Raw genomic sequence first — 53,900 nt, 5'->3', positions numbered from 1 at the left:
CTGTGATGCCACAGCACTCTACCCAGGGCGATATTGTGAGCCTCTGTCTCAAAAAAAAAAAAGAAGAGAGAGTTGCTTCTCAGTATGTCTTTGCCACTGTGACTGTTCCTTCTTCGATCTTGGTGTAGCATGTTAGTGTGATCTCTTCAAGGTTGTTATGACTCCCCAAAAGCGTATGAGTCCCTTATGCCTCTGCGTATCCCCTACTGCCCCCACAACCTAGCACCATGCCTCATATGGAAAGGCTGACATTTAACAGCCCAGTGAGAGCCCTGAGAGTGGAGTGACTGTAAAAGGCCTAAAGCAAGAGTCAGGAGGAGGCAGGCCAGGAGCTGAGGAAGAAGGGTGGTTTAGCAGGATAAGGAGGTTGGAAACGGGCAAAGATAGTGCAGCTGGGGGAGTAAGTTTGGGTCACCTCTGCTGAGTGCAGGCCAAAAAGGCCAGGGAACATCCGTGCTGAAGAAGGTGGGCTGGGGAGGATTGGGGCCAGAGCTAGGGGAGGGATGAAAAGGAAAGCAGTACCAGGGTCAGGACTCAGCAGCATACTCCTACTCCCCTCCCATTTCCCCGGAGGCAGGCTGTCACACACTTGCCTGGACCTGTTAGTGATGGGAAGGAGTAGGGTGAGGGAGGGGCCACAGGAAGGCGCAAGATGAGCCCATTTTGTCCCTCCTGGTTCACGCCTCATGCTCTGCAAATGTGACAGGCACAGGATAGGAGTAGGCATCTCGCACACTGCTGCTTCACCTTTCAGCGTCACTAGGCCTCTCAGAGGACCCTAACCCAGTGTTTCCAGCTGAGTAAGTAGATCTGCTCATGCCACTTTACTCCCCACAGCCCACTTTTGCCCGAGGCTGTAGGAATGGGACTGGACAAAGAAGGAGAGGCCAAGCTAGAAGGGTGAGGGTGGAGATAGTGACAACCTGGAGTGTGAACATGGGCCTCTGGGAAGGACCATGGAGTGGGGGAGGTCAGCTGACTGGGAGGGATCTGGGTTCCAAGAACTTCTTTGAGTACTTTTGAGTGTAGGAATTCAAGGCTCCCAAATAGAGGAAAGGCAGGCTGCAGGAAAGTGGGGGGCGCAATCCTTTCCCGCTGGGGATCAGAGGTAATGTGGGCTTCTGCTCACCCCTGAACGCCCTCTGTGGCCCCTCCATTCTCCTGTAGGCCAAGAAGGATGTCGGTCTGCTACCGCCCCCCGGGGAATGAGACGCTGCTGAGCTGGAAGGCCTCACGGGCCACAGGCACGGCCTTCCTCCTGCTGGCGGCGCTGCTGGGGCTGCCGGGCAATGGCTTCGTAGTGTGGAGTTTGGCGGGCTGGCGGCCCGCACGGGGTCGGCCACTGGCGGCCACGCTCGTGCTGCACTTGGCGCTGGCCGATGGCGCGGTGCTGCTGCTCACGCCCCTCTTTGTGGTCTTCCTGATGGGGCAGGCCTGGCCCCTGGGCCAGGCGGGCTGCAAGGCGGTGTACTACGTGTGCGCGCTCAGCATGTACGCCAGCGTGTTGCTCACGGTCCTGCTCAGCCTGCAGCGCTGTCTCGCTGTCACCCGCCCCTTTCTGGCGCCCCGGCTGCGCAACCCGGCCCTGGCCCGCCGCCTCCTGCTGGCCGTCTGGCTGGCTGCGCTATTGCTGGCCATCCCAGCCGCTGTCTACCGCCACCTGTGGAGAGACCGCGTATGCCAGCTGTGCCACCCGTCGCCGACCCACGCCGCCGCCCACCTGGGCCTGGAGACGCTGACTGCCTTCGTGATTCCTTTTGGGCTGATGCTAGGCTGCTACAGTGTGACGCTGGCGCGGCTACGGGGCGCCCGCTGGGGCTCTGGGCGGCACGGGACGCGGGCAGGACGGTTGGTGAGCGCCATCGTGCTCGCCTTCGGCTTGCTCTGGGCCCCCTACCACGCCGTCAACCTTCTGCAGGCGGCAGCCGCTCTCGCCCCACCGGAAGGGGCCTTGGCGAGGCTTGGAGGGGCGGGCCAGGCGGCGCGGGCAGGAACCACGGCCTTGGCCTTCTTTAGTTCCAGCGTCAACCCGGTGCTTTACGTCTTCACTGCGGGGGATCTGCTGCCCCGGGCTGGCCCCCGTTTCCTTACACGGCTTTTTGAGGGCTCCGGGGAGGCCCGAGGGGGCGGTCGTTCTAGGGAGGGAACCATGGAACTCCGAACTACTCCTCAGCTAAAAGTGGTAGGGCTGGGCCGGGGCAATGGAGATCCTGGTGGGGGTATAGAGAGGGACAGTCAGGAATGGGACCCTTAAAACTGAGCCCTACAACTGGGTCTGTTCCTCCCTACCCCTTAGGTTGAGTATTTGAGGAACTTTCTCTGACTACAGTTTTGATCTGGCTGGGTAGGGTTGTTACACACCTGGGAAGGCCAAGTTCCTCCAGCCTGAGGGATTATGAGGGCTGTGATGGGCCATGTTAACTGACTGTAGTGTGCTTGAAGATTGGCATGTACCCATGTGCCAAGGCTGCGCACTTGTTGCCAATAACTATTATTGTGAAATACACCAGGAAGCCATAGATGATGGCTTAAGTGTGCTCCCTCTGGTAGTTCATCATGCCTGAGTTGTGCTGAAGACATCTAGTTCTTTGCTGGGTCAGGCCAGGCTGGGCGGTGCCAGCCTTCAGTGGCATCTTGCCCTGGCCTCCCCAGCCCAGGTGCCCTGATTCCCCCAGGCCAACCCATAGAATCATTCTGGAATTGAAGAGAAGAAAAGGAAGTGAAATCTAAAAAAAGAAAAAAGGAAAGAAAGCAAGCAGGAAGGAAAGGTGTGAGAGCTTGGATAAAGGGGTGAGACTCCTACTCTTGGGTCTGTAGGAGCCTCCCGCTGTGCTAGGAGAAAGTCAATCTGTGATGTTTGAAAGGAAGGTTTTCCTGGCTGTCTTGTGGTTGGTGCTGTGGAAGACAGGCACACAAGGAATGGACAGTGGTCTAGGGGTCCCGGGAGTCTGACCATCTGACCCATCCCCCAAGGCCACCTGACTTGAAAAGGAACCCAGAAGCACGTATTTGCTAATACCTGCTTCTTTCTCTTTTTTTCTCTCTGCTACGTCTTGATTCCTCCCAAGACTCTGCTAGCTAATCCTAACCCATTCCTTAATACTTCTCAGCCCTCACATTTTGGAATCTATCTCTAAGTTTAAAAACCGTTCTGGATCCTGACATGCTTGATTAAGGGATGTAGAATGGGATTCTTTTCAGGGAAGACCCATGTGCATATAAATCACTAAGGTGATAGGCTCATCCCACTTGGTTCAAGACTTTCCCAGTTTCTTTTTGTTGTTGCTGTTGTTTGTCTGTTTGTTTTGAGACAAAGTCTCACTTTGTCACCCTTGGTAGAGTGCTGTAGTGTCATAGCTCACAGCAACCTCAAACTCTTGGGCTCAAGTGATCCTCTTGCCTCAGGTTCCTAAATACCTGGGACTTTAGGCACCTCCCACAATGCTCAGCTATTTTTAGAGACAAGGTCTTGCTCTTGCCAAGGCTTGTCTCAAACTCCTGAGCTCAAGCAATCCACCTGTCTCGGTCTCCCAGAGTGCTAGGATTATAGGCATGAGCCACCATGACTGGCCTCAGTACTTTCCCAGTTTTTGCACTGAAAATCCCTCATCCCAAGATAGGGGTGGGGCCTTGGTGTGTGCCACACCTTCTGGGGGCAAGACATGATTGCAAGAGGGACTTTACCTAACAAATGCAATCAGTGTAACCTGGCTTATTGTACTCTCAGTGAATCCCCAACAATAAAAATAAATAAATAAATAAAAAGAAAAAAAGAAAATCCCTCATCCCAGCCCCATCAGTTCCCCTGCAAACTGAGATGGTTGGTCACTGAGTGAATACTTACCCTGATCATCATCCCAGGCTCTGCTTCAATGACACTTTATTCACACTCTCCCTAGAAGAGGCCAAGAGAGACCAAAGGAAATCCACTCCCAAGGGTTATGCCAAGGCACCAAAACTGGGATTTGAGTGTAGCTCTTAGCTAGCAGAGCAGGGTGTATGCTTAGAGTCCCCAGTCCTAAGGTGGGGAACAGCTTGAGAGAGAAGGTAAGGACAACTCTGTTTTTATCTGAAGGGGCCTCTGGTTGACCCTGAGCTCTAGGCTAGAAACTTCTGTCTTCAAACACGGATTGGAGGGGCTTCTTTCTGTACTTGTGTGCTGGGGCAGATGTTCCCTGACTTGCTCGGTTACATATTCTCTGTCTCACACCCTCTGTAATCAGAAACCCCTTCCTCATCTTTGCCTTCAGTTCTTTTTTTTGTTTGTTTGTTTGTGGCCAGGGCTGGGTTTGAACCCACCACCTCTGGCATATGGGATCGGCGCCCTACTGCTTGAGCCACAGGAGCCGCCCTGCCTTCAGTTCTTGCTGTGGCTTCAGCTCATTTCTTTTCATTATATTTTCTGCTTGACAGCTGCTGGGTCAATGTTGCTCTGGCTTTTCTCAAAAAGGAGGGCTCTGGAAAGGGTGAGCACCATCAGCAGATACCATTACACCCTGCATCTTTCCTGAGAATGAAGAGTTGAAAGGGAAGCAGGACGGCACATGGTCAAGTTGAAGGAAATCTTAAGTCCTAAGCTTCTATAGGAGACTTTAAGGAAAGGAGATGTCTCTCCATGCAGGGAAGCAGAAGGGTGACCCTTTGGGGTCTGTTTCTCTTTCCACATTGCTGGCTTTCCCTCTTGGCAGGTTGGGCATGAAGCATCATAACTCCTGAGTTGTCAGTCCTGCTCCTTATGCTCAGCCCAGCTTAGCTCAGTCTTGACCTCTGTGTGTCTAAAGGAGAATTGGACAGTAGGCTGTGAGAAGGTTGGAGAGAGGTGGCGCCAAGGCAAGCACAGGGAAAGTGGTTGGGAGAAAGGGAGAAAACATTGGAATTCTGTGTGATACCAAGGAGATCATTTGGATTTTGACTTCTACCAAAGAGTTTGGAGAATTGGTTGACCTGAATGGAACCAATCCCTTGAAGTAAAGAGCAGGATGGAAGGTGCTGGAAGATCACCTTATTCTGCCAAACTACATCACAGTACTGCTCTCCTTGGCATTTACTGACATACCCTCTTTAAGCCATAATGTTACCTAATCAGAATTTAGACCCAGAACCTAGTCACAGCTCTGACCTACACTTTCTATTAATATAAAAATTTACATTACTCACACCCACAAAATAAGGATACCAGTATTCTAGCCTCTTCATATGAACCCATTTCTGCTCTTTGGCTTCCTGCCCTCCTTCTCCTACTTCATTACAGATACAATTCATTACTCTGTTCAGTTCTCCGGTCTAGACCTGCGTCTTGAAGCCATGCCCCAGCCTACTCATTTCCCCCATCCCCTTCTGTCACTGCCCCTTCCTGGACTCTTCTCAGCTTGCCTCACCCTCCCAGAGTCCTCCTCCCCAGTGGTTTGCCTGGAACACAAAGACTTTTCCCCTCCTAGTGGAGGGGGGGGGTAGGGGTTTCAGCCCCACCCTCAGGAAGATGCGGCTTTGCCTCCCCTGCTCAGTAGTACTTCCTCTCTGGCTGACGGGGCTGACAGCATCCAGACCCTGGGCAGGATCCTGGCATTGGGACAGATCCAGGGATAGGCTACACCACTCTGCCCTGACCCTGGGATTGGCACCAGCTTCCAGCCAGTACCTGGCAAAGCTCATAAGTAAGTATCCTGAGAATGGTGGTGGGACAAGGTGCAGCCATGAGAGAAAGTCCAAAGGAATCTTGAAAAGAAGCTTGGCCAGTATAAAGAGTTGAGGGGATTCATCCTCCTCCACTAACTCCTCCCCATCACGGTTTTCCCCAGGCATATTTGGGGAGATGGGGAGAGTGGGTAGTGACTGGAGGAAATCAATGAGACTGAGGGGCTAAGGGCCTGATAGGAGATGGGAGCTAGCTTTTCAGGGGTGCAGTATTGGTGAAGGAAGCCTCCCAGATTGGTTATGAGCTTCAGGGTCTCCTAAGGAAAAGAGGCTGAAAGGGTCCGGAAATGCTGCTGCTGCTGCCACTGCACATTTTGCAATTGGGTCTGTGGGCAGGAAGGGGCCTCATGGCCCAGTTAGGAAACTAGTCTTTCTTTTTTTTTTGTGCATATTTGAGATTACTTCATTAAAATTAATTAAGCAGGTTCTTCTTTTGTAATGTGCACTTCAGATGTAATTTGCAGAACATTTGTGCCAGAGAGACTAGTGTAAGAGACGAAGACTTCCTATTTAATAAGCACTATTTTTCAAAAAACCAACTCCTTGCTTCATTAATTTTCTGAATGATTCTTTTGTTTTCAATTTCATTGATCTCTGATTTGATTTTGGATATTTCTTTTCTTCTACTGAGTTTAGGCTTAGATTGTTCTTCTTTTTCCAATTCCATAAGATGGCTTGTGAGATTGTTGATGCGCTCTCTTTCTGTTTTTCGAATGTAGGCATCTAAAGCGATGAATTTTCCTCTCAAAACTGCTTTTGCTATATCCCACAGGTTTTGGTAGCTTGTGTCTTCATTGCTGTTATGCTCAAGGAAGTTAATGATTTTCTGTTTTATTTCTTCCTGCACCCATCTGTTATTCAACAGAAAATTGTTTAATTTCCATGCCTTTGTGTGGGGTCGAGCTTTTTTTTTTGTGATTTTTTTGGCCGGGGCTCGGTTTGAACCCGCCACCTCCAGCATATGGGACTGGTGCCCTACTCCTTGAGCCACAGGCGCTGCCCTGGGGTCGAGCGTTTTTGTTAGAGTTGAGTTCCACCTTTAGTGCCTTATGGTCTGAGAAGATACAAGGTAAAATTTCAATTCTTTTGATTCTGTTGATATTTGTTTTGTGTCCCAGGATATGATCAATTTTAGAGAATGTTCCATGGGGTGATGAGAAGAATGTATATTCTTTATCTTTGGGATGGAGTGTTCTATATGCGTCTATCAAGCACAGTTGTTCTAGGGTCTCATTTAAATCTCTTATATCTTTGTTTAATTTCTGTTTAGAGGATCTGTCCAGCTCTGTAAGAGGAGTGTTAAGGTCCCCTGTTATTATGGTATTATCAGATATCATATTGCTCAGACTGAGTAAGGTCTGTTTCAAGAATCTGGGAGCATTTAAATTGGGTGCATAAATATTTAGAATTGAAACGTTTTCTTGTTGTATTTTTCTCTTGACCAATATAAAGTGACCATCTTTGTCTTTTTTTGACTTTAGTTGCTTTAAATCCACATGTATCTGAAAATAAGATTGCAACTCCTCTTTTCTTCTGAATTCCATTTGCCTGAAAAATTGTCTTCCAATCCTTGACTTGGAGCTTTAATTTGTTTTTTGAAGCCAGGTGTGTTTCTTGCAGACAGCAAATGGATGGCTTGTGTTTTTTAATCCAGTCAGCCAATCTATGTCTCTTCAGTGGGGAATTCAAGCCATTAACATTTATTGAGATAATTGATAAGTGTGGTAGTATTCTATTCGTCTTATTTTGTGAGAGTCCATTGCTTAGTTTTATCTTTTGCATCAGTGTGGAGGTTAGGTTCTGTCCTTTAATTTCTGAGTTCTTACTTTGCTGCTGATCCATTGTGGTGGTCAGTGTGCAGAACGGGTTGAAGTATTTCCTGTAGAGCTGGTCTTGTGGCGAATTTCCTCAATGTTTGTATATCCGTAAATGATTTGATTTCTCCGTCAATTTTGAAGCTTAGCTTAGCAGGGTACAGAATTCTGGGCTGGAAATTGTTCTGTTTAAGTAGATTAAAGGTAGATGACCATTGTCTTCTTGCTTGGAAAGTTTCATTAGAGAAGTCTGCGGTCACTCTGATGGATTTGCCCCTGTAGGTCAACTGGCGCTTACTCCTGGCAGCTTGCAGAATCTTTTCTTTTGTCTTGACTTTGGACAGGTTCATCACAATGTGTCTTGGAGAAGCTCGGTTAGAATTGAGGCGACCTGGGGTCCGATATCCCTCTGAAAGCAGTGTGTCAGAATCTTTTTTTTTTTTTTTTTTTAATTTGGCTGGGGCTGGGTTTGAACCCGCCACCTCCGGCATATGGGACCGGCGCCCTACCCGCTGAGCCACAGGCACCGCCCAGTGTGTCAGAATCTTTGGTGATATTTGGGAAATTTTCTTTTATAATATTCTCTAGTATGGCTTCCATTCCTCTGGGGCATTCTTCTTCCCCTTCTGGGATTCCTATAACTCGTATGTTGGAATGCTTCATAAAGTCCCATAATTCTGACAGTGAACGTTCTGTTTTCTCTCTCTTCTTTTCTGCCTCTTTTACTATCTGAGTTATCTCAAGAACTTTGTCTTCTACCTCTGAAATTCTTTCTTCTGCATGGTCTAACCTGTTGCTGATACTTTCCATTGCATCTTTAAGTTTCCTAATTGACTGTTTCAGTTCCTTCAGTTCTGCTATATCCTTTTTATAGTCTTCATATCGTTGATCTCTTATTTGATTCGGTTTTTGGATTTCCTTTTGGTTATTTTCCACTTTATTAGCAGTTTCCTTTATTGTTTCAATCATTTCTTTTATTGTTTTCAACATGTGCATTCTAAATTCCCTTTCTGTCATTCCTAACATTTCTTTATAGGTGGAATCCTCTGCAGTAACTACCTCATGGTCCCTTGGCGGGCTTGTTCTGGACTGGTTCTTCATGTTGCCTGGAGTTTTCTGCTGATTCTTCCTCATGAGTGATTTCTTTTATCTGTTTCCTTGCCCTAATTTTCCTTTCACTTCCTCTTGCTCTTTAAGTTCTCATGCCTGTGGACTAAGGTTTTGAGGAGTCCTTTTGGTACAGGACCAGAAGGGTGAGAAGGTTGATGAGCAAGAAAGGCATGAAAGAAAGGAGGACCGAGTGAAAAGAAAAATGAAATAGAGAAAGGAGAGGGGGTGGGTAAAAGGAATATTGACAAAAAGAAGAGAGGCACAGAAAGAGGGAGACAGGGTAATATAGGTGTACAGTAGGGTACTTTGACACAACCTTAAAAAAAACCCACCTTCTGGGGGTGCCCAGTTGGGTGGTTCCCTTGAGGTCAGCAGCTCTTTGCTAACCTGATCAGACACAGTACCCCACCTCCACCAAGTAGAGAGGAAAGACAAAAATGCTATAAATCAAACCAAAACAAGCAAACAGAAAACTTTACGGGATAAAATTGGGTGAAAAACCAAATAATAGCAGTAGAAACACTAGCAAAAATGAAGTTCTAGGTATTGAAAAAGGCAGCAATGGGAAATTATAATTAAACTAGAAAAATTGAGAAAAAAAAGATCTGTACAGAAGAGGTTGAAATTAAAAAACAAAACAACATCAACAACATCAAAATAAACCAAAAAAACAACCAAAAAAAACCCAAAACAAAACAAAACAAAAAAACACAACCAAAAACAAAGCAGTATGTATATGTTTTTGAATATTGTCTGGGCAACACGTGGTCTTCTGGGGTATGAGATGTTAATCACAGTTCTGATACAACTGGAGGCTGCTGATTTCTCAAACCCCAGCAGGTAGACACCCTAAATCTCTCTTCAGCCCACTTAAAAGGCACTTTGAACTTATATACTTGCTGAGCAGAAGCTTTCCCAGGAAAGTGCTTGTGGCTGGAATCACTGCTGAAGTGGCTATCCACTTACCCAGTGTGCCAAAACCGGTCTCACTCTGCCCCTGAGGGTTAGGGCTGCAAGGCGGCTCAGACCCCACCCTTAGGCTACTCAGTTGCTAGGTTACCAGCTCCCACCCGATTCTAGCTCTGCGACCCTGAGGGTGGAGCTTGCCGGGGCAGATCACTCAGAATCGCCCCCTGTGGCCCATAGCCAAACACTATTAGCTCCATCTGGCTCAGCAGCTCAGACTGGGGCCCTAGACAATGGCCAAAGTTCTCCGCACTCCTGCTCAGGCTCTCCCCAAGGCAGTTCAACTGAGTGCCAAGTCCAAAGACACCAAAACAGTTCACAGGTAAGGCTTTTCCGGTTTGCAGTCTCGCTGCTACTGAACTTACAGTTGTGGGCGGGTTTAGACGGATTGAACACACGCGACCACTTGCCCTTTTTCCACTGTTTTGGTCCTCCTCTTGGGGTCCAGAAGTCTCCTGCTGACTCCCTGTATCCTCACAGGGGTGATGATAGGCAGATCCCACCAGCCAGAGATGCCTGGAGTCCTATCTCCCCAGACTCATGGTGCCCAGATGCAAGGAAGCTGTTACTCCCCGCCATCTTGCTCTCCAGGAAACTAGTCTTTCTACTACTTAACACAGGGGGTGATGGAGGTAGTATATTTCCAAGCCTCTGATGCTGCAGATCTTGGAGATAGATCAGAGGTCTCAGATCAGGTGTGTCCAGGTTGTCAAGAAACTCTTGATTGACTACCCTCATGCACCCTTGCTCCCCAGGACCTTTCAATGGCTACAAACACTACATCCCCTGCAGCATCCTCCTCACTAAGTGTCAAGTTCATCTCTCTTCTGGCTATCACTCTACTGTCAGTGGCACTGGCTGTGGGGCTTCCTGGCAACAGCTTTGTGGTGTGGAGCATCCTGACAAGGCTGCGGAAGCGTTCTGTCACCGCCTTGCTGGTACTGAACCTGGCCCTGGCCGACCTGGCCGTATTGCTCACTGCTCCCTTTTTCCTCCACTTCCTGGCTCAAGGCACCTGGAGGTTTGGAGTGGCTGGCTGCTGCCTGTGTCACTATATCTGCGGAGTTAGCATGTATGCCAGCGTCCTGCTCATCACAGCCATGAGTCTGGACCGCTCGCTGGCGGTGGCCCGCCCCTTTGTGTCTCAGAAGCTTCGCACCAAGACAATTGCCAGGCGGGTGCTGGCAGGTATCTGGGTGATGTCCTTCCTGATGGCCACGCCCGTCCTCAGGTACCGCAGGGTGATCTTGGCATCGAACAACAGGAGCCTGGTGTGCTCTTTGAAGTACACTAGCGAGGACCAAAGGGCCTTCCATCTACTCTTCGAGGCCATCACGGGCTTCCTGCTGCCCTTCCTGGCGGTAGTGGCTAGCTACTCCGACATTGGGCGCCGGCTGCAGGCCCGGCGCTTCCACCGCAGCCGCCGCACCGGCCGCCTGGTGGCGCTCATCATCCTGGCCTTCGCCGCCTTCTGGCTGCCCTACCACGTGGTGAACTTGGCCAAGGCCGGCCGCGCGCTGGCTGGCCAGCCCGCCGGGTCCGGGCCCGCGGGGCAGCGGCTGAGCCTGGCCCGCCAGGTGCTCATTGCGCTTGCCTTCCTGAGCAGCAGCGTGAACCCTGTGCTGTACGCGTGCGCTGGCGGCGGCCTGCTGCGCTCGGCCGGCGTGGGCTTCGTCGCCAAGCTGCTGGAGGGCACAGGGTCGGAGGCATCCAGCACCCGACGCGGAGGCACCCTGGGCCACACTGTGAGAGTTGCGGCTGCTGCCGCTTCTCCAGAGCCCGAACCCATGGAGGGAAGCGAACTGAGCTAGGACTGGAAAGGACGCTTGCTTTTCTCCCAGCCCAGTGACCCTGCGCTGGGCTGACACAGTTCTGTAGACGGAAGAGGAACAGGAGCGTGGGAGAGAGGGGTGGAGCTGAGGAAGACAGAGGGATGGGGCGTGGGAGGACAGAGTGAGAGCTGTGCTCCAGCCTGGCTCCTGCTGCAGCTTTTTCATTCAAACTAAGTCTGAAATCGAGTCAGCCCTGAATGTGGGCAAGTTTTATAGGCCACTGGGTATTTGCAGGCGCCTAGAAGAAGTTCCTCTCAGTAGGGAGAATCACACCCTTTAGTTCCCCATGATTTACAATTGTGGAAGAGATGCAGAGTCAGAAACCGCCTACCTCAAAATCGATCATACTTGGAAAAACAGTTTACAGAATCCTAAAGGAGCTTGTCTAGGAAGACCACCCACGTAGGATTATCACTCCAGACTCTGTGACTCACTGGGTCTTCAGAGAAAACCCTGCTTTGAACAGTCTTCCCTGAAGCCTGTGATAAATATCCTTGTTAACATGACTCCAACTTCCTGCCCATAATCTTCCTCTTTTCAGGCAGGGATGGGGAACCTGTGGCCTTCTGATGTCAAGATTGTTCTTTTTTAAACATCAAAGGAATCAAGAAAAGCTTCATCTTTCTCTGCTGCACCCTTTTAATAAAAGAATTTGTTCCGTAAAATTTAGATTCAGTCAAAAGACCTCACTTAAGGCTTTACCTTTCTTCTCTTCGTTTGGCAAGGCTTCACTTGAGAACCAAGTCACCATATCTTATCCCCTGCACATCAGTATCTGCCAATCCCTACAACACACCCTGGCAGAGGCTGGGGCTTAGGGCCCTCTGTGGCCATGGGCATCCCTGGGAAACAAAGATACCTATAGGAGAAGGATGAGTTATTATTTCCTAGTGATGACTGTTACTTTAGAGAACCTTGGCTCAGCTATGTTCTGACAAATTTTAGGAAGATGGCAGTAGTAGTGGCAGCAGCGTGCTTTTTGAATCTTTCCCATAAAAACATGAAAGACCCAAACCAGAGATCCATGTGCAACATTTGCAACAAAGCTAGGATGTCAAGATATCGCCCAGGTTCCAAAATATGAGTTCATGAGAGTGAAGCATCGATGCTTCAAGACTCACTTAATATATCAGCATCAGTGCAGAAAGATGCAAAAGGAAGCAGGGACGCAAAACACCCAGCAGGTGTTCTCTGATGGGCCTGAGGACAAGAGAACCCAGCCGTCTATAGGTCCTCACTGGAAAGCATGGTGAGCCAATCTGAGAATCCCAGCTGAAACTGGGAGGGACCTTACAGATTATTTTCCAGGCCTCTTGCCCATTCAGCATAGTAACACTTATTTAGTGTTTGTTGAATGAATAATAATCAAATGACATTTCTCTGGATATTCCTTCCAATATTTGTGGGTAGGGGACAAAGAAGGACAAATCCTTGTTTGAGTCATGTGGCTAAATTCTTTATGCTTCTCAGGTGTATAGAATGGTGGGATCATGTTGGTAGGGAGGCAGGGAGCTTGAGATAGCCCTCTTTTTGAGCCTGCGAGAAGAATCACTCCTTTCAGGTGCATGCACACACACAGACACACACACTCTCTCACTCCTCAATTGGGTTGGCCTAGGAAGGAGCCATCCTGCTGAGGAGCAAGGAGAAGGTGATCCACAGCTATATTAGCACCTCATCAACTGGCTCCAGATATCCCAGAATCTCTTTACTGAGAATCTTAGAGGGGAGCAGGGCTCTCAGCCCAGGGTGGCTGAGGGAGGTCCAGTTCGTGTCAAATCTGTATTTAGGAAGTAGGTGCAGAGCTGTCCTTTGCCTTTGACCTTGATGACACCCCGGCTATAGCAAGTGTAGCCCAGAGACTGCAGGGCTTGGGCTGTCTCTTCAGTCACCTACAATTAGAGGAGACATAAGGGAGTATGGGGGTTGCCCTATCTTTCTCTCCCCTCCCCCCATGCCTCCCATGTGTCGCCCTCACTTGGATCTTGCCAAGGACTCCTGTACTCTCCATGCGGCTGGCCACGTTCACTGTGTTGCCCCAAATATCATATTGTGGCTTCTGGGCTCCAATCACTCCAGCCACTACTGGTCCGTGGTTCAACCCTGATAATGGGTGTGGTAATGAGGAACCCTGATGAGGGGACTTTGAGGAGAAAGAGGAAAAAAGGGGGAGCTCAAGGAACTGGGGAGAAGGGAGAAAGGAATAGGGGCCTTAGTGGAGAGAAGCAGTAGTAAGGCTGGAGGAGTGTGGCTTAGGGAAAGTGGCAGCCTCACAGCTCCTGGGTCAGCATCTTCACAGCCCATCCCAGGGAGTGAGTCAGGACAGGAAGTCCAGGGATGAGCTGCCAGCAGCTAACAAAGGACTTGGAGTGGCCAGAGCTTGGGAAAGTGAGGAGATACCAGATGGCTCCAGTAGGGGAGGGTCCTCACCCACACGAAGGCGAAAGTTGTTGAATGAGTGCTTGTTGATGACGTCCAGCTTAGACCCTAGTGCCACTGCAAATTCCACCATGGTGCCAAGGTGGCTGCAGCTCCGCTCACCATCCTGGCAATGGGCCCACCCCCACCCCCCAGGATGAGTTAATGAGATCACAGGAATAAGTCCCACTTACGGGCCCCAGCAGTAAGAGCCCAGGAGAGGGTTGGCAGGTGGAGAAGGATTGCTGTACCTGTTGTGCATCCTGTCCAGAGGTGGCATTTAAGCCTGTGGCTGCCATGTAAGTGCTGCAGATGGTTTTGATCTTCTCCACTCCGCTGAACTTGGGCTTGGAGAGCAGCTGCGTAGAGAAGAGCCAGTACCAGTTTCTTGTGTTCTCTCCCTTCCTTCTCCCAGAAGCCCAGCCCCAGGCTTTGACCACTAAAGGACCAGGCTATGGAAGTGAATATGAGGACAGGAAGGAGAGAGGTGGCAGTGGGCAGGATGCTGGAGATGGTAGAGTTGGGGGATGAGAAGGAGAAGGGGTTATTGGCCTCATGGCCAGGAAAGCAAAGTGGAAGGAGAGACTGGTGGGAAATTCTAGAATCTAGGATATAGGGTCTGGCAGATCTTTGGAGTTGTCACCTCATCAAAATCGGCAATTATCTCATTGAGCAGCCGCAAACACTCTAGCCCCTCATGGTTGATGTCAGATTCAGAGTAAAACTCCTTGAATTCTGGGACCGAGGCGAAGAGGACACAAACACACTCATAGGACTGGTGGTAGAGGTCCTGGAGGGCAGAAGACTGGAGTAAGGGGTGGACGAAATGTTCCTCCCCTCTGGGGCTGTATAGGCTAGTCCTGTTTAGGAAGACTTGGGAGGGAGGGAGAGGAGTAGGGCCTGGGAACCCCAGGGATGTGACTCAGAAGTCAGGATTGGATCTCACTGGGATTCCAGGAGAAATAGAGGCTTGGGGTCAGGGTCGCCTGACAGCAATGAGAAGGGAATCACTCCTAGAACTGGGATCACATCAGTGGGAATTATTTTTATATCCTATCTTATTGCTGAAAGGTGTTAAGTCAGTTAAGTCAGCTTACAAAGGTAGCTGCAATATGGAAGATGAAATAAAACAACAATAGGGAATGTGGGCAAGGAGAAAATACAGGTAAAAAGATAAAGATGGAATCAGATCAATGAGATCTGAGGATGTATCATAAAGTGGGTGTCATTGTCAATCCTAGACTCTAGCTCTGAGCTTTCTAGCAACCACTGTGAAGAGAGAAACAGGATCAGTTACAAGATCCCCTCTGTCTGTAAAGGAAGAAACCAGAAGTAGACGTAATCCTGATCTTAAAAGCAGAGAAGGTGGTGGGGGATAGTCTGTGAAATAGCCCCTAAAAGAAGTACTTCTTTTAATACCCGTGAATATAGGCCAAGAGCAATTCCATAGCAGAGGGAGCCAAGTGTGGTGGTACAAATAAGATGGTGCAAATATGTGGGTGACTTCCTGATGGTTTGACTAGAGCAAGATTTTTGAGGTTCAGAGCAGCATCGTCCAGTAGAAATTTCTGCAATGATGACAATGTTCTCCATCTGCACTACCTAATATGGTGGCCACTAGTCACAGTGTAGCTGTTGAGTACTTGGAATGTGGCTAGTGCAACTAAGGAACTGAGTTTTTATTTTAATTGACTCAAATTTAAACTTAAATGGTCACATACTGGTAAATGGCTACCATATTATACAGTGTAGGTCTAGGGGGATGGGTGGACTATATCTTCCAACAACTGCTATCAACACTTGACTAAGCTCCTGAGAAGTATGGAGTGGCCATGAGTTAAAGACACTGTACCCCAGAATTAGAAATGCAGAGATTCTTTGCTCACCAAAGACAGAGGCTGAGATCTTGTGAAAATAAAAGCACCTGACAGGGATAAGGGCTTGGGTGACCCAGTGTGGGGGAAGTCCGGGGAGGATGGGCCATAGGCCCAGATGTTCATTGGAAATTAGTCTCTATTGCATCTGGGGCTCAGGAGTCAGGGGGCAGGAGTCACCTCATTGCGCCGATTCTGGCCAATGAACTGGGGAGCCACGTGTGCAGGGAGCACGTTTTCCAGGAGCAGCCGAGTCAGGTTCTCCATTGTCTCTGTTTCCTCCCGCTCCTGCCTCAGCTTCTTCTTCCACAGAAAGTCCAGGCGGCAGTAATACTCATTCTGGGGAGGGCCACCAGTAGTGAAAGGGGGGACATAGTGCAGAGGAGTCTCCTGAGTTTTCGTCCCCATGGTCACCATGCCTGAAATCAACCCCCACCCTCAGTTTAGAGGTAGGCTTAAGGTGCAACCATTCTTGGAGAGAGGCTACTCTTGAAGCTATATTCAAACCAGGGGCACAGAATTGGCAGCAGGCATTTTCTTAAGCATGAGCTTTCCCTGATTGGGGTAGGAGGGAAAAGGGGTGGGAGAACTTGAGGGCATGCCCGTTGGGGAGTGAAGGAGAAAGAAAGGGAGCAGGAAGCTCCCAATGGGCACACCACTTGGGCTCATCTGTGGAGATGAACGAGTCCAAGTCACAAATATGGGGACTCCAGACTCACCACTCACAGGGAGGCTCTGGAGGGCTGAGCTGGATAACTTACCTGCCGAGCTAGGATGAGCAGGGTGAAGAAGAAGATGAAGAAGGAGATAGCTCCCATCAGTTTGGGCTCCTTCAGCACTCCTGGCCTGAGGGAGCCATGGGTCAGGATTGCCACATGCTGTGCCCCTTCCTGATGGTTTCCTCCATGCCCCTGGCACCCACGTAGGCCGTAGCCTCCCTCCCACTTTGCCCTGTTGGTGGTACAGGTCAGTGAGGTAAGGACAGCTCTGCTGTGTCCCATCTCACCCCCCAGACGAAAGGGCCCGGGTACCTCTATCCAGAGGCTGTGTATACCTGGAGTCCGAGAGGCCCAGATAGAGGCGGGCGATGAGGCAGTCAGACAGCCAGGCGTGGGAGTGCAGGAAGAGGGCACAGGAGGCTGCCAGCCAGAGCAGGAGCAGCAGCAGCTTCAGTTCGAAGCTCATGTGCAGGAAGAGTGAGCAGGAGAGGAAGCCCAGCACGCAGCAGTGCATGGAGTACTGTGGGGCCAGGCAAGGTGGTCAGGACACCTGAGGATCGTGTCCCGCCCCTCCCTGGAAGAGTCCTATCTGGGGGATGGGAGTGTCATATATACAAACACACACCCGGTGTGACTTATGTCTGTCCCAATCCACAGGATGGAGTGTTCTTCAACTAAGGAGGTAGGTAGGGAGCTGAGAACGAATCTGGAGGAGATTCAGGGATGTGTAGGAACACTCACTGGGACACTGATGAGAGGCAGGGACCCAGGGAGCTCCCAGGAGTGGTTGAAAGTCATGGAGGACACATTGCGAGACCGGAAAGGGCAGTCCGGTGATGCTGGTAAGAGGAACTGCGGAGGAGATGTAGAGGTGAGGGTGCGGGCAGCACCTTGGGCACAATGTGGCTTGTGCTGGGTTTGGTTGACCCAGGGATGGGTCAGGGCCAGACTCATTCAAAGGGATGAATTCTGCTATTTCTGGTTGGAGATGAGGCTTTAGCTCTGGGGGCCTTGCTGATAGTGAAGGGTTGAGGGATGTGTCAAGAGAACTAATCTGCTAAGGATCCACTGTGTGAGTCCCCACCAGCCACTTAACCTCCTGGGGCTTTAGCTTCCTCTTCTGTAACTTGGCTGGGGGATGATTCCTAGGTGCCGTGCAGGGATAGAATTATAGGAATGATACTAAGTTCTGAAAAATCAGCCAAGTGAGCTAAATAATAACTATCTGCCTACATAGACAAAAGCTAGGAAGGACAGCCACCAAAATGTTAGATGTAATTATGCTCAGATGGTAGATTGCAGGTGACTGTAATGTTTTTTCTTTTTACAACATTTCTAGCATCCCCTGGCCTTAGTCCAGCTCCCCCACCCCCAAGTACAGGGACTCCCTTTCAGTCCCTGGTAGGTCTAGTGTGCCCTGTTGGGGGTTGAGAGGGCCCCCTGTCCTCACCAGGCTGGTAATGGCCATGGCAAAGATGAGGAGGATGGTGGCAGTGCCCAGGGCTACTCGCAGTCCAGGTCGTGTGGCCACCAGGCCAGATAGTGCAGGCAGCCAGTGTAGCATCTTGGGGCCTTTCCGGACACACCTCTGTGGGGGGAGGGCAGAGGCATTTTAGCTATGGGGCTGGGCGCCTTCAGGTCATAGCCAGGGCTCCAGCTTGCCACTTTCACTCCCCATCCCCAGCCAACCTCACCGTCAGGTGCTCTGAAAAGCAGATGAAGAGGAGGAGGAAGAAGAGGAGGAAGGTGATGCTGTAGGTGATGGCCAGAGGTGGGGGCCTATAAGGAGACAAGAGTGAGGACTTGAAGTGCCATCGGGTCCCTGTGTGCTGTGAAGGTACTGTGTGATCTGGCTGGGACATAGGGAATAATCCTGGGGGTTGGCTCAGCTGCCCATGGGGTCTGGGCTGATAAAAGACATCATCACATCCTGATGACTTGGGAAAGCTGAAGGTTGTAGGGCAGTGCTGAGGTGGAACAGGGTCCAAGATGGTAAGGGGTGGGGGCTCGCAAAAATAGCTGAGACTGCATCAGACCAACCTCTGGGCCTTTGGGCTCACGCTCTTTAACCTAGTGAGTTTGGACTCCCAGCTGTGGACCAGGAATGAGGACCTACTTTTTAGGCTCACTCATTTGGTAGCATCTTTGGGTTTCTCAACAGGAATAAACCCCCTTTGTGGGGATGTTGTTAGCACCAAATAATAATAATAATAAGTTATGAGGAAATTCCCATACTGAGATGAGGGCTGTAATTATCACTGGTCCCCAGAACATGCATTTTGTCTGTGGGCAAGTGCCTGAAGGGGAAGGAGGTAAAGGAAGAGAGTGTGGGTCCAGGGTCACGAGGGATGAGGGGATCAGTGGGGGAGAGCCAAGGCCTCCCTCACCTGTTTGTTACCAGCATCTGGATGATGAAGTTGGAGAGAAAAACCAGGAAGGCGCACACTGCATAGTATTTGAAGGCAGGGAGTGCAGACAGTCGATACTGGATGGGAGGGGGTTGTGGTGGAGAAAGGCCCCAGAACTGCCCATCAACTTGAGGGCAGCACTCCCAGGCAAGGGGCAGGTTCACAGTCTCGCCCTCCACACCCCAGGTCAAGTCCATAGATCCCCTCCCAGATCCCCAAGGAGCTGCCTTTCTTCCTCTCACCACCACCTCATAACTCAAGCAATAAGATGAGTTTCCTTTAGGAGAGAGGCACAAGCTTCTCCCCTTACCCCAGGTTTACAAACTGGGGAGGAGAAGTGGGGGACCACAAGGGATGACCCTTCCTCAGGGCCAAGAAACTAGAGTTGGGAAATCCTTTGGTGCCCCCACCCCAGCCACCTCTTTCTCCATCTCCTTCTCTCTGAAGTACAGCGTCAGTGGGTTGAAGTCCTTCGACTGCTTCCACTGTCTGGTGGGAGGTGGGGGACATGAGCACCAGAGAGGAGAGGGCAGGACAGGGCAGCGTGGAAGGGGTGGTCAGACCTTCAGGGGAGTGCTGCCCTCCTCCTCCCCTGAGCCCAGGGACCTGGCCCTCCCAGCCCTCTTTGCTCTCCGTACTTCTGAGAGTTGAGCTGTTCGATGACCTGGAAGAACTTGGCATCCCCAGTGTCTAGCTCATCGTCCAGCCCCCGGGGGCTGCGGCCCCTGAACAGTGGGAAAGCCAAGCTTGTCACCATAGATATCCTGTCTGGGCTGAGCATCAGCAGCCCCCAGGGCAGATGGAGATGGTGGGGCATCCAGAAAGCCCCACTGCCAGCGACGCTCAGGCTTCCTCACCGGTCCAGGCTCCACTGGGGGCTGAAGGAAGCCAGGGCCTTCTCCTGTTGGGAGAGCACATGGTGTGGGGGTGGTGGGGTGTCCTGGACATAGACATTTGACAAAATGTTTTCCTCTGTCTCTTTCTCACTCTTCCTCTTCCCTCCCAAATCCCAACTGCCCTTGAAGGGGAGATTCAAACCCCATTTTCTCCTTCATTGTTCCTCCTGACTCTTCAGGCCTTGGGGTCTTTCTGCCCTTAATTTTCTTATGGTTTCTGTCCCTTACTGGGTGACTCTGTCTTCTATAGTGACCGTGGATTCTCTGTCTCACTTTCCCTTAAGACTGTACACATTCCAAAGGCCAGGACTTTCCCAGCATCCTTGGATACCAAGAAAATCCTCGTTGGTTTAAATTGTTCTGACAATGCAGAACAATCTCACTGCCCTCTGACCTTTCCTGAGGTTAGTCACCCTGAGCCAGAGGTAGTGGGGGCAGATAACAAAGAATAGAGAAGAAAGAGGAAGAGGAAGGGAAATAAACCAGATTACAATCATTCTTTCTTCCCTAAAACGAACATAGCATATATTGAGACAGGGAAAAGAGCAGGCAGATAAATAAACTGCCAATAGAGAAGGAAGATTTGTGGGCCATTGTCCGGTACAAGAAGTCTAGTGACAATTCTTCCTTGCTCCTCTGAAGGAGGCAGAGTCACAGGGTCACTTCATCCCCCAAACTGGAGTTTGATGCATGAGAGAGGGAGAGAGACATATTGAGCAGGAATGGTATGTTCTAGATCTGGGCTCATCTATGCAACTATGTTTGCAGCTTTTTTTTTAGATAGAGTCTCACTCTGTTGCCTAGGCTGGAGGGCCATGGTGTCAGCCTTACTCACAGCAATTTCAAACTCCTGATTGAATTATTCACACAGTCCTCTTTTTCACAATCCCTGTGTACATAGCAAACCCCACACACTAGTCCAACCCCATCCTGGAGGCCTCATCCCCTGGGCCTTGGGTCCTTCCTTCCTCTCCTCCTGCCAATTTAACCCTTCTGACCTCTTCCCTACTGCAGGGTGAGGCTTGGGGTTAGGTACTATCTGGAACCACTGCTGCCGATGTTCTCCCACTCCCCAATGTTGGGGAGATTGGAGAAGAGACCATGGAGTTGCAGGAATTGAGTTAATTAGAGACATTTCCTGGTGGCATGGGAGGGCAGCACCAGGGTCAGGAGGAAGTGGGGTCTCCTGTCTTTGTAGTGTCAGGGGACAGGGGTTCTCTGGAGTGGAGATGGGAGCAATGAACATGGTGTCTATGGGGATCTTGCATCTCTCTGAGGTGAGCTTGGAGGGCAGTGATTTCGGCTCTTTCTCTGGAAGGAAGGGCAAGGAAGAGCCTAAACCAGTGACTGGTCCAGACAGTTCAGGACCTTGGGATGCTGCAAATTATTAAGTGACTCACTGATGATGGGGGAAGAGAGGCTGGGAGAGGTCCTAAGGACAATGGCAGGGGGTTACCTAAGCTCTGGGGCTCATGATAAATGTGCACGTACCGGGAGAGGGGTGGAGGTGGACACAGGGCTGTCTACATGGCTCAGATGGGCAAAAGGTTTGGCTGCACCCCAGGACTCCAGGTAGCGAGTCATCAGTAGTGATGGGCGCAGCTTGGGGCCCTCAAGAGAAGACAGCAACCCTCCTGCAGTGCTCTTCTCATCCTCCTCCTCGGCCTAGGGCACATAGGGGCTGAGAGTCAAGATCACAGACACTTACCCATTCTCCCCAAACCCCTTAGAGGCTTGTGTCCCCAACCCCCACTATCACTCAGTAACTCAATCTGTGGCAGAGAAGAGATAAGAGTCTGTTGGCTAGGGGTGGTTTTCATGGGCCAGCCCCTGGGAGTCAGGCTGAGCCTTTACCCGGGGATCGATGACCAGGTAGGTTGGCTCCCCTAGCTCCCGAAGGTATGGGTCTCGGTGTTCCATGCCTGCATCCTCCACAGCATAAGCCCCTGCCAGTAAGGCCAAGGTGGCCCCTGTGATATGCACTCGTCTGGAAGGAGGGGGCAGAGGGAGTCAGCAGGGAAGGCCTCCAAACTTCTCATTTCTCTCAAAGATTATTCTTGGAGGTCTTAACTTAAAGAAAGACCTTGTGTTACAGGAGGTACCTCCAAGTTCCCCTCCCAGCATCCCAGAATCTCCCTGAGCCCCACATGTGGGAGGCCTGGTTGGCTTCCTGCTATAACCACTTGAGGCCCAGGTCTCACCCTGGCACGCCGCCTGCCTCCATGTGGTTGGCCAGGGTGACGTCATGGGACCATACATCATACTGCCACTTCTGTAGCCCAATAACTCCGCAGAGCACACTGCCTGAGTGCACACCCACACGCATATTGATGTCCACACCAGTGGCTGCCCTCAGTTTCCTGAGAAGAGTATGTGTGGGACGATCTGAGTCTTGCCCTCTGCCCTGCCCATGCCACACCCCTCCTTCTTTCAAGGAGGACTTCCACTGGCTTGCCCGCCCCACATCCATCCTCTGCAGTCCTCCTGCCCTCCCCGAGCTGACCTGATGGCTCGGCACATGTCCAGCCCCATGCGCACACAGTTGATGGCGTGGTCTGGCAGTGAGAGTGGCAGCCCAGAGACACAGTAGTAACAGTCCCCCAGGATCTTGATCCGCATGCATTCATGCTCCTGGGAGTGTGTGTGTGGGTGTGCAGAGGAACCTGGTTAGAGGCCAGAGGGGTAGGAGGGAGTTGGGAAAAGTGGGGAGCGAGTGTGGTATTCCTGAAGAACTTCTGAGGTTGTGAGTGTCTAGGTCAGGTTTAGGAACTCCCCTCCCCTTGACAAGGGGCTGACTGAGGTCTCCCATGCTGGGTTTCTCGAGGGCTGAGATGTCTGTCACTCTTCCCAGTGTTGACAGGGGCAGGATGTGCCCAGATTAGAGCACATGGAAGCAGCCGTAGCATTGGGGGGAATTTAAGAATTTGTTGCTTGGGGGGCATCCCTGGGACCTGAGCAGGGTGCTGGGCTGAGGTTGCGTAGGGCATAAATTTCTCTTGGAAGGGCCTCCCAAAGTGGGAGCCTCAAAACATCTCTCTAGATTTGGTAGTAGTGTCCAGGGACATATGTTGGGGCTCTGAGCTTATTTGGGGGCATTGTGGTTGGACACGTGTAGAGATGTTAGAGGTCTCTCCAGGTTGGGGTGCGTGATGAACAGCTTTATGACTGGGAATGGCTGAGAGTGTCTGGGAGTGTTCATGGACTGTGGACTAGGATTGGGATCTTATAAACTGGGAATTTCCCTTGGATGGGGCTCCCAGGATGGGATATTTGGGGGTCTCCAGGTGGGGAGCGAGGTCCCCTCTGACCTTGGCGATCTGGTCGAACTTGCCAAAGAGCTCATTGAGCATGAGCACCAGCTCCTTAGGGGAGCACTCGCTGGCCAGCCGCGTGAAGCCCACGATGTCAGCATACAACACACTGCACAGGGCAGGCTATGTCAGTGGGGCGAGGGTCTCAGCCCACAGGTCTCAGCCCTCCCCTCCAGCCATCCTTTCTCATACCTTACTCCCTGGTGCCTCTTGACATAGAGGCTGTGGAAGTTGTTGGTGCTTTCCGGTCGCGACCCCTGTCCAGCCTGAAGCCGTGCCATGATCTCTGCCTTCATCTCCCGGGCCAGGTAGGCAGGAAGGATGGATAGCAGTAGGTGTTCCTGCAGGAGGTCACTATGAGCACCAACCCTCCTGTGCCCTAACGCGAGGATCCCCAGCCGCTCCTCTCAGGAGCCTACACGGCTCTTCAGGATGCTCCCCCTAGGTCCTGTGGTTATGCAGCTGGGCTCCATCATCTGGTCCTGCACTGATCACCTTTAGGGCTGAAGTACCAACTCCTGAATTAGAGCTCTTCACTCTATCCTAATGTTCTAAAGTGCTTTCATAAGTGTGGGTTTGTTGAAACCGCACAACAACTTTCCAAGGGGGGCAAAACCAACATTTTATATGAAAGAGGAAAGAGGTCAAGGGCCCTGCCCAAAGTCACTCGGCTTCTGAAAGAACCCTGTTATGTTATCTGAGCACTGGTCCCAACTGGCCACTTAGACTGGGCTGACCTGGTGCTTCTTCTCAGTGTCCAGCCGACGGCGCGAGTGCAGGGAGCTGAGGGCCTCTCGGAAGGTGGCACGCAGTGCGCACTCCATCAGTGCCTTGTGGTACGCCCCCACCACGTTTCCGCACAGGAACAACACTGCGTTTGCTGCCAGCTGTGGGTGAGGGCCAGCATTAGAGGGTAAACCAGACCCAAAAGGCGATGGGATTGACTGTATGGGTAGCTGGAGCAGTCTCCAAGACCAGCTGGGAGGACTGGGCTTTATAAGTTCCAGATCTAAGTCTGCAGGACCAGTGGTGCTACACTGTTGGATCAGAAGAGGCATTTCCCCTTCCCTAAGCTTCCTGCTCCAACTTCTTAGCTGTGACACTAACACTGCCTTTTGGGTCTAGAAACCTTCGAGGGTACGTATCCTATCTGGAATAAAACACCACTATCCCTACCCTGGTTCCACTCCCCTCTCTCAAAACTGTTCAAGCTCCAATTTTACTTTCTTATGAAGGTTCCATCCTCCACATCTGTCCCCATCCCCCAAATCCCTGGGAAAAACATGACTCCTTTTTCTGTGGGCCCAGAACCTTCTTCTGGTACCTGTAAGCATCGCACTACCAGCTCCACAGGGCACAGTCAGGGTCTATCTGTGTTTTTATTGGGCATCAGGTGCTTCTTGGAGTCAGCTCAGCAACCCCCCAGAGGAACCGCTTAGCATGTGGCAGAGCCTGCCCTGGCCACTTTGTGTTCACCTGAGGCAGCAGTGCAGGCCGTAAGTCTGGCTGAGGCCCAAGGTACAGCCCGAGGACCAGCAGGTGTGAGAGGGAGGAGGCGAGACCGGCGGCGACAGCATCCCGCATTCCCAAGGGCAGCATGGCATACACGGTGAAGATGACAAAGAGAAAAAAGGACACCTGCGGCAGAGCACAGGAAGCTGAAGGCCTACGTTGTGCTGCCCATAGCCTGATAGAGGTTCGAGGCCTTGACATCCCTGCCCCCACTTCACCTGCTGCCCCCTCACCTGATCCCAGGGGCTCACCACACCCCCCGTGAACAGGAATCCATGGCCTAGCGCGAGCAATGCAGCCCACACAAGGCCAGACAGGGGACGTGTCCAGCGCTGCAGTCGCTGCTCCCGGGAAGCAAGGCCCAGCAGTAAGGAGAAGGCACCCAGCGCACAGATCACAGTGGTCAGGAAGCTGGGGTCTGCAGCCAGCCCCTGTGGGGAAGGGGTGTGTGAGCCAAGACTGTCATGGGGAGATTGTGGAGCTCACCCAAGGCCAGGAGGAACGAACAGATAGAGAAAGAACAGGCAGCCCCGCAGCCCAGGTCTGCAAATTCTCAAATTCAAGTATGAAAATGAGGCAGGGCACCTCTTCTTGCCATTCATATTTCAAAGGTTGAGCCCTTTGAAATTGCCTGTGTCCTACTGTTTTATCCAGACTTGAAGAAAATCTCATAGGTTCAAACTAGTATCTCACTCTCATGGATGGCTCAGCCTGGGACATCTACCCTGTATGGGGTAAGTTCCGCTCTGTATGGGCTGTTTGTGAATCTATCACCTTTCTGAATTTCAGTTTTCTAATCTATCAAACCGGAATCATGGAACCCGCCTGTGGTCGTGAAGAAAGTGAAAGATCCTAGGTCACAGAAGCCACTCAGGGATGAATGTCTCCAAATCTGGCCAATGTGCTCCGGAATGTCGTCCCAGTACCCGTCCCAGTACCCGGACCTGTGGCTCAAAGCTTGGAGGGCAGCGCAAAGCAGCCCTCGGGCAGCAGGGGGCGCCCGGACCTGCTGTGCCCGCATTTTCTTCGCACGCAAGAGCTGCGATCTTGCCACCTGCCTTAGCTCCAGGCTGTAGAAGTCTCATCGCTGTCCCCGCCCTTTGTCCCCACCTCTTCCCGAACTTCGGGGTGGACCAACAAGGATCGACCACGCCCGTTAATTTTCCCACCTTGCCTCAAAGAAGTAAAAAGAAAACACGGAGCAGGCTATTTCCAGAAAGGGAATTGAAGCACCTTCCTTCCCCAAACAGAAATTGGAAATGGGTTTATTTTGGGAATAAATGAGAGACGGAGGGAGCTTACTGGGAGTCTATGGGGTACATCTGTCCCACATCCCCTAAAAGGGAGAGAAAACCAGGAAATGTTATTTCCCCTGGGGCCTTAGTAGAATTTCCCCTCTGGAAAATTGGAAAATCCGGTGATGGATTTGTTGTAGAACCAGTAGACCACAAAAACTCACAAGGTCTGTCAGAACCCAGGCAGAATAAGGAGGCTCCAGGACTCAGCCACCCCTCTGTGAAGACCAAGAGACCACGGCCCAGAAGGGTGCGGTGGTGACTTGCCCAGGGTCACCACAGTTCACAGCAAAGCTCAACACAAGGAAAAGAAGACCCCACAAATCCAAACCCCGAAAAATGTGCTCCAGGCGATGACCTTCCCCAGACTCCTCATTAGAGACGAGGCCCAGGCGCACAGCACCAGAGGCCGGACTCACCCTGCCGCTGGCCCAGGCGACCACGAGCAGCGCCACGAGCGCGCAGAGGACGATCACCAGCAACAGTAGCAGCAGCGGATACTGCTGGCTGAGGCTGTAGTAGGTCTCGTAGAAGAGGTCTTCGCTGGGGGGCGGCCGGGGGCTGAAGAGGCGAGCCATGGTCTCCCCCACAGCAATCCCCAGGGCTGGGGAGTACCCTGGGCCAGGTTTCCTCCTGTGACCCAAGAGGCTTCACTGGGCCTTTCTCACTTACTCAGAGCCACTTCCACACCGCGCCCCAACCTCTCAGCAACCTGCCTCCCTCCAGGCATTCCCTGCAGCCTCCCAGCCCACTCCCAGCTGGTGGGGAGGTCCCTCAATCCCTCCCCCCTCCTCCCTCAAACCCAGACTGTGGAAGTGTCCTAGCAAAAGCCTCATGGTAAGGGGCACAGGACTTGGGATTGATATATAGGAGCCCTGGTTTCCCCCTGTCCCCTAAACTCACTGCCCGCGATGCTGCCACAGCTGAGTGAGCTGAGTCTAGCGAGGGAGCCCCGGAGGTTGGTTGCAGAGTCACTCTCAAGCCAGGGGCTCAGAACCCTGGGCTGGTGACAGGCTCTTCCCTCCCAGTGCTGCTGGCCCCCTCCCACTTCCTCGCCAGGACTGCCCAGCCCCTTCCCGTGAGGGAGTCAGACTCCTGGGTCTCCTCCCCTATTCACATTGCCTCTCTTAATACCATTGCCTCCCCCTTTCAGTCCTCTCAAGGAAGGGGACTGTGGACCGTGGGAGAGATGTGAAGAGGTGGGGTGGGGTGGACCAAAGGGGAAGAAGTGTCAGCACTGGGAGGAATGTTTAGATGCAGGGAGACTAAGGGAGGGCGGAAGCCTGGCAGGAATGTAGGGAAGGGTGTGGGAACCGAGCCACTGGGATCTGGGTCAGAGTTGGGGTGCTCACTCCCCTCATCTCCTCATGGCCGGCAGCACTGTGGCAGGGTCTTAACTGTCCATGCTATCTCCAGCTCCAGGGGAGGGGGCATGTCTGTGTGGAGCTCTGTGGAGACAGCTTTTCACTACCAGGCCCTGAGAATCAAAAAGGGCTCCCATACCCAGGGAGCACTGTGCACGTGGGCATGTGTGGTGGAGGCAGGTGATAGTAGGGGGGTGAGAACAGTCTGAGAACACCATGTAGGTGAAGAGACGGGCCAGAGTCTGTGAATTCTGCAGAGACTTGCTCCCTTCCCCAGGGCCTGGGAGCAACTCAGAAGAAAAGGAACCACAGCCTGTATCCCCAGAGTTGAGTTTAGGATTAGGGTGAGGTCAAAGTTCCCAGCTCTAGAGGAAGCTCCTGCCCCTGAGATTAGAGTGGACTGGAGAGTCAGGCCTCCAGGATTCCTTCCTGCCATGGGCTGGGCCCTGACCCTGTGTGCCAGGCCATTGGTCCAGTCCCAGCCCCCCAGCATTGTCTGCTTCCTGCCTTGGCCAAGCTACAGTTCCTCCCCTCCCTCATTGCCAGTCCTTCTCCCCCATTCTTGTCCCTCCCTCACCCTGGCTAAGCCACAGACTTCTGCATCAGGCTTTGGCTAACATTTCGTCACATTTATTGATTTGGGGAAGGCAAATACAGTCAGTCTGGGTGCAGACAGGACTGCCCTTGAAGGAAGTTGAGGGCCACAGGCGTGGTGCTCTTCCTTAACCCCTGGAAGCAGCTCAGAAAGTGCTTTAATTCCCACTATTATCACGCTGGCCTTGTGGCCCTCTCTAGGCTTCAGGTTCTTTGGAGCTCTCTTCTGAAGCTCCTGGTGGGGGGTGCTGCCAGCCCGTACCCACATCCAAAGGTGCTTGGTGCTGTGTGGACAAGGTAGGTCTCTGTGATATATTCAAGTAGCTGTTGTTTCCAATTTGAACCCCGACGCTGTTGCATATGTTAACAGATAGTGGCCCTTGAAGAGAAATAGTGGTGGTGGGAGGGTTTAGTCGTCAGAAAGGCAAACTTGGGGAGCCGAGAGTATGAGGTATTTGCCTGCCACTGGCTGTGTAGAGGTGTGCCCTGCACCTTCCTCTTCAGGTTGCCTCTTCAGAACTGGGTTTGCAGGCCTGGTGCCCATAGCCCAGTGAGTAGGGAGACTAAGGGAGGGCTGGCGATTTCAAACCTGGCCCAGGCCTGCTAAAACAACAATGAAAACTGCAACCAAAAAAAATAGCCAGGTGTTGTGGTCGGTGTCTGTAGTCCCAGCTACTTGAGAGGCTGAGGTAAGAGAATCGCTTAAGCCCAAGAGTTTGAGGTTGCTGTGAGCTGCGATGCCATAGCACTCTACTGAGGGTGACATAGTGAGACTCTGTCTCAAAACAACAACAACAAAAAAAAACCCAACCAACCAAACAAACAAACAAAAAAAATGGGTTCGCAGAGGCATAAGAGCAGTCGCAACTGACATTTGAAACCCTAATCTTTTTTCTGCGAGGCCCTTTGGACTACTTAGGGACTCACAGAGCTAATACTGGGGAAAATTAGAAAACCCATGGACAATCTAGTTTTGTTGTGGACCTTAGGAGGATCTTCTCCTAGGGGTTGCCAATTTCTTCATTTATGAAATGAAAAGTTTCAGTTAGATTGTCCGTAACCCTTTCTCCCCTCCCCCAACAAAGTGCTCTGGATCTACATATAGGTGTTGAGGAAGAAGCTGGTAGAAGGATTGATAAGGGTAAAGGAAGGGATAGAAAGTGGGTACCTGGTATTGGGTTTGGTCTCTGGGCCTGGGACCAGTTCCTGTCATTTCTCTCAGCTCCCTGGAAACAACACAAAGCTCTCAGGCTTGTCGTGGAGACTGGCTCTCCCACTATACATCCTTTCAGCCCCAAGTTTACCCTGGCAAGTGGATAGGAGTCACAGGAGCCCTAGTGCAACTCCCAGGTCCAAAAATGTCTCACCTGATTCCTTTGGGGTCCAGGACCTAGGGCTCCAGCCAAGGAGGGGCTGGGCATCTGGTTTCTGAAAGGTGCAATCTCTGGAGTTTGAGGAGGTTGAGCCATTGAATCTGAATGTGTTCTTGCCATATTAGCATGCTGAGCCTGCTCCGCCTGTGCCCTGCTTCTCTCAGTAAGGCTTGTGCACTTTTTAGGAACAGAGCTGGAGGTCTCCTCCAGACTCAGTTTCGTCAGCTTAGAAACCACAGAACTGTCACTAGAGCACAGGATTTCTGTGTTTCCCGAAAGGCCGTCCATTTCTGTTCCTCCTCGGCTCGACTCTGGAGCAGACAATCTGTTGCTGCTCCTGTGCTCAGCCAGAAACTTCCTTACCTGCAGGGATAGGAGGAGCTTGCTGGGCATGAGTTGGGAGAGCCAGAGTAAACTCAGGGAAGCAGAATTTTTTGGTTCATAATCTGTTGAAGGGGATCTTGGGAATAATGTGGGGAAGGTAGGGATGATGCTCAAGGCATAAAAAGTGGTGGTCAGTGGGGAGTCATTGCATGGCCAGGTAGCCATGTTGTGCCATCCCTGACTAGTTCCTGGGGGCAGAGGCTGTTGGGTGCTCACCATGGTGACTGCAGCATCTATCTTACCCTCCAATTGACGGAAGGCTCCATCGGTTATTGGTTGGCAATCTGGAGGGACAGCAGAGTGGGTTTGAGGTGAGCAAAACTTCTACCCCTGGGAAAAGCCCACTGCCAGATCCAAGTTTACCCCAGCTACCAGCTAAATGGCCAGCTCACCCTCGAAGGGGGGCCTGTCCTCAGGCTTATTGCTCCAGCATTGCTGCATTAACTTCTTCAGTTCTTCCAAGCCGGGTGTTTCAGGCCCAGATTGGGGCAGCTCATCCAAGGAAGGCCGGTGCTGCATTTCACACAGTGCTACACACACCAGTGCTGTCTGGCTTGGCACTGGGTGGGGGAGGTATGAGATAAGAAGGTATTCAGGGTATGAGGGAGTATATTCCAAGAGGTAGGTGAGGAGGGAGCAGGCAGTCTAAGAAGGTAAGGAGAAAAGGGAAGCCTTGGAGACTTTTAGAGGAGGGCATCTAGGGTTAGGGATCCCAGAGTCTGGTCTTACACTCAACTTCTCTTCCGGCTAGCACTGCCCACGTTAGGATCCCAAAGCTGCAAGAGACACAAAGCTGAGGTCTGGTCCAACCACTGGCAAGATGCCTTTCTCATATACCATCCCCTAGAAGGGCTCAGAGAGATGTAGGAATCTGAGATGTGTGTTTGGGGTGGGTGCCTTACCTGTAGACATCACTGGCCGTGGAGGTCTTCTGGTTTACACTAGCAAACAGTTCTGGGGCCAAGTAGGCTAGGGTGCCCCCTGGCTCCCCAGACCCTGACCCTGACTGTGAATTTCCCTGAAATGTAGATAGACCAAAATCTGCCAGCTGGAAGAAAGGGAAGAAGGGGGAGACAGGGGAGAAAAGGGAGGGTCAGGCATCCTCCAAGACCCCCTTACCCCCAGAAGGTACAGGTCCGGTTTTGTAAAGGGGGTGTGAAGGGTCAGAGGAAGGGTAGAGTCAGTGGGGCCCTTGGGTGGGAGATCTAGGTTTCCTGTGGGTGAAATTGGGTTAGGATTTGAGTCTCTTGGTCAGGGTGGAAGTTGGCTCTTGAGAGGTTCTGGTGGGGTGGGCTTGTGGAACTGACTTGTGTGGGTCATGACCTCTATCACTTGGTATGTTAGCGGCTAAAACTCTTGGCTGGGGCTTGACCCCTGGGCAGCCTGTGTCCCGAGGGAAAGTGGCTGAGGGTATTCAATAGACAAAGCTGTCGGTGGGCGGGGCTGCAGCCGCTCTTGGGCGGGGCCTGGTCCCGCTGCTGGGCGGGGCGTGGATGAACTGACCTTGGCATGCAGCTCTTGGTCCAGCAGGACGTTGGAGGGCTTGAGGTCCCGGTGCAGGAGCGGTGGGGTAAGGCTGTGCAGGTAACACATCCCGAGCACCACTTCCCGCAGAAGGCGGTAGAGGAGCGGCCAGGCTCGAGGGCACTGGGGTTGTAGCAGCCCCGCCAGGGAACCGTTTTCCATGAATAGAGTCACCAGACCCGGGCCCGACACGTAGTCCCACTCTAGGTTCTTGGTGACCCCTAGGAGGAGCAGCACGTGCGGGTTACGCAGACTCCCCATGGTCTTCACCTCTTTGGATATCTCCTCCCTATAGTCCAGGAGAGGGCTGCAGTCACGCCGGATCCTGGCAATACCATCCCCACTACCCCGTCTTCCCGATTTAGGCCCTGGAGCACAGCGGCTCCACCTCCTTGGCCAGACCCTGGCCAGCTTGCCGCTCGGGTTGCTCACGAGTTCACGATCTTGACTGCCACATCCATATTCCACTTCACGTGTTGCGCTCGGAACACCACGCCGAACCCGCCTTTGCCAATCAGCTCAGGGTTCTTCAAATCCAGGTGGGACATCAGGGGAGCGGAGTCACCACTGGCCCTGCAGAGGGATCTCGCCCACTGTCTGGTCATGCCCGAAGTCCGCGCTGCTATCCCCAAACCCCATGACTCGACATCGTCAGTACAACCCCCAACGTCCCCCACCAGCTCCTACAGTCCCGGGGCTCAAAGGCATTCTCCGAAGACATTTACTCGGGGTGGGGGCTGGGAAGTGTTGGGGAGCTGCCCTGTGTGTCAGTGCCGGAGGCTGCAGATCTACACCCCACTCCCTACTCACCAGGACTTGCGAGACATCAGGCTGGAAGGTTCGAGGGACCTCTGGAAGTCGTAAGCCTCACAGATGGAGGTTGGGGTTTGGGGCAGAGAAGGGGAAAGGGCTGGAGAGGGATCGACCTAGACCAAGTCAGGGATTCCGCTTCCCGGGTCACCACCCCAACACCGAGTAACCGAGCCACTTCCTTCCCCTAAGGGGCCTCCACAGTCCCGCCCCCAGGGTGGGGCAGAAAGTTAATGCTTTTCTCTTTGCCCAGTTTTGTTTCCTGTGCATCTGGTGCACACGGGCGCCAGGTTGGGTGTAGCTGGGCATTGAGGAAGGAACCAAAAATCAACCTTCTAGGAACCAAAAATCAACCCAGCCTTCCAGCCAGTGCCCCTCCCGTTTCCCCTGGGATTCCTAGCTCCACCACCCCCAGGCCTCCCATGGGGAGGAGGAGATGGTCTTTAGGAGAGTTTTGTGGTTTTAAAGCTCATTTCTCCCACAGCTGGTCTAACATCATAGCCTATGTTCTATAAAGCTTACCATGGACCAGGCACACATACTAGCTTATATGATTCTCACATTGACCCTCAGGGGATAGGCACTATTATTTTTCTTTTATAGATGAGGAAACTGAGGCACTGATAGTTTAAGTACCTTGCACAAACCCATCTGGAAATGACTTAGTGCCCAGCTCTGAACCATTGAGTCAGCCCATTTTCACATAGGCATCAGGGCTGTACAACTCAGCTGGCTGTTCAGGTGGCTGGGGAAGGTGTGAAGCATGCAGTGTAGTGAAGAGCTCCTATCTGTATTCCTGCCCAATCCTTGATAGCTGCTCTTGCTGAGGTAAGCCCCTGACATGGATAGAGACTTATTTACTCCACAAACAGGAGTTCTTGGAGCTAGTAGGCCTAAGACCTACTCCTAGGGCACTGTGGTCAGTCTAGATGTATTAGTCCAGCCAGAGGGTTGCTGACTTTGTGGTGTACACTGCACACTGTGTGGAAACACCTCAGCACTTCCCTGCTTTCTCCCTCACATACCAACTCCTCCATGCAGATACCCTGATTAATTCATGTTCCTGACAAGCATATGCTCTGGACTTGGATCCTTTGAGAACTCAGGAGCATGGAGACCCTTAAGGATTTAGGGTAGACAAAAGGTGTCTGTATTTTACCTCCCCCAAACCTGACCAGGTTGTGGGAACTAGACAGGCCAGCCCTAAGCACTCAGTCCTTTATGGAGAGACCCAAGCCTGGGATCATGTGTCAGCTCTCACTGAAAGGTGCTCACTTTGGTATGTGTTTTCCATTCTGTCCAGTGGTCCACAGGCTTTGCTGGTTGGAGCAGAAGTGACCAGCAGTTAACAGTGTTTTCTAGAAAAACTGGCAACTCTAGGATCCACACTATGGCTCCTGTGGGGTCAGCTTATGCTATTTTGAAGAAATTTAGGGAATTCTTAGACTGTAGTATCCCCAAAAGCCATTACATAGGAGATGCCCAATAAATATTTGTGGAATTGAATGAACAAATAAACAACCCCCAATTTTGAGCTTCCCTTAAGACACTGATAACCCCAGATGGAGCTCCATACTCATTGGAAGGGAAGAGGAGAGTAGGATCCTTTATGGTCTGGGGGCTCTCACTTGTACAGTCGACAAAATCTACCTGAAGTAGACTTTAGTGTAGAGATATGTTGGTGTTTTACAGAACCCAAGAGAGTAAGAAGTATAGCAGGTCCTCAGAACAACCTAGAGAGGTTGGTGCCTGTGGTTGAGTGAGTAGGGCGCCGGCCCCATATACCGAGGACCGAGGGTGGTGGGTTCAAACCCAGCCCCAGCCAAACTGCAACAAAAAAATAGCCAGGTCTTGTGACGGGCGCCTGTAGTACCAGCTACTTGGGAGGCTGAGGCAAGAGAATCACCTAAGCCCAGGAATTGGAGGTTGCTGTGAGCTGTGTGATGCCATGGCACTCTACCAAGGATGATAAAGTGAGACTCTGTCTCTACAAAAAAAAAAAAAGAAAGAAAGGACACCTACTCCCTTCATGATTCTCTCCAGGGAGAAGACCCTGGGCTCGATATCTACTTCTACCTGAGGTGAGTAGACAGAAAGGAGTTAGAACAGTGTTTAAAAACCTTTTCATGGCTGGGTGTCTTCCGAATGGGACAGCACCCTGAGAATCCGGGCTAGACACATGAAGCATAGGGTCAGGTATAGCGTCTAGGCCCATGCGCTCCATGAAAAGAAGGAGGGAAGAGCCTAGAGCAGCGGTTCTCAACCTGTAGGTTGCAATCCCTTTGGACCTTAGTATTAAAGGTTTGTGGCATTAGGAAGGTTGAGAACCACTGCCTTAGAGTGAGTGAAACAAGATTCTTCATTTCCAGAGACAGGAGAGGAGTGGGCCCAGGCAGAATTGATTCATGGATTATGGAGCTCTGGTCTTTCCTGAGGTGTGGCACCTCTGACCACAGATGTCCTAGGCTTTCAGAGTCAACTTGGGTATTTCTCATACCTTGTGTTCTCTGCTTCTAATTGTCTGTGATTACCTTCAGCTCATCCCTAGTATGAATCCTGGCTCACTATCTCTGGTTCTTATAGGGGTGGGTGTATTCTCTCTTCTTGTATATTCTAGTCTGAATTCTCATCTGTTTACTTAAGAGATTCTAATTATATATCAAATCATATTACCTGAAGTGACAATAAAAAGAATTATGGAGAAATTTCATCAGTGTTTGAATTTTTTTACTTGGAGCATGTATTAATTTTACAAACAGTTAAATAGTAAAGAAGATCATGATGAACACAAGATTTAATTTAAGGATATTCACTGAAGTGTGTTGTTTATGATAGTGAAACCAGGCAGCACCTATGGCTCAGTGGGTAGGGCGCTAGCCCCATATACCGAGGGTGGTGAGTTCAAACCTGGCCCCAGCCAAACTGCAGCAAAAAAATAGCTAGGCATTGTGGCGGGTGCCTGGAGTCCTAGCTACTTGGGAGGCTGAGACAAGAGAATCGCCTAAGCCCAGGAGTTGGAGGTTGCTTTATCGGCACTCTACCAGGGCGATAAAGTGAGACTCTGTCTCTAAAAAAAAAAAAGAAAATTATGCAGCTAAGAGATGATGTTGTAGACATATACTTACTAATTTAAAGATGTTTGTCATATACCAAATGGGGAAGTAAGCAGGTTATAAAACAGTATGTACTATATAATGACATTTTTGTTTGTTTTAAAAATCCTTTTCTGGTGGTAAGACAGATTTCTCAAAACCTCCCATAGCAGAATACCTAAATGCTATAGAAGGCACAACAAACATATATTTTAAAATTTATTAGGAATTCCCAAGAAAATAAAGGTAATCCTCCAAAGACATCCCCCTTAAACTAGCAAAATAAAACAATACAAAATAAAAGTAAATGGTAAGTAAACAGGGAGGTTAACTGACTAGAATCCTTGAGCTTTGGGGACTGGGTATGCATATAGGGGTTGGGGGAGAACTCCAGAATAAGCCTTGGGGTCTAGGGAGATGGGAGAATGAATCTGAGACAACTGTACTCCCCACAAAGCTGGGACCCATTCTTTTTTTTTTTTTTTGAAACTGAGTCTCACTTTGTCACCCTAGATAGAGTGCTGTGGTGTCACAGCTCACAGCAACCTCACAAACTCTTGGGCTCGAGTTATTCTCTTGCCTCAGCCTCCCAAGTAGCTGAGTCTACAGACGACCACCACCATGCCCAGCTATTTTTAGAGACAGGGTATCACTGTTGCTCAGGCTGGTCTGGAACTCCTGAGTTCAAACAATCCACTCTCCTTGGCCTCCCATAGTGCTAGGATTACAGGTTTGAACCACCAAGTCCAGCCTAGTGGCTACATTCTTAATGGAAATAAAAAAGTTCACTTTATTGTAGTAGGAACCTACAAGAAAATCTGTCTAGGCTATAATACTATATGTTAAAATTAATAAAATGTTAGTTTCCATGTGAGAAACATGGTCCTATGGTTGGAATTTTTATTTTCCTTTTTTTGGCCGGGGCTGGGTTTGAACCTGCCACCTCCAGCATATGGGGCCAGTGCCCTACTCCTTTGAGCCACAGGCGCCACCAGGGAATTTTTATTTTCCTTTTAATCAAGTAAACCGTAAATTGAAGAATTTAAGTGGTCTCAGATATCCTCTAGTGTCCAACAGAAAGAAATTAAATCCTCCTTGCAGGAAATCACCCTCAAGCCAGTCTGTTGGATTAAATTCAGCCAAATATAAACTCACAAAAAATTTTCTAAATATATAAGATTCAAACCACCACGAAAGAAAATGAGCAGAAACAACAGGTTTAAATTTTTAAGGACTTCTGAAGTTGGATTCATCAGATAAAGAATCTAAAGAAGCTATTGTAAAATATTTAAAGAAATGAAAGATGGTAGTAAAGCATCACAAGAATGGAGAAGCATGAATCCTATGTACTCAATTTTGATATGAGGACAATTAATGACAATTAAGGTTTATGGGGGGGAGGAAAAGCAGAAAGAGGGACGGAGGGAGGGGGGTGGGGCCTTGGTGTGTGTCACACTTTATGGGGGCAAGACATGATTGCAAGAGGGACTTTACCTAACAATTGCAATCAGTGTAACCTGGCTTATTGTACCCTCAATGAATCCCCAACCATAAACAAAACAAAACAAAACAAAAAGAATGATTATCTACATTAAAAAAAAAAAAGAAATGAAAGATGGAATAGAAAAAAATGGGTAAGGATATGATCAAAAACAGATTTAGAGAAAAATAGAATATCATGAAATGTAAAAATATTTATAACCATTATAATTAAAAGTGCAATGCTTGGTTAAACAGAAGATACAGATTAAAAAGAGAATTAAGGACGGATCCGAAGATATTCTTCAGAATTTAGCAGAGACGAGTAGATAGAAAAGATAAGAGACAGGCCAGGGATGGTGGCTCATGCCTGCAATCCTGACACTCCGGGGCCAGGCGCAGTGGCTCCCACCTATAATCCTAGCACTGAGAGGCTGAGGTGGGTGGATTGCCTGAGCTCACGGGTTCGAGACCAGCTTGAGCCAGAGCAAGACCTCATCTCAAAAAATAGCTGAGTGTTGTCGCGGGCACTTGTAGTCCCAGCTACTTGGGAGGCTGAGGCAAGAGAATCGCTTGAGGCCAAGAGTCTGACGTTGCTGTGAGTTATGACTTTACAGCACTCTACCAAGGGGGACAAAATAAGTCTCCGTCACAAACAAACAAAAAAACTAACGTTCTGGGAGGTTGAGCTGGGAGGATTGCTTGAGCTCAGGAGACTAGCCTGAGTAATAGTGAGATACTCATTTTGACTAAAAATAGAAGCACTATCTGATGTAGTGGCAGGCAGCTGTAGTCCCAGCTACTCAGGAGGCTCAGGCAAGAGGATCCCTTGAGCCCAAGAGTTTGAGGTTGCTGTGAGATATTATACTATGGCAGTATACCCCGGTTGACAAAATGAGACTCTGCCTAATGAAAAAAAAAAAACAGAGAGAGAGAGAATTTAAGAAAAATTAAGAGACAAAGAATGAGGAGTTCTAACATATGTCAAATTGGAATCCCACAAAGAGAGAAGAGAAAACAGGGGGAGTGAGGCAATATTCAAAAAGACAAGAACTGATAAAAGACAAGAATTCATGACTACAGTAACCACAACTTATGCCAAGAAGGATAAATATAAAAATAAATCAACACCTAGATACTTTTCAGTGAAACTTCAGAACAATGATGAGAAAGAGAGACTTCTCTGCCATTCTGAGAACCTGGGAGGTGGTCAAGACTGACCCCAGATGGTGCAGGACCTCACTTCGGTGGTGGGGACGTTCCTACAGCAGATGCAAGATAAATTTCAGACCAGACCATTGGAAGAATTGATGATATGGTTAGTTGCATTGATATCTGAAGAAAAACATTGCAGACCTCATGACACAGGCTGGAATGGAAGAACTAGAAAGCAAAAACAAGACACCTATTAACACAAAAGAGTTGAAGGTTGCTAATAATTTACACTGAAATCTGGAACATCTTTTTTCCAGAAGATTAAATGGCTTTTTGCAATTAACTACTATGCATAGACAGGTTTTACATTACAAAACGTGCATTCTTATACTATATAGCTTGTTTTTAGCATGATTTACCTCCTGTTTCCTTGAGCATGGTATTGTCACATTGTGGACCTTGGTCAGTTGTGCTATAATAATTAAACACTAAACTTTTGGTAGTTCCTGCCCCCCCCAAAAAAAAAAGATGATGACAAGGAAATAATCTCAAATGTTGAAGAGAAAGTATAGATCATTGACAAAGAAGTAGCAACTGGTCACATACTTCTCAACAGCCACAGTAGAAACCAGAAGACATTGGGATAAGTGCTGAAGGATAATAGGGAAATTGTCTGTAAATACAAAATTGAATACCCAGAAAAAAAATATTTTTTCAAAACACAGAGGTAGAAAAAAGACATTTTCAAATAAATAAAAACTGAGTTTACCACCAACAGACTCGTTCTTTCTTTCTTTTTTTGTTTTTAGAGACAGAGTTTCACTTTATCGTCCTCAGTAGAGTGCCGTGGCATCACAGCTCACAGCAACCTCCAACTCTTAGGCTTAGCTGATTCTGAGTAGCTGGGACTACAGGCGCCCTCCACAATGCCCAGCTGTTTTTTTGTTGCAGTTTGGCCAGGGCCAGGTTCGTACCCGCCACCCTCGGTATATGGGGCCGGCACCCTACCCACTGAGCCACAGGCGCCACCTGACAGACTCTTTCTTAAAGAAAGAAGATGTAAATAAATTATCCCAGAGGGGACATGTGAGGTACAAGAAGAAACATCAGTTTTCCAACAAACTTAATCATAAAACCAATTACTATCATATCAGACCCTTAGAGCTGAGTATGGCTCATTAATTTAAAGAAGGGTTTAGCTGGCTGTGGTGGCATGCGCCTATAGACTCAGCTACTTGAAAGGCTGAGGTGGGAGGATCCTATAAGCCCAGGAGTTTGGGGCTTCAGTGTGCTACTGCACTCCAGTCTGGGTGATAGAGCAAGACCCTATCTCAAAAATAAATAAATGAAAATTTTAATATTTGGTAAAAAGAATAAAGGTTCTGTGGCCAGTGATTCCACCTCTTGGTATACACCAAAAGTAATCAAAAGCAGGGATTCAAAAAGATAATTATACACTAATGTTTATATTGGCATTCTTCAGAAAAGGTTAAAACAACCCAAATGTCCATTGGTGGATGAGTGGATATATAAAATGTAGTATATTGGCCAGGCACGGTGGCTTACGTTTATAATCCTCATACTCTGGGAGGCCCAGGTGGGTGCTTGAGCTCATGGGTTCGAGACCAGCCTGAGCCAGAGCAAGACCTCATCTCAAAAAAATAGCAGGATGTTGTGGAGGGTGCCTGTAGTCCCAGCTAACTTGGGAGGCTGAGGCAAGAGAATTGCTTGAGCCCCCAAAATTTGAGGTTGCCATGAGCTATGATGCCAGGGCACACTACTGAGGGTGACAAAGTGAGACTCTGTTAAAAAAAAAAAAGTAGGGGCGCCTGTGGCTCAAAGGAGTAGGGCGCTGGCACCATATGCCAGAGGTGGCGGGTTCAAACCTAGCCCCAGCCAAAAACTGCAGAAAAAAAAAATGTAGTATATCCTATGAAATGTTATTCAGCCTTAAAATATTGTTCAACCTTAATAAAATCTGAACATGTGTTATAATATAGACGAACCTTCAAGATATTTTGCTAATTAGTATGCTAAAATAAAGAGTTGCAAAAGGACAAATCTTTCATGAGTCTACTTATATGAGGTACCTAGAATAGGTAAATTCTGAGAGATACAAATAATCTCAAAAGTTACAGAGAAAGCAAAGCTTATCCCCAAAGGAGTGGCAGCTAAACTGGTCACACACTTCTCAACAGCCCCGGTGAAAACCAGAAGACATTAGAAAGATTCAAAGTGCTCAAAGAGAGGAAAACAGTTTGGCGCCCATTGCACAGTGGTTATGGTGCCAGCCACATACACTGAGGGTGGTGGATTTGAACCCAGCCCAGTGCAGCTAAACAACAATGACAACTGCAACCAAAAAATAGCGGAGCATAGTGGCTGGTGCCTGTAGTCCCAGCTACTCGGGAGGCTGAGGCAAGAGAATCGCTTAAGTCTAAGAGTTGGAGGTTGCTGTGAGCTGTGATGCCAGGGCGACATAGTGAGACTCTGTCTAAAAAAAAAAAAAAGGACAGGAAAACGATCTGTGAATATAGAGTGATACTCCAGGCAAAATAGTAAAATAGTGGTTTGCAAGGTCTGGAGGAGGAGGGAGTAGAGAGTTACAGTCTAGGGTACAGAGTTTTGGGATAGGAGTTGAAAAGTTCTAGAGTTATTCAATAATGCTTACACAACAATGGGGATGTACTTAATGTTAATAAACGCAATACTTAAAATGGTAAATTTTTTGTTATAGGTATTTTACCACAAAAAAAGGTCTGCTAAAAACATGACTCCATGTATTAGAGATGTGAAAATTTATATTAATAAACATTTAGCTATTTGTTTTAAAAATCAAATTTTAAAAAAGAAGTGTGTGCATATATATGTGTGTATGTATATATGTGTGTGTGCGCGTGTGTGCTTAGAAAATATCTAAATGGACAAATAGAAAAATACTTAAAGTAGTTACTACTGGCCGGTGGGCTTATGGTTGATTTTTTTTTTTCATATATCTTTTTTTTTTTGGAGACAGAGCCTCAAGCTGTCACCTCGGGTAGAGTGCTGTGGCATCACAGCTCACAGGAACCTCCAACTCCTGGGCTCAAGCGATTCTCTGCCTCCGCCTCCCAAGTAGCTGGAACTACGGGCGCCTGCCACAATGCCAGGCTATTTTTTGGTTGCAGCCCTCATTGTTGTTTGGCAGGCCCGGGCTGGATTCAAACCCGCCAGTTCAGGTGTATATGGCTGGCACCTTAGCCGCTTGAGCCACAGGTACCGAACCTATTTTCATATATCTCATATTCATATCTTATATTCTTAATTTTTTGGTGTATGTGCAACCAAATCAAACACTTATATTCTTATTTTTATCTGTATTTTCTAATTTTCATAAAATGAATTCATGAAAATGAGTAGAGTAATACTGTAGTTCAGCCCCCAGGACATGGTCCAGAGATATAGCAGCTCCCCTCTCCCACCTGCTCCTACCCTAACCCATCTGCTTTTTGCTGCTTCTTTCTGATATCTTGCAACTTTAAGAAGGCCTGCTGGCATCTCCTTCCATACTCGATTGATGTTATTAGCTCTCAGAGTTCCAATATGATGAGTAAGATTTGATTGACTTATTAACTGGAGGGAGGTGATTCCAGTTGGAGAGAACGTGATGAGCCAAGGGTAAAGTTCACCTTCGTGAAAGTCTAGTCTGGCTGAGTGCTCCTCCCATCCCAACCCCACCCTGGGCCTTATTACCATCATCAACAGTGATAAAAGCTGGTCATTTTCACACTTGATAGTTCCCAAAGCCATTTTCACAGTAAATTGTCACAATTCTGTGAGGCTGGATTTATTATCCAAAATTTGCAGATGAAAAAATAAAAAGGTTTTAATTTCTGGAGATGAACGACAGACCTAGAGTGATATGAAACCCCTTTTCACTGTGGAAGCACAGCAAGGCTACTCCAGCTTATAGGGAACTCTCATCTCTGCTCCTAGCTGCTGAAAAACAAACCCTCACCAGACACAGAAAGGGTCCAACGGCTGGCAAATGAACTGTCAGTTTGGGGGACTGGGCTATACGCAACATAGAAAAATCACAAAACAAACTCCAGGGTTTGAACAGAGAAGAGTTGTGGGGAAAACTTCCCACTTGGAAAAGGGCCCCACCCACTACAGCTCCTGCTTCTCGCCCCACTTGGGGTGCTTTCCTTTTGGGAGTCCCCTCCAGGGACCAGGGTGTTATCTTCTCTGTTAGGATCCCAAGTAAGTCAAAAGCCTCTTTTTTTTTTTCCTTGTTTTTCCTTAATAGAGCTGAGAGACTGATGCTTTCACAAAGAACCATGCTGCCTCTAGCTCACATAGCTCATCTGTGCCCACCTGTTCCTGCAAAATGGAATCCCTTCATCTCATCTGTTTCACTGCTGAGCCATTTTGGAGTTGTGTCCTGGAGTCGCTGTCTCATTGGCAGAACCTAAGTTGCCTGTCTGCACCCTCAAAGAAAGGGTAACTTCTTTTGATACCACATCAGCATGATGGGACTAAAAAGATTTTGAGCAGCTGTAAGTAATAAGTGTCATTTATAAGAGAATATAGTGTCAGCAGGCCTACTTATAGTTGCAAGATAGCAGAAAGGAGCAGCAAAGAACAAAAGGTTTAGGGTAGGGGAAGTGGGAGAGGGAAGTTGCTACATCTCTGGACCATGTCTGAGGGCAAAGAGGAAGCTGAACCATAGCATCATTTTATGAAAATTAGAAAATATAGATACAAATAAGAATATAACTGTTTCCTTCAGCAGCACAAATAACTCAAATGCACCTTCTGTCAGTATGGAGTCCCTCTTTCTCACTGTGTCTAGTTAATGTCAAAAATCTAATTTCTGGGCCTATGGCTCAAGCGGCTAAGGCGCCAGCCACATGCACCTGAGCTGGCAGGTTTGCATCCAGCCCAGGCCACCAAACAACAATGACGGCTGCAACCAAAAAGTAGCCGGGCCTTGTGGTGGGCGCTGTCATCCCAGCTACTTGGGAGGCTGAGTCAAGAGAATCGCTTAAGCCCAGGAGTTGGAGGTTGCTGTGAGCTGTGATGCCAAGGCACTCTACCCAGGGCAACAGCTTGAGGCTCTGTCTTAAAAAAAAAAAAATCTAATTTCTATGCTCTCCCAACTCCTGTCATGCCATGAAGGCTTCCAACTACTTCCACAGCTGGGTGTCTTGCATTTTCTTTACAGGGAGTTGATTATGGCCTAATGTTCAAGGGTTTAAGTTCTCATCAGGCTTCCTGGAATTGAATTCTGCTTTGTCAATTACTAGATGTTTGACCTTTACCAAGTTTCTCAACCTCTCTGAGTTCAGGTTAATGATAGTACCTACTGGACTGGGTTATTTGTGAGGATGAAATAAAGTAGGCACACAAGTACACAGCACATTTCCAGGCACATATTAAATGCTCACTAAGTGATAGACATTATCACAATAAGCACTACTGTATTTTCAATCTGATGAACATTGCTAGTTCTCAATTTTATGCAGAGCAGAGAACACTGATTTAACTACTGGTTAATGAAATTGCTAGCTCTTCCTACTGATAAACTGTCAGCCCTTCCCTTTCCTCTATCTAAGGGCTCCTCTAATGACTCACCCCTCAGATATTCTCTCCTCTCTCCCACACAGCTGTCCTGAAGGAGCCAATGAGGAAGTCAGCATGTCCCTGCCTGTGGTCTGGAGAAGAGAGGGCTTTAATGTGTGATCTTTGGCTTCTTTGCTGAAAAGCTCTTGACCTTGTTGCCTGGTGCAGAGATACTCAACAAGCTTACCAGGATCATAGTATTGACCGAAGAATAGGCCTTGGGCCTGAGACAGCTGCTCGGGGTGCCCTGGGCCATGTGTCCTCAGGTTGCCTCTAATTTTGAGACGTAGCTGTGGCAGGTGATCCTATGACCCTGCCAGTGCCTCATGCAGACCCTTCCAGTGCCTCATGCAAGAGGCCTTATCTTCCAGGCTGGGTGCAGTGGCTCACTACTCTAATCCTAGCACACTGAGAGGCTGACACAGGTGGATTCCCTGAGCTCAGGAGTTCAAGACCAGCCCAAGCAAGAGTGAGACTGTCTCTACTAAGTATAGAAAAACACTAGTTATGGACATTGTAGCAGGTGTCTGTAGTCCCAGGTACTTGGGAGGTTGAGGCAAGAGGATTGCACAAGCCCAAGAGTTTCAGGTTGCTGTGAGCTATGACACAACAGCACTCTACCCAGGGCAACAGAGACCCTGTCCAAAGAGAAAAACAGGAGGAAAAAAAGGCCTTGTCTCTGCCTTTCTTTTTTTTAGCCAGCCAGGAGGCAAATCTGGAATTTTCTGTGTCTCTGCCTTTCTCCTCAGCTAACAGAGCGTGGGGAAAGAAGAGGAGAGATAATGTTCTGAGGGCAACCTTTATTTTTTATTTTTTAATTTTTTTTTAAATTCACACCAAGGCCCCACCCTCACTCCCTCCTTCCCTCTCTCTGCTCTTCCTTTCCCCACCCCTCCTCTGAGGGCAACCTTCAACCCAAGGGAGGACACAGGTTATTTCCCTGCCTTCAGTCCTTTCTCAGGGTCTTCACAGAGTCTCTGGCTTTTCTGAACTCCACATTGCAACGTGTAACTCTTTATGGGCATTTTCTCCTTCCCTGGCTCACATTTTTTTGCTTACTCCCCCCTGATCCCTGGGAACAGCCCCAGGAAGTCCAGGTTTTCAGGGAACACAATTCCAGACACACCCTCTGCCCTGTTTCCTCCTCATTGTTTCTCCTCTGAATGTCTCTGTGACACAGATCCCTGTCTGAAAGGAAAGAGAAAAGGAGAGGGAAGGAAGAAAACAGACAGGGATCTAACCACTTCAGAGCTGTAATCCTAGCACTCTGGGAGGCCAAGGTGGGAAGATCACTGAGGCCAGGAGTTTGAGACTGGCCTGAGCAAGAGTAAGACCCTATGTCTACTAAAAATAGAAAAATTAGGTGGGCACAGTGGCGCTTGTCTGTAGTCCCAAGCTACTCAGGAGGCTGAGGCAAGAGGATTCCTTTGAACCCAGGAGTTTGAGGTTACAGTGAGTTATGATGACACCACTGCTCTCTAGCTGGGGTGAAAAGTGAACTTTTCCATAGCTTCTGATATTAAAATAAAGCAAAACTCTTTAAGCTTTGACAAAGAACCCCAGATGACACATCTTCCAAAGAGAACTGTGGTCATTTAAGCATCCTTGGTGCTCATTTGGGGTACCAAAGATGCAGGCATAGAGAGCATTCTCTTCCAACTAACACCTGGTTTAAGTTACACAAATTCCCTATTGGTAGTTTCCTTATCAAACGTAAGTCAACCTTACACTTTCAAAATGAACTTTCTTAAAAACTAAGGGAAAAGTTAAAAAAAATTCAAGAAACATAAACACACACATACAAGCATAGAAGCAGGAATACCTGAACCTTTAAAAATTAATAGCTCTACTAGTTTTCAGTCATTTGTAATATTTCCTGGAATGCCTGGCAATTTTTGATTTAATGACAGATTTTTTTTCTTTTTTGAGACAGAGTCTTACTATGTCGTCCTGGGCAGAGTGCCATGGCATCACAGCTCACAGCAACTTCCAACTCTTGGGCTCAAGCAATTCTCTTGCCTCAGCCTCCCAAGTAGCTGGGACTACAGGCGCCCACCACAATGCGGGGCTTATTTGTTGTAATTGTCATTGTTGTCTTTAGCCAGCTGGGCTGGGTTTGAACCCACCAGCCTCAGTGTATGTGGCCAATGCCATAACCACTGTGCTATGGGCACTAAGCCAATGACAGATATTTTTTATAAAAAAATCATAGAGATAGGGCAGCGCCTGTGGCTCAGTGCGTAGGGCGCCGGCCCCATATACCGAGGGTGGCGGGTTCAAACCCAGCCCCGGCCAAACTGCAACAAAAAAATAGCCGGGCGTTGTGGCAGGCGCCTGTAGTCCCAGCTGCTTGGGAGGCTGAGGCAAGAGAATCATGTAAGCCCAAGAGCTGGAGGTTGCTGTGAGTCGTGTGATGCCACGGCACTCTACCAAGGGCAGTAAAGTGAGACTCTGTCTCTACAAAAAAAAAAAAAAATCATAGAGATAGTTTAAGTCTCTGGATAATATTAGATTTCTCCAGAGATAATTTATTTTTATTCTGGCAAGCAATTAGAATAGGGGAAAGTCACTTTAATTCAATATGCATTGAATTGATTTGAAGCCAATTCAGTCTTTCTTTTTTGAGACAGAGTCTCACTATGCCGCCCTCAGTAGAGTGCTATGGCATCACAACTCACAGCAACCTCCAGCTCTTGGGCTTAAGTGATTCTCTTGCCTCAGCCTCCCAAGTAGGTGGGACTACAGGCGCCTGCCACAATGCCCGGCTATTTTTTTTTTTTTTATTAAATCATAGCTGTGTACATTAATGCAATTATGGGTACAATGTGCTGGTTTTTTATAACATTTGAAATATTTTCATCAAACTGGTTAACATAGCCTTCACCGCATTTTCTTAGTTATTGTTAAGACATTTATACTCTACACTTAGTAAATTTAACATGTACCCCTGTAAAATGTACCGTAGTTGTGTTCCCACCAATTACCCTCCCTCTACCCATCCTCTCCCACTCCCTCCCCTCTCCTCTTTCCCCTTCTTGGGCTATAGTTGGGTTATAGCTTATGAGAGCTATAAATTGGTTTTATAGTAGGGTTGAGTACCTTGGATACTTTTTCTTCCATTCTTGAGATATTTTACTAAGAAGAACATGTTCCAGCTCTATCCATGTAATCATGAAAGAGGTAAAGTCTCCATCTTTTTTTAAAGCTGCATAATATTCCATGATGTACATATACCACAATTAATCCATTCATGGGTCGATGGGCACTTGGGCTTCTTCCATGACTTGCATGGCTATTTTTTGGTAGCAGTTGTCATTGTTGTTTGGCAGGCCGGGGCCAGGTTCGAACCCACCACCCTTGGTGTATGTGGCTGGCGCCGTAACCACTGTACTATGGGCACTGAGCCCAGCTGATTCAGTCTTTGTGAGGGCTGATTTATTTAGATCTCCCTTTGTGCCAAGTACAGTTTGTTACCTTTCAATTCTAAATTCACCCTTTACTTGGTGAATTTACAATTCTAGAGCTGAATTCTACAAATACAACAGCCCCCAATTAACCCGCAGTTTTGCCTTCTGCAGTTTCACCATCTGTGGTTTACAGTCTCTGCATATACCAGCCCCCCTTCAACTTCAGCCATGAGTGGAAGCAGCCTGATACCTTCCCCAGAAGCAGATGCTGGTGCCATGCTTGTCCAGCCTGCAGAACCGAGAGCCAAATAAACATCTTTTCTTTATAAATTACCTAGCCTCAGGCGTTCCTTTACAGCAACAGAAAAATGAACTAAGACAGTACGATAACATATTCGCAAGTTTCTGGAAATAAGAACATGAGTATGTAATAATTGAGGGGGGGGCATTATTCTGTCTACTAAATCTTATTTCTCAGAGCTACATATTCTGTTATTAGATAAACACTATTTCCTATCAATCACTAGGTCTACATATAATGAGCTCTTAAGCTCAACATAGTATCACCCCATGGTGAATTAAATAATTAATTTCTCTAACTTAGAAGTAGTATTTTTTTTTTTACCTAGCTGTGGGGTCTCACTGTATTGTCTAGGTTGGACTCAAACTCCTCACCTTAAGCAATCCTTTCACCTCCTGAGTAGCATGGGCACATGCCAACGTGCTTGGTTTACAGGTGGAGTCGTATGTACAAAAACTATTGGGCAAAAGGAAATGAGGCTCCTTCCACATTTCAGCAATGCAAACTAGATGGGTTCTGTGGGTTCAGATATAAGTTCCCATAGAACAATTTGAAGGTGATGAGGAATGGGATATTTTAGGGTTGAATTTTTACTTCCAATGGCATTAAGAATAAGAATCTTAGAAATAGTATATCCACCCAGAAGAAAGTTCAGCACTGCTGCCTGCATCCTTTTCTCTGTAGATGTCAGATATAAACTGAATTTGGAAGTTAATCTTGTAACTTGTTGAACTGCAGATAAGTTTACAACCTCACCAGGTTTCCTCAGTGCAAGTAAGAATGATGATCTGGAAAAAGATCAGATCTTTGGCAATTGAAAAGTGATAAGAAAAGAACTATAAATTTTGGGAAAACCCAAACCCTTCAAAACCTTTTTCACTGTGTTCTTGCAGTGGGGATAGGGAGACTCTGCTTTGCTATGACCCACCTCCTATACCTCAATTCCTTAAGCCCATCCTCTGACTAAGACACTAGATGAACTCGAGGGTGAAAAGCAAAAATGTCAGAGTAAAGAGAAATGATGCCCAAGGCAGCTGCAGGAATTCTTTTCTTTTCTTTCTTTTTTTTTTTTTTTTGAGACAGAGCCTCAAGCTGTCACCCTGGGTAGAGTGTCATGGCATCACAGCTCACAGCAACCTCCAACTCCTGGGCTGAAACGATTCTCCTGCCTCCACCTCCCAAGTAGCTGGGACTACAGGCGCCTGCCACATGCCCAGCTATTTTTTGCTTGCAGCTGTCATTGTTGTTTGGCAGACCTGGACTGTATTCGAACCCACCAGCTTAGGTGTAAGTGGCTGGCGCCTTAGCCACTTGAGCCACAGGCACCAAGCCAACATTTGCCCTTTTAAATGTCTCTTTTATCTTGTTCTTTGCCTGATGACTCAGGAGAAGGATAGTTATTGCTGACACTGAGACCTTAGAGAAAACTGTCCCTGGTCACAGAGTGAGAGCTCTGACTAGTTGCTATAGACAACATCAGGAACAGCACCTCTAAAATAGTGTGGCAATGAATCTCATAGAGCTGTTTCTTCTTAATTATGAAATTATCTCATTTTGTTCTAGGTAATACATAAAGAATAATTATGATCTCTTAAGCAGTTGCTCTGGCAAGAATGCCGTGGCATCACAGCTTACAGCAACCTCGAACTCTTGGGCTTTAGAGAGTCTCTTGCCTCAGCCTCCCAAGTAGCTGGGACTATAGGCGCCTGCCACAACACCTGGTTATTTTTTGTTGCAGTTGTCATTGTTGTTCAGCTGGCTCAGGCCGGGTTCAAACCTGCCAGCCTCGGTGTACATGGCTGGCGCCCTACCGACTAAGCTATGAACATTCGAACCTGCCAGCCTCGGTGTACATGGCTGGCGCCCTACGACTAAGCTATGAACACTGCCTCCATTCATCTTTTATTCCAGGTACTTCCATGGCAACCAGCTGTTTGCAGTGGTCACTAGACAATACCTAGCTCCCAGCTACAGATTCTATTAATATCTTTTGTCTTTTTCTAGGGGCTTGTTTGCTACAGCCTTGTGGGACACCACCATGTCAACACGGTGTAAACCTGGAGAAGTAAGGGAATTAACACTTACGGGCAACTTTTAACAAAAGGAGTGAGAGCCAGAGAGTAAATATTCCCCTCTTCTGTCTCTTCAGTCACATTCCATGTGCTCCACAGAAGTTTCCCAGTGAGATAATGTTCCAGTTGCTCAGAGTGGTGTCCAGTTTAATACCACATCCTTGGATGGGCTTTCCGTTTCTCAGGTTCACATCTTCCAGTCCTCCACTTCTGTTCCTTGTGATTACTTTCCACTACAAGCTACCTGACTCAATCTTGTTTTTGTCCCAGGCTCTACTTTTGGAGGAGTCACAACCAAAATAGAATCATATGTAAAATGTAATGTAGTGAATTAGCACTGTACAAGGATCCTGGAGGCCTGGGTTCTAGATCTGTTACTAAACTGATTTGTGAAAGTCACTCTATCAAGAAAAAGGTGGGCAATTTCAGATAAGAGCATCTGAAAAACGGGCGGCGCCTGTGGCTCAGTTGGTAGGGCGCCGGCCCCATATACCGAGGGTGGCGGGTTCAAACCCGGCCCCGGCCAAACTGCAACCAAAAAATAGCTGGGCGTTGTGGCGGGCGCCTGTAGTCCCAGCTACTCGGGAGGCTGAGGCAAGAGAATCGCTTAAGCCCAGGAGTTGGAGGTTGCTGTGAGCTGGGTGAGGCCATGGCACTCTACCGAGGGCCATAAAGTGAGACTCTGTCTCTACAAAAAAAAAAAAAAAGAGCATCTGAAAATTACAGATAATATTTAAGCCATTTGTCAACTGAGGGGGAAAAAGCAGGTCAAGAAAAAAATGCCTGTAGCATGATCTCATGTGCTTAAAGGGAGCATGTGTGTTACATGTTAGTAAATGTATAGTAAATGCATACAAAATGGTGGCCTATCACGGTTTACTACACCGTGTGTGGCTTGAATCCTTTACAAGGAGAAATCTTGCGTAATTAAAAAAAGAATAATAGGGCGGCGCCTGTGGCTCAGTGAGTAGGGAACCGGCCCCATATGCCGAGGGTGGCGGGTTCAAACCCAGCCCCGGCCAAACTGCAACCAAAAAATAGCCGGGCGTTGTGGCGCGCGCCTGTAGTCCCAGCTGCTCGGGAGGCTGAGGCAAGAGAATCGCGTAAGCCCAAGAGTTAGAGGTTGCTGTGAGCTGTATGACGCCACGGCACTCTACCCGAGGGCGGTACAGTGAGACTCTGTCTCTACAAAAAAAAAAAAAAAAAGAATAATAACATCCATCTCCAATGCCTTTGAATCATGCTTTTTTTTTCTTTTTTATTATTATTATTATTTTTTGTAGAGACAGTCTCACTTTATGGCCCTCGGTAGAGTGCCGTGGCCTCACACAGCTCACAGCAACCTCCAACTCCTGGGCTTAAGCGATTCTCCTGCCTCAGCCTCCCGAGCAGCTGGGACTACAGGCGCCCGCCACAACGCCCGGCTATTTTTTGGTTGCAGTTTGGCCGGGGCCGGGTTTGAACCCGCCACCCTCGGTATATGGGGCCGGCGCCTTACCGACTGAGCCACAGGTGCCGCCCTGAATCATGCTTCTTAAAGTGCATAATACAAAGCCAAGCGCGCCACCAACCAAGGTAAGCGACCCGAGCTGTGCTCAGATGTGTGCGTCCGCAGGCAGCAGAGCAAGAACCTAGGTTGGGCGGCGCGAGAAACCGCCAACTGGCGAGGAAGGGAAGCTGGGACTTTGTTGTCGCCAGGGGGCAGAAGTGCAGGGCGACAAACCTACAACCCGCTCTTTCCAGGATCCAGCGAGGCAGGACTTTACAGAAGTCATAAGTTCCATCCCTGGTCCTCAGCCCAGACAGACTGGAGAGTTTTCAGAGCGGAGGGGAAGCCCACGCCGCTCCCCTACCCCGCCAGACCCAGAGAAGCTTGGCAGTCTGAGCAGTCTCTGGGCTCTTTCATACCACTTTTGAGTTCAACAACTCTCCCTTCTCCTCCCATCTTCACCCCCTAACCACCGAGGAGGGGAAATTGAGTCACTGGAAAGAGAGGCCAAAGTCATCAGGGGAATGCAGGCCGACGCCAGCCCTCGGGGCCTTCCAGATGCTGGGAGGAGGGAGACAGTTCTCCTGGAAAACAAAGCGGGGTGAGGGGGGAGGCGGTTGGCTGGGCAGGAGCTGAGCCAGACACATGGAGAAACGCTGCCCAGGATCAAAGGAAATATGACATTTGAAAAGAATGTGCGCGTCTGCTTGTGCCGCGCGGGGGTGGGGTGGGATGGGGAGGAGCAGGTATGGCGTAGCAGGGGCTGATATCGGGGTCTCTACTCCTGCCCTTTCTCGCCTCCGCTTCCCACCTCCTCTGCCTCCCTCTTAGCGGCAGGCTGGTTGCTGGTCTCGAGGTGTTCTTCGCTCTCCCTCCCAAGTGTCTCTCCTTCCTTTATTTCTGAGATGAAACTGGAAGGGAAATGTAATCTGAGGCGACCAACCAAAGGAAAAAAAAAAAGGAAAAGAAAAATCAAACCAGGCCGTGTCTCGGAACATTCCTCTCTCTCCGCCCGCCCGGCCTCTTCTCCCCGCCCCTCCTGCGTCGCAGCCCTGGGCTGCGAGCCGGGGCTGCTCTGCACGTCACTGGGGTCCCCGAGGGCTGGGGGTGGGGTCCCCTGGGCGGGCCCGAGGGAGGACTAAGGGGAGGGAGGAAAGCCGCCTCCGCCGTTGCGGAGCTCTGGTCGGTCGGGCCAGCCCTCCCCTCTTCCTCCAGCCCGGCAGAGCCTGTTTCTCATTAGAGTAACGGGCGCGGTCCTTGCCCGACTCCCGAGTGTTTGTAAACGTCTGAGCCGGGGGCCGCCGCTTAACTCTTCAGGTGCGGGGCTGGGCGCGGTTGGGGGCCCTGCTCTCAGCGGGAGGAATTTTGAAATTGGAGATCTCTGTAGCCTTTTAGAGGTTTGAAGCATACGGTATGACTCTGGGGAAATGATAACCGACCTCCCGACACCCCGCAGCATCTCCTGTCGAAATCACGGATCACTCATCTAACTCCCTCTCACATAACCCAGGATCCTCCATGCATGGCCATCCTGGAATCTCCAGTTCGGGTCTTCCTTCCTCCCCGCCCAGGTGACAGGTGTCCGGCCTAGGGGCCCACCAAGTCGTGTGGCTAGTAAACCTGGTCAGGAGTTTTTAGGAGAGCAGGAGCCAGATGCCATCGGACCAGAGATTCATTCCATACTACAGTTTTAGAGACGAGGGAGTCTACTTCCCTGGGAGGCTAATTAATGGCCCCTCTGGGTGGCTGGGACAAGGGCCGCAGCAAAGCCTGGCCTGGATCTAAGCCCATCGGAGCTGTGGGCCTTCGAACAGTTCCGCATAACCTCTTTGGTTCAGATTGCTCCCAGAGGCATCCGGGCTGGCTGAAAGTTCTTCACCTATGAGGGGAGGGATGGCGGATGGGAGCGCTGATTTGGCCGGGTAAGAGCTTCCAGAAGGCCCAGGCAGAAGTCCCTTGGGCGAGGGACTTGGAAGGAATGGCCTTTTCCTCTTCAGAGCAGTCTGGAGGCACTCTGCACCCCAGAGTCTGTCTGGCTTCAGGCTTGGAGGGAAAGGGAAGGAGAGATGCTGGTACACAAATCTTTAGAACTTAAGGAAGTGTCTTCCGTGGGCCTTCTACACTGAGGGCCCAGGATGTGGGCCCTTTAAGGCTCTCGGACCCAGAGCTCTGAACTGAGACAAGGTGGAGGTTGGGCTCCCTGCGGGAAATGATTGTCACAACTGTGAGCCAATAGGCACCTCTAGGGTCGTATCTCGCTTAAGGAACCGTTTTCCAATTCAGTTTTTTTTTTTTTTTGAGGGGGAGGGACTGGAGAGAGGACAGAGGGAGGGAGGGTGGGGGAGGACGAGGGGCGCGTGGTTTTCCCATCTCATCCCTGGAGGAGGGGCTGGAGCATCCTGGGCAGCCAATCAGCGACAGGCTTGGGGGGGCCCCGCTTTGAAGAAGTTTGGGAGAAAAAAGTTTGGAAAAGTTTCTATAATAACTAGGGGGCGTCCGGAGGGAGGCGGCAGCGGCGGAGGAGGGGGCATCTCAGAGAAAGGGAGGGAGGGAGCCACCCGGGTGAAGATACTGCAGCCTCCAGAGCTCCCCCCTCCCACGCAGGCCGGGACCTGGGGGCTCTGGCCGGATCCATGGGGGCAGCAAGCTGCGAGGATGAGGAGCTGGAATTTAAGCTGGTGTTCGGGGAGGAAAAGGAAGCCCCCCCGCTGGGCGCGGGGGGGTCGGGGGAAGGTTAGTGCGGGTCTGGGAAGGGGTCTTGGGGTCAGGGAGAGAAGTGCCTGGGGATCCTGAGTCTGGTGAATTTAGGGTATCAAGCCTGGGGTGGGGGATAAGGGAGTCAGAGGTTGAGACGAGTCGGGGACCTAGCTGGTCTGCGGAAGTGAGGCTGGGGGCCTGGGCACCACTTTCTCCTTTTTAGGTCGTGACTGGGGTGGGGGTGGGGGTGCTGCTGGCTGCGCGCCGCCTCCTGGCTGGGTAGACTGTCACTGAAACGGGGGGCGGGCTGGAACGGCGGCCCCTGGAGTACAGGGCACAGCCAGGGGAAGGGGAGGTTTGACTCTGGAGCTTGCATTTTGCCGACCGAGCCCTGGTCCAGCAAACTGGACGCCCGGAGCTGGGGGAGCTCTTGGGCTGAGCCAGGGAGCCCCTCCCCCTCCCTCGTCTGGCCGCAATGAGAGGCAGATGGCGGGGACCGAGCCGGGGGCGGCGGCCGCCGCTCGCACGAATCCGCGCAGCCCGCCGCCCCCCCTTCCCTGGCTGGGCCCAGCACGCATCGCCCTCTCGATTGCACCCCCGCCCCCAAATTGGGGGGAGCGAAGAAGGAGCCACCGCCCCTCGTCACCACAGCCCTGGCACCCCCTTCGTGGCCACAGTTGCGATGGCAACTGGGGCTCCTGCCAGC

The 53,900-nt window shown here is 49.6% G+C and overlaps 5 protein-coding genes across 8 annotated transcripts in view; 3 read left to right on the top strand and 2 right to left on the bottom strand.

The window, feature by feature from the left end:
• Positions 1-204: 204 nt before the first annotated feature.
• Positions 205-2,537, top strand: LTB4R2 (leukotriene B4 receptor 2). Its single transcript, XM_053593541.1, has 2 exons — positions 205-800; positions 1,168-2,537. The coding sequence occupies exon 2, from the start codon at positions 1,178-1,180 to the stop codon at positions 2,252-2,254; it is 1,077 nt and encodes a 358-aa protein (XP_053449516.1). The 5' UTR covers positions 205-800; positions 1,168-1,177; the 3' UTR covers positions 2,255-2,537.
• A 2,268-nt stretch (positions 2,538-4,805) lies between these two features.
• On the top strand, positions 4,806-12,081 carry LTB4R (leukotriene B4 receptor). The gene is made up of 2 exons (XM_053593540.1): positions 4,806-5,654; positions 10,340-12,081. The coding sequence occupies exon 2, from the start codon at positions 10,349-10,351 to the stop codon at positions 11,393-11,395; it is 1,047 nt and encodes a 348-aa protein (XP_053449515.1). The 5' UTR covers positions 4,806-5,654; positions 10,340-10,348; the 3' UTR covers positions 11,396-12,081.
• A 1,010-nt stretch (positions 12,082-13,091) lies between these two features.
• On the bottom strand, positions 13,092-26,871 carry ADCY4 (adenylate cyclase 4). Its single transcript, XM_053593539.1, has 26 exons — positions 26,753-26,871; positions 26,269-26,482; positions 24,788-24,985; positions 24,519-24,680; positions 23,780-23,929; positions 23,235-23,383; positions 23,040-23,151; positions 22,235-22,362; positions 21,933-22,091; positions 21,586-21,718; positions 21,223-21,396; positions 19,693-19,736; positions 19,474-19,560; positions 19,255-19,324; positions 18,815-18,912; positions 18,122-18,206; positions 17,878-18,015; positions 17,169-17,279; positions 16,763-16,947; positions 16,470-16,554; positions 15,889-16,047; positions 14,478-14,624; positions 14,086-14,193; positions 13,847-13,961; positions 13,395-13,519; positions 13,092-13,308 (listed from the first exon to the last, which is right to left on the bottom strand). The coding sequence occupies exons 2-26, from the start codon at positions 26,425-26,427 to the stop codon at positions 13,156-13,158; spliced, it is 3,234 nt and encodes a 1,077-aa protein (XP_053449514.1). The 5' UTR covers positions 26,428-26,482; positions 26,753-26,871; the 3' UTR covers positions 13,092-13,155.
• Positions 26,872-27,827: 956 nt separating this feature from the next.
• RIPK3 (receptor interacting serine/threonine kinase 3) lies at positions 27,828-32,078 on the bottom strand. Of its 3 annotated transcripts, none has more exons than XM_053594430.1 (10): positions 31,899-32,078; positions 31,521-31,707; positions 31,068-31,377; positions 30,467-30,612; positions 30,294-30,340; positions 29,957-30,124; positions 29,781-29,848; positions 29,175-29,543; positions 28,976-29,033; positions 27,828-28,186 (listed from the first exon to the last, which is right to left on the bottom strand). In XM_053594430.1, exons 2-10 carry the CDS (start codon positions 31,691-31,693, stop codon positions 28,005-28,007), a joined length of 1,521 nt encoding a protein of 506 aa, XP_053450405.1. In that variant the 5' UTR covers positions 31,694-31,707; positions 31,899-32,078; the 3' UTR covers positions 27,828-28,004. The 3 variants fall into 3 exon arrangements, with proteins under 3 accessions (XP_053450405.1, XP_053450406.1, XP_053450407.1); XM_053594431.1 differs by having other exon boundaries at positions 31,521-31,661; positions 31,899-32,076; XM_053594432.1 differs by having other exon boundaries at positions 31,521-31,615; positions 31,899-32,076.
• A 20,759-nt stretch (positions 32,079-52,837) lies between these two features.
• The window catches only part of NFATC4 (nuclear factor of activated T cells 4), a 9,796-nt gene continuing 8,733 nt past the window's right edge, over positions 52,838-53,900 (top strand). The window contains exon 1 of one of the 2 annotated variants that reach the window (XM_053594374.1): positions 52,838-53,230. In XM_053594374.1, coding sequence (XP_053450349.1) covers positions 53,131-53,230 — 100 coding nt within the window. In that variant the 5' untranslated portion in view covers positions 52,838-53,130. The remainder of the gene's footprint in view (positions 53,231-53,900) is intronic. The other variant, XM_053594375.1, reaches the window with a different exon arrangement.

This window comes from Nycticebus coucang, chromosome 6 (genome assembly GCF_027406575.1).
Source record: "Nycticebus coucang isolate mNycCou1 chromosome 6, mNycCou1.pri, whole genome shotgun sequence".
In the NCBI taxonomy this organism is placed as follows: domain Eukaryota; kingdom Metazoa; phylum Chordata; class Mammalia; order Primates; family Lorisidae; genus Nycticebus; species Nycticebus coucang.
The sequence above is the reverse complement of the archived record's forward strand: the minus strand, read 5'-3'. Positions and strand labels throughout refer to the sequence as shown.

What these genes read in the sequence shown, in the direction of transcription:
- ADCY4 (XM_053593539.1), bottom strand. Translation starts at nt 26,427, where the DNA reads ATGGCTCGCCTCTTCAGCCCCCGGCCGCCCCCCAGCGAAGACCTCTTC. An exon ending in ACCTGGTCATCGATCCCCGG is followed by an intron (nt 21,397 to 21,585) that starts GTAAAGGCTCAG and finishes TATGTGCCCTAG; the next exon opens with GCCGAGGAGGAGGATGAGAA. An exon ending in TGCCTCTCATCAGTGTCCCA is followed by an intron (nt 16,948 to 17,168) that starts GTGAGTGTTCCT and finishes CTGGCCCCACAG; the next exon opens with TACTCCATGCACTGCTGCGT.
- RIPK3 (XM_053594430.1), bottom strand. Translation starts at nt 31,693, where the DNA reads ATGACCAGACAGTGGGCGAGATCCCTCTGCAGGGCCAGTGGTGACTCC. An exon ending in AGCCGGAAGAGAAGTTGAGT is followed by an intron (nt 30,125 to 30,293) that starts GTAAGACCAGAC and finishes TCCCCCACCCAG; the next exon opens with TGCCAAGCCAGACAGCACTG. An exon ending in GAGACCAAACCCAATACCAG is followed by an intron (nt 28,187 to 28,975) that starts GTACCCACTTTC and finishes TTTCTCTTCAAG; the next exon opens with GGCCACTATCTGTTAACATA.
- LTB4R2 (XM_053593541.1), top strand. Translation starts at nt 1,178, where the DNA reads ATGTCGGTCTGCTACCGCCCCCCGGGGAATGAGACGCTGCTGAGCTGG.
- LTB4R (XM_053593540.1), top strand. Translation starts at nt 10,349, where the DNA reads ATGGCTACAAACACTACATCCCCTGCAGCATCCTCCTCACTAAGTGTC.